Source organism: Diabrotica virgifera, chromosome 1 (assembly GCF_917563875.1).
Source record: "Diabrotica virgifera virgifera chromosome 1, PGI_DIABVI_V3a".
Taxonomy (NCBI): domain Eukaryota; kingdom Metazoa; phylum Arthropoda; class Insecta; order Coleoptera; family Chrysomelidae; genus Diabrotica; species Diabrotica virgifera.
Genome location: NC_065443.1, coordinates 50,328,665 through 50,392,429, shown reverse-complemented (window position 1 = coordinate 50,392,429; position 63,765 = coordinate 50,328,665). Strand labels below are relative to the sequence as shown.

At 34.7% G+C, this 63,765-nt stretch overlaps 1 protein-coding gene across 1 annotated transcript; it reads left to right on the top strand.

Moving 5' to 3' along the window:
- Positions 1–23,355: 23,355 nt before the first annotated feature.
- Positions 23,356–51,635, top strand: LOC114324731 (phenoloxidase-activating factor 2-like). The gene is made up of 4 exons (XM_050656144.1): positions 23,356–23,550; positions 30,336–30,392; positions 45,274–45,509; positions 50,229–51,635. Exons 1-4 carry the CDS (start codon positions 23,445–23,447, stop codon positions 50,796–50,798), a joined length of 969 nt encoding a protein of 322 aa, XP_050512101.1. The 5' UTR covers positions 23,356–23,444; the 3' UTR covers positions 50,799–51,635.
- Positions 51,636–63,765: the final 12,130 nt, after the last annotated feature.

The window sequence follows — 63,765 nt, the reverse complement described above, 5'->3', positions numbered from 1 at the left end:
AGTAAAGTTAAAAATTGGCAAAAGTTGCCTTTACATCCTGGATGACAACAAATTTTCAAATATTGAAATTTTGGCATAACGTTATATTATAATGAATAATTTCATTATGCAAGTTCTCTTTGGATTCATCAACATCTTTTATCTACTCTGTCATATTATGTATAAGTTTTTAGTATGTGAAAACTGTCATTATAGATAGCAGTGCGTGAAGGGTTTAAAGTATGCGTGAAGTACTTTTTGCGAACTTACGCGATGTATAGCACTCACTCCGTTGTCGCTCGTGCTCTAAAACTCGCGTGCGTTCGCAAAAAGCATACTTCACGAACTGTTTCATAAATAACTATTTTATATTCCTCGCATAAAATATTAATTCACTTTTTGACTTCTTCTTTATTTAGCGTAAAAAACATCTAACAGCTGATGTTAAATTTTTGTACCATTATATTCTCTTTAAAAGATCTTGAGGAATATTGTGGCATATAACATTAAATAGGTATATGTACTTCAGGTCTGAATATCTCTTGCTCCTTTAAAATTGTTTCACTTTCAACTGCTTCATCGAAAAATGTTTTTTCTTTGTTTATTGATGGCTATAGGATATGTTTGAGATTATTGCCTTCACAAAAAATATTTTTGGCTTCTAGTTCAATTTCGCTTAATTTATTTCTTACGTCTCCAACAAAGCTCAAATGTCATTAATTCTACTCCAATTGACACGTCCAAGTCCACAGTTTCTAACGTTTTGCTTGTTGCATTCACTCGTTTTAAAATCCTTGCCCAAATCAGTGTCAATAGAGTATCCAAGTTAACCTGCCTCAAAGGTATCCATTTTATTATGCTTTTATTATGCAGTGCCTTGGCTTCACTTCTTACTGCTGATTTTTTGTCTCTATTATTGCTTAACTGGAAAAGTATGTTTGATGAATCCGTAGTTTTTAAGTAAAACATTTACAGCGTCAAAAGTTTCTACATGTTTTGTTTTCATCACTTCCAGGAATTCATTGCAAGTTTGGTCAGACAGAACCTACCAGAACCAACTAACTGAACCTTTTTCTTTATTCGTATTCCGCTGTAAATGCTGAGCTAAGAAGTTGTCACAAGCAAAGTATACAAGACAACTTAAGTAATTTCCCTTATGACGACTCGTTAAAATCTCATGGGATCAACGAAAAGCTAGTCCTTGAGAAGCAAGTAATTTAATGGTGACAACAACTCTTCTTAGGTTTTAGGACTTTTACTCAATAGTTATCTTCGCGTTCTACTTGCTCTTTCAAGCCAGCATCTATAACTCCAATTTAACTGATTATCCATCTAACTTCAACTGATGATCTTGTTATTAATGTAACCATAGAGTTCAGATGAAATTTACTTTCTTCGTTAGATTTGAGTAAGCTATTCAAATATTTCTAGTGGGTAAAATATATCCAAAATCAGATAAACTATTTTTTTTTTCAATTGAAAATAATTTGCACGGGTAACAATAAACAGCTTTAACACTTCTCTTCGCCTCCATTGGGTTTTACTCTATAAGAGTTGCTTTCATTTAATCTTCTTTAATAAGCTTTGCCTCCAGCTTCATACATTTTTTACAATTATCTAAGGAATCGCTCTTTGGTTTAAAAGTTGTAACAGTTCTTATTTATCAGTCTTAAAATCAGACCACATCGAAATCGCAGGTATTTCGTAGTCTTTTCTTTATTTAAAAAAATATAGTCCTCGATTATTTAGCGGACTTTAATTTGTTATTAATAAAAGGAAACGTCCCTACGGGCTCCTCCGGGGCGCGGGCCCCTGGGCGCCCGCCCCAAGCGCCCAATGGATAAAACGGCACTGGATAAGCTCCACATCTATATACACAAATTTGCGACTTTTTTTTCTTAAAAAGCTTTGACTTAAATGATCCGCTGTGCTACAGAAAATTAATACCAACTTCTTTACTCAGTGATTAGAATCACATTAAATTCTAGGTAATAAATAATCTGGTTGTAACGCAGAGGCGGCTTTACCTATTGTGCAGGGTGTGCGGTTCAAACGGGCGACGAGCGCCAAAGAGCGGGTCCTTTACTTTGTTTCAACATAAAATATGCTTTAAAACGATTAATGAAAAATTACATTAGCACTTAGCACCATAACAGACGGGCGACTGTGGCCGGCCACTCTGTGGATCCACAAAAGTAGTTTACCGTGGCGTGGGTTCTTATGCGAGCGACTGTGGCCGGCCACAGTCGCTCGTCTGTGATGTATCGTCTACTCCACATAAGGAAATTTCATAGGAAATTACTTTTGTGGATCCACAGAGTGGCCGGCCACAGTCGCCCGTCTGTTATGGCGCTTATGCGCGATGAAAAAATGTTGCGGAGACGTATCAATGGCATGATTGAGAGGTCGGGAGGCTTATTCCCGATGCAATTTGGTTTTTGTAAAGGGAAAAGCATGGTGAGTGTATTCGACACTTTGCGCAATAGAGGGGATGAACACCGTTGGATGGCCCTGTTGTTGTTCGATGTTAGGAATGCATTTAACAGGCTGCAATGAAACGAGGTAATGAAGGTAATAGAGGAGAGAGAATGTCCTGGATACCTGATGAACGTGGTAGCGGACTATCTTTCTGAGAGGAGAATTATGGTGGAGAAAGGATCTGTCTTGGGCCCGACGCTATGGAACCTGGCATATGACGGGATGATGAACTGTGGACATGGAGAGGGTACGACTCCCTTCGTATTCGCGGACGACCTCGCTGGTTGTGGCGGGGGACGAGCCAAATCTTAAATACCGGTTACGGAACGCAGGCGGCGTTGTGAAGAAATGGATGATACAGCACGGACTGGAACTCACAGCAGAGAAGACCGAAGCCATCATTTTGACAGGGAAAAGAAACAGGCAAAGTGTGGAACTACAATGTGCAGGGGCGTGTCTAATACCCAAGAAACACGTAATACCTAGGAGTGACGTTGGACCAGAACGGCAAGCAGTGGCGGCTCGTGGCCTTGGAGACAGGGTCGGCAAGGTTTTTTTTGTCTCCTCATATAGGTATACCATCAAACTAAAAGGCTTAAATCATCATAGGAGATTTTGTTGTTTTTTGTTTTTTTTTTATTTGATTTACTTGACATTCTCTCTTGTTTCATGGTGTTTCGACAATACGTGTTAATTCTTTTGAGACAAGATAAATCCCGTTTATTTGAGGCAGAAATTGGTGGTAATAAGAAAATTGATGAACAGTTTGCTGTAATGAATTGCAGTACTTACTACATAGAATTATACATACATATTTTTAACTTATCCCACTTTCTGAAAATATTTGGATCGGCATAATTTTTAAGTACCTAACTTGAACTTGTAATAATAAATATCTTAGAAATTCTTTGACAAAGGGAACTTTTAAATTTTGAATCGTAAAAGAGGTCAAAAATTTGCAAATCTTCAAAATTCGAAGAACGAGTATCTATTTGCATATAATAGTAGGTATCCAAAATTTCAAGATATACCTACTCGTTTTTCAAGATATGTATCATGTCGCTGTCTTTTTTGGGATGGTTCGGAAATATCAAGCGAATCCAAAACGTCACTGCGTATATATTGGAAACTACTATCATTACGGAAATCTCTGAGATTTTGCACCAGCTTTCGTATTCTATTTTTGGAATTAATAATGTCAGTTGACTGATTTTGAACAACATTTAATATCTTGGGCCAACTCTGTCTTAAAAATATTTAAAAGAATATTAAAAAAGTAATCATTTAACAAAGTTCTCAAACCGATTGCTTCACGGATCGAGGTATCGCCGCTTTCAAAATCGTCGCCTTCAATAATAAAATCAAAAACTTTCAAAAGCTGTTCACAAAAATCTGCTACAGATACTAAAACTACTAGAGATAATCTACTTAGATAAAACTAACCGAGATTTAAAATTTCATCGCGTCTGACAAACTGTTCGCTGTTTTTTCGAAACAAATTTGTTCTAAAGCAGTAATCAGTGAGCTAAACTGGCAAGAAAAGACGATATTCTTTATTTTTTACACGTAACATGCAAAACTAAATTCATTATATGCGCATCATATAGTGAGTAAATAAAGCTTGTGATACAATAGTTTTAACTTTTGCCTGGAGACCATTCAATTCACCACACATCACAGCAACGCCGTCATAAGATTACCCCAGTTTGCCCTACCAATTTATTTTTGATATCAAATTTTTTTTCTACAACCGTGTTAAAAATGCAATTTTTAGCACTGCATACGAGCGTTAAAAATGCTACTTTAAGGCACTAGTGCTTTAAAATATTTTTAAGGCACTGCAGTTCGTATTGACCGTATAGACAATTTTGATGTAATGTCAAAAAAATATAAAAATGGAATGTCAGTCACGTTCAAGTAAAAGTATTTGTAGATATTGTCCTGTAATTATGTTTGTAGAAAAAATATTGTATGATATGCGTGTTAAAAAGTATATTTTTAAGGCACTCATGTGAATTTTCACATGCGTGCCTTAAATGTGTACTTTTAACACTTATATCATAAATAACTATTAATCTGTTCTTTAAAACACCAAAAATATATTCTGCCTTATTAATTTTACTCACGTATCTAAAACCTAAAAACCTCTCATAAATATTACCACGTAACGAGTATCGAAAAATAATAATTGATAATTGTGAATGACATGATAATCAGAAGTTTCATCTACTTCCAGCGAAAAGCAAATGGTTTTCTAAATCTCAGATTCAATAATGTTATTCAAAATGTAACTATTTGATTATATGTATTAGTTCATTCTGTATTCCTTTGCAGATGATAAAGCGATACTGGTCAAACACAAAGACCCAGTCATAGCCGCAAGAATTCTCCAACAACATCTAGTGAAAATACAGGACTGGACAAGAAACTGGAGAATCAAAGTCAATGAAGTAAAATCAGTGCAGGTTACATTTACCAAATGCAGAGGTACATTGCCACCTGTTACACTAAATGGACAAGATCTGCCTCAATCTGACAGCGTTAAGTATTTAGGGATGCACTTGGATAAAGGACTGACCTGGAGAAAGCACATTTTTAACAAACGAAAACAACTTGGCTTAAAACTCAGCAAATACTACTGGCTATTGGGAAGACAGTCAAAGCTTAGTTTAGAAAACAAATTATTGGTGTATAAAGTAGCCTTAAAACCAATATGGACATATAGTGTACAACTATGGGGTACGGCTGCAAACTCAAACATAGAGATATTGGAACGCTTTCAGTCGAAAGTACTACGGACGATAACAAATGCACCTTGGTTTATACCTAACAGAGAAATCAGAGACGATCTTCAAGTAGCCACAGTAAAGGAGACAGTGAGTGAATACAGCAGCCGCTATTTGGTAAAATTAGAAAACCACCCTAATAATCTTGCACTAAACCTGCTGGATAATAGTGAGCAGACTCTGAGACTGAGGAGGCACAAACCACTGGAGCTACCACATAGGTTCTAAGCAGCAGTGAAGTGAAGTGTCGTGCAGTGCAGTGCAGTGAACTACTTACCCTCTCAGGGCACAGTTCAATAATTTAAGAGGCTAGTGGAGTCTTTGTTATCATTGGATAACAAATCCAAATTTATACTTACACCCCTTTGAACAAACAACTAACATGCTTATAATTTTTTTGTTTATTGATTGCATGTAGTGATATTGGACCTATAATAAAAAAAAATTACGAATACACTTCGAATCAGAAAGTAAATATTTCTAAAACAATTTTTTTAATTCTCTATAATTACTTTGATTTTTAACAAATGCTTCGATCCATCATGTCCACTAAATGATAATTCCTGACAACTTAAAAAAATTACAATATCAAACGACGTAAAACGGCGTGATTATTTTTGACAATTTCTGCCGATGCGATGCTCCAAATGAAACACCGACCGGCAGATTTAAAAGTGCCGTACCTGGCCGCTTAATCCACGGAGAGAATGTATGTATGTTCGCTTTCGCTTGCTTATCGGCTTGTTATTTCGTTAAGTTTTACGTGTAAATCGTCAAGCTACGGAGAGTTGGGTACGGCTAGCCGAAAAGTCAGATGAATGGGTGCGTTCGGACGACCATAGCGGCTGGCTGTCGGCAGAAATCGGCTGAGTGGTTGTATCCAGCCGTGATAGGGAAAGCTTAGTAAATCTCTCAGCGGCTGACTTCCAGCGGTGACGTCTGACAGCTACTGCTGGCTCAGCTGTCCAGCCGCTGTGGTCGTCCGAACGCACCCATTGGTTAGGATCATTCATTTTTTGAGAAGTCTTTTATGCGCAGGGATCACTTAACGCTCGGATTGATCAAATTCTTTTAAAAACCATGAATAAAATTTAGTCTGTATTATCTGACAGATTTTTTTTACTTCACAGATACAAATATTAAAAAATATATATCTATAAATGTGTGGGTCGGCACTGCCGACCCTGCCGACCCTGCCGACCCTGACCGGTCGCCACTGACGGCAAGTGGGGGGAGCACGTGCGTGTGGTGACCTTGCAGTGGTGACTGGTGAAAGGAGGAGGGCCTTGCACGGTGTTATGCAGTCGATCGTCCTCTACGCGGAACCAGTCTGGAATAAGGCGGTAGAGATACAGGCCTACAGTGGGCTCATGACACGAGTGGACAGTACAAATCTGCTGCGAGTAGCATGCGATACAGGACTGTGTCTGCCACAGCCTTGTGGGCCATCACTGGATGTGTTCCGCTGCTTGTGTTGGTAGTGAAAAGAAAAGAACTATATGAGAGAAGAGACCTAGAACTCACTATGGCCGAGAGAAGACAGGAAAGAGAAAGGACAATTGAAAGATGGCAAGAAGAATTGAACAACAAGGAGCATGTGGCACAGTGGACAAAGATGCTGCTCCCGAACCTAAAATATTGGGTGGACTGTAGTCACAGGCGCCTGGATTATTTCCTAACGCAGGTGCTCACAGGAGACGGGTGTTTTAGAGTCTAGCTCTCTAGGTTCGGAAAGGCTGACACTGATGAATGCCTATACTGCAGACACCAGGACACTGTTACACATACGATGCTAGAGTGCAACAGATGGATAGTAGAAAGGAACAGAATGGAAAGAGAGACATGTGTAAATTTTGTGACAGTATAATGAAGGTAAAGTGCTTCGGAAGTGATGTCGACCTTGCAGCGGCCATTCCTCTTTCGGAGCGCTGGATGACAGAGGAGGGTCTGGTTCGGCAGGTAGGCATTCGGCATAGCCTCGGCGACGAGAGGGGTTTTAAAGTACCTCGGGAACTATTGCTAGGGCTACGAAGAATGAATCCTGGAGTAAGGTCAGCCAGGCGGCGTTCTGGACTGAGATGTCTTCCCATGTGAGATGCAGATTCCAGACCCTCCCTCTTTAAAGATGAGGAAAAAAGGTAGGTACCTCTTCGAATATTCCATTTTGACTGTGCGTCTACCAAAGGGGGCCAGGGCATCGACTGCACACGGGGGCTACATGGGCTAGAACCGCCTCTGTTGTAACGTAACACATATTTTGCAATTAAATATAAATTAAAACTATGTTTCAACAATCTAAATCTTTGCATAGCCTTGTTGACATGAAACTCTCTTTAATGTTGAGAAAAAAAAGTAAAACTGCTAGGCAAACAAACATTAACACGTACAATGTACAGTGCACATGAATTATATCAAAAGGATTTACTGTAAATAGCTTCTTATTAAGACTAAAAAATATTATAAAAGGATTTCTTTAATTCATTTTATATGTTTCATATTTTCATTACCAGAGTAACGTGGAATAAAAATGCCAAAGAATGAGGATACCAGATAGGCACTAATGTGTATACAATTACACTTTTGCAGATGATCAATTATTAAACTACGGTTACACAGGCCTGTGAAGGTCTAAAGTTACATGTTGAGGAAGCTACAAGGAGCTAAAAGGCCTCGAGATTAACTTTACAAAAACAGAATACGTTACATTGTCATAAACAGGGTAGAAGAAAAGGGGATCGTTCTAGAAAATACTAAAGAAACAAAGTAGATGAAGCCATATTTAAAGAAGGTACGTACAAGCGAATGAAGATATAGTACAACAAGACGAAGAAGACCGCATATGTTGTAGCCTATATACTATGCGTTTACAATAATTGTTCTCCATGAAAGTTTTCCAGCACTTTATTCAATATATGGTCTGAGCAATAAAGTTTCACTTTAAAACACATAGTTTCAAAAGTTATGCACCATCCCTCGTATTTAATATTTTTATACTTTTATAAATTTGTATCCTTCTTCTTCTTCTTCTTCTTTGCCACATCAGAATTATCCGACGTTGGCGATCTTCATTGCGAAGGCTTCTCGATCTTCTGCAATATGGAATAATTGTCCTGCATTTGATATCTGAGTCCATTCACGAATGTTTTTAACAAAGAAACTTGTTTTCTTCTTACACCTCTACGCCCCTCTATTTTGTGTTTAGGGATCAGTTGTAATATTTTATATTGACTTCCCCTCACTATATGTCCCAGATAAGACATTTTTCAATGATGTTTAACAGTCTTTAACAATTCTCTATCTTTGTTGTCTTTGTTGACATTCGTATCCTTATCAATGTTTAATAGACAATTTTAATATAAAATACATCTTCTTTTGTTTTTTATTTTAGTTAAATACCCATTTAAGTGATCTCGTTTTGCCAAGGTTTAAACATTTGAAAAAATTATTCTGGTAAAATTTGTGAAAACGTGATTTATAATGAATTCTAATTTAATTTCTGAGTTGGACCATGCAAGAATTATCGCTTTAGTTTTAGTTGAAGAAGGACATTGACAGCGGTCCGTGGCGTAAAGAGTAGGTGTTTCTCAAAATGATGTGTCACGGATATGGAATAGGTTTCTGGCAACGCCGGTTCCAGGGGTGAGCGAACCAGGCGGCCGCCCAGGGCGGCAAATTGTTAGGGGCCACAATATTTAGAAGGCAGCCAATGTTTGTCTACCAAGTGAGGGGTGTTAAACGCTGTCGCCGATCTTGCTCAGGACGGCAAAATCACTGGGGCCGGACCTACTTTCTGGATAGAAATTCGATAGAGGATAGTGACCGTTTGCTAGATCCCGAGTTACCAATGAGCAACAGAATAGAATTTCCATTCGGAAAAATTCTTCTATATCTGTTCCAGCCCTCTAAAGAAACTCAGGCATGCTACAGGAATCAGAGTATCGTTGGCAACAATAAGAAGAATTTTAGAGTCAGGTTTGAGGAGTCGACCAAAAGATTTCCTCAGCTAGAAGCTAGATATGTTTTGCATTGCCTGGCTTAAGAACACATCCAGCTCCCTCAACAGTTTTGAAATTTTGTGCTTTTTTCAGACGAGACAAGAATGTGTTTAAATAGTGATAGCCAGCTAATTCGTGTTTTAGTGCAGCCGATATGTGAAACAATTGTGCATTTAATGATAGAAGTATATAATTTGGACCACATATACTACACATATAAATGATTAAATTTAGATATGAGGTCATCTCAGATTTTGCCTTTTACAAAAATAGCGGGCATTCAAAATGGCGACTATACATATGTGACTAATAGCATGATAACTTTTAAACGAAAAGTCCGCCTTCAACCAAATTTGGTACATGGGTTCTTTTTTGATATATAAGATCGAGCTCCTGAACCGGAAGAATCCGTTTACCAGAAGTGTGTTTGTCCTGATTTTTTATGTAAAAATATGTTGTTTTTTTTTTCAATTCTTTCACCCTGAAATGTTTTTCACTAATGCACAATTCTTATATTTGCACGAATCTGCCGCACTATTTGGCGAGAGCCAACATGAGCCACACAACTAGCACCTGGCCGTCCCATACTGCCTTTCGCTGGAGGCAGTGTTATGCCGCATTTATACTCAGCTATTGCCATTGCTGCTGCCGTTGACGGAAATATTGCCCGAAATACGATATCAACGCGAGTGAGGTGTTCACATCAGTTTCTCGCCAATGTCCCCACAACTCGACTCACAAGAAAGGAATGTGACAACAACATCGTCTTGCTCCCTTACTCACTTGCCGCGCCGCTTTGCCGGCGGCAAACCCACCTTTGACTTCTCTCCTTTGACTTCCGCCACTAGAACCGACTCTTTTACCGGATTTATACTCAGCCCTGTTCGGCAGGGAATTGGACAGGGAAGTGGGCAGCGTGAATGTGTAAATAGCTCACTCGCGCTGCTGCTCGTCATGCTATTGCTATTGCACCTACATACCCCAAGAGTCGGTTTTCTGTGGCGGAAGTCAAAGGGAGGCAGCGCGAGGACGAGTGGGTATTTACATTTAACTACTATTTCTCTCACTTGCCGCCGGCAAAGCGTCAAGTGAGTAAGAGAGCAAGACGATGGTGTCATCACATTCCTTTCTTGTGAGTCATTCGGTAATGAGTTGTGAGGACATTGACGAGGAACGGCGAGGAACTGATGTAAACACCTCACTCGCATCGATATCGTATTTCGGGCAATATGGACGCACGGAATTGGTGGTTATTGACGAGACTAACAGGACAATGGTATATCACACGGATTTTAAAACCTTATATGAGATTATAGCGAGGAGTTATGGGTGAAAATTTTGTATTTATAGATGATGTGTGAACGGTCGTTCATCGTCCACATAGGATTTAAGCAGTTAGTGATTATCTTGAGACAAAAGATATTCGCCGTTTGAAGTGGCCCGCAATGTCTCCATGAACCTCATTGAACATGCATGGGATATGATCTCCAGAGCTGTTCATGCTCAAATGAATCCTAGAACAAATCATGAACTTACAATTGCCTGTGGAGAAGAATGGGACAATCTGCCAGAGGAATACTTGATCGATTTGTTTGACTTGATCAATGCCGGTGGTGGAAATACGCGGCATTAAAATTGTTAAATACTGTTTAATTAGAAATAAATTGTTTAGTTTTTAATGTTTTATTTATTAAAAAAACATTATCTCTTTTAAAACAAAAAGTATGTTTCACCGATATGATATTTTTTATCTATGATCTATATAGCCCAGTAAATGAACGGAAAATACGGCGATACCGTGTAATATTCAGGGGCAACTCCTAATTGCATGAAAATTTGGATTTAGGTTCTACTTACCCTCAGCTTCAAAGTTGAATTTGTGCCGTTGGTTGCTTTTACTTGGGGGGTGACAGTCGCCCCTTCTCGGGGGTGAAAAAACATACATTCAAGATAAGACCGGAAATGGATAAACTGACTGATTATAAGCAACTTTGGTTCTATTGAGTTTTTTATGTAAGTCAATACTTTTCGAGTTATTTGCGATTGAAAATCTTTATTTTTCGGCTTAAAAGCTACGTTTTCAGACAGTTTTTCGCAAATAACTCAAAAAGTAAATATTTTATCGAAAAAAATATTTTTAGCAAAAATGTAGCTTAGAAAAAAAACGAAAAGAGTTGTGTATTCGTGAAGCCTATAGATCCAACAAAAGGAAATTTGTAGCTCATGAAAAATACGTTTATCTACTCTATCTCATATTATGTATAAGTTTTTAGTTTGTGAAAACTGTCATTATAGATAGCAGTGCGTGAAGGATTTAAAGTGTGCGTGAAGTAACAATCTATTTTAAATGCGATTTACTTTTTCGCACTGTTTTTTGGCACACTTTCATATAATCATATACAGTGATGAGCGCGCTAATAACCGGCAGAATACCGCAAAAGATGAAAAACACATTAAGTTGTGAGATAGAAAGAAATGAAACCAGTGGAGGTGGGAGATTCAGCGATAAAACCTATACATTTACATTCTACTTATTGTTTCCCACCTTTAGACCTATCGGACGAGTTTGGAAACATCCACTGTCACAGTGACAGTTTTAGTTGAAATACTCCTCTGATACGCCTAAAGGTGGGAAAAATAAATAGAATGCAGGTGTATAGGGTTTTACCTCTAAATCTTCCACCTCCACTAGTTTGATTTCTTTTTATCTCACAACATAATATGTTTTCCATCTTTTGCGTTATTTGGCCGGTTATTAACGCGTTCACCACTGTATACTTAACTTTCGCATTGTCATGGTGATGACATTAGAGCAATAAATTAAAACAAAAATTTTGACAGTTTTGTGGTTTGAAATAAGTTAGAATTTTTAAATGTCAAAGTTCTAAAAATTGTAGAATAGAAATGAATTCCAGTGACGAAGAGTTACAGTTTTTTTTATTTGTTTATCGTGAATAAAATATTGTATGAAACTGTGCGTGAAGTAATTTTTGCGAACTTACCCGATGTATAGCATTCGCTCCGCTGTCGCTCGTGCTCTAAACATCGAGTGTGTTCACAAAAAGCATACTTCACGAACTGTTTCATAAAAAATTAACTATTTTATTTGTCCCAATTAAATATTTCTCATGAAATAACCAAAAAATGAAGCACTGTTCGTGAAAAGCCCATTGAAACTTGTTTAAAGTGTTTAAAAAAATATTTTAATTATTTATAAAAGTTTTTAGCATTAAGAATAAGCGAGCCACGCTCAAAATAAAGTTGGCTCCCTTTTTGTTTGGCGAAAAGAAATCATGAAAATCTCCCCATGTTTAGCTTCCCAAATGAAATTAATCGTTACCGCTTTACAATTTACTTTACTTATCTATTTTTTATATAATGTGTCAGTTTCACCGGTTTAAAGTGCTTAATTTTGAAAGGGTTATAGTTGAAAGGGCTTTAACGAGTCACTAATCACGAGTGTATGCAAACTTTTAACAGCCATATCTTAACCAATTTTTGTCCTATAGAAAAACAAAATGAAACTAGGATATATTTATAACAGCAACACCTACATTATGTTACTCTTTAAGATCTTCATATCACTAATACTTTTCAGTTATTTTGAAAAAGGAAATTTTTCCAAAATTTTTAGAATTTTTTTTTACTATAAAACCAATTTTTTTAATAATAGGCACTTCAAACCGGTCAAATTTACAGATCATATAAACGATACACATACATTTAACGTAGACGGTAAAGCGGTAATAATTGATTTTATTTAGGGTGCTAAATAAAGAGAGATTTTCACGACATTTTTTACCAAAATAAAATAGGCCAACTTTTTTCAGCGTAACTCCTTTATTTTTGATGCTAAAAACTTTTGTAAAAAATAAAAATAAAGCTTTTTTTAACAGTTAAAAACATGTTAATAATAAGTTCTTCCCGAAAATTGCTTAAATTTTCGGTGATTTCACGTTAAAATATTCGATTTGGAATTAGACGAATAAGAACGTATTTTCCATGAGCTATAACCATTCTATAACTTTGCTTTTACTCGGTTTACAAACTTTACTGGTAATACACCATTTTTTTTGTTTTTTTATAAGGTACACTTTGGCTAAGATTATTTTTATCGATAAAATATTTACTTTTTGAGTTATTTGCGAAAAACTGTCTGAAAACGTAGTTTTTTTGTCGAAAGATAAACCTTTTCAATCGCAAATAACTCGAAAAGTATTGACTTACATAAAAAATAGAACAAAAGTTGCTTCTAATCAGTCGATTTATCCATTTCTCCATTTCTGGACTTATTTTAAACACGCGTTTTTCTCCCCCGAAAAGGGGTGACGGTCACCCCCCAAGTAAAAGCAACCAACGGCATAAATTCAACTTTGAAGTGAAGGGTCAGTAGAACCTAAATCCAAATTTTCATGCAATTCGGAGTTACCCCTGAAAATTACACTCCAAAACGGTCATTCACTGAGCTAATAACAGTAGTTTCTGAAAATACACTGCGCACCAAAATTAACGCATCATTTTAAAAATATATTTTCAGTCATATAAAATAAAATTTGGCTGTTCTTTTGTTCTTGAAGGTTGCTTTTAGAACATCTGAAATAAAAAAACTTTTCTTTTTTTACGAAAAATATATTGCAATAAAACTACCTAACATCATAAAATAAATGACGGAATTGAAAATTTTCAAAATTAAAGAAAATTAAACTAATAATAAACTGATAATAGCGAGTATTGCCTCCTGTGGCATTTATTACTGCTTGACAACAATCTCTCATACTGAGAATTACTATTCTTATTTCATCTTGATTAATTTGATCCCAAATGTCAACTAATCGAAAAACAGTTGATCTAAAATGTTCTGTGTTTGGTGCATTAGTAGGGCAGTCAATGAGGATATTTGGCTCCGAATTCCCTCCTACTACATCGATTTACTTGATATTTTCAGCGTAAGCAGGGAATAGATCAGGAAATAAAGTCTACCTACTACTACTACTACTATCACTGTTTGATTTGCGTGTATAGATATAATGCTATGTGGAAATGCGACCAATGATTGTCCCCGTTTAGGATTTTGTCCTCTTCAGGGTTTGTAGTGAATGTATAATGTTGGCAGCAAAAGCAAACAGTCCGAAAAACACACTGGGGCAAGCGCCGTATCCTGGTGTTTTTTGGATCCTGGGTTATGCCGGACGGTGGTGTCCAGAAGGCTAAGAAGTCAACAGAGAAGAAAGTTTGATGGATTGTTGTTGGTTCCATAGACATTTATGTGTACTGTCCGTGCTTTGCTCTCGACCAGTCTCCCTAGAAACCATTGTACAACGACAGGCGAACCTGCGTCCCTCGTCGGCGGTCAGGAGGTGTCTTTGAGCGCGGCGTGGACAGTGTGCGTTTGAGTGGAGAAAATAGTTGCGGCTATTTTCTTGGGACGAACAGGTATAATTGTGCAATGAAGTTGGGAAACCGCAAAAAACCAACTTCTCCCTGTTCGGGGTAGGGAAGAGGAGATGTTAAAGGTGGGTACGGAAGGCTAACGGGGTAGCCTCGAGGATGTTTTCGTACTCTACCGGGAGTTCGTCAATGCATGTTTGCAATAGAGCGGACGCTAAATGAATCTTTTTGTGTTTGGGCTTTCGGTAGAGTACGTGGCCGGAAGATGAACAGGAACATTTGAGAGTTTCTTGTGTGTCGGAGGGGGGGTCGTTGATTACTTTGATTGTGAAGTTCCTGTTCAGAGAGTTTATTCTCTCGGTGATTTTGGGGATGTTTGAAATGTTATGGATTTCGTTTGAGGGATATCTCCAGTGCTCGTAGTTGCATACACGCAAGATTCTACGTTCCGCTCGCAACAACCTCTCTTGTTTTGCTCTTGAGCAAAGAGTGTAGAGACATGACTTGTATTCTATTACTGGTCGAATAAAGGTCTTGTAAGTGTGAATGAGAGTCTTCTTATGTGTCTTGCCAATTCGTCCAGAGAGAGGGTTGAGAAGTCTGGCCCTGTTCCTTACCCTGTCTAAAGTTGCCTTTAGATCTGCGTCCCAGTTAAGAGTCCTGGTGAACAGTACTCCCAAATAGGTCGCAGTCGGGCTAACAACAAGCCTTTCTCCCAACAGTCTCAATGGATATTGGTCGTCTTCATTAATTATGATTCTATGTGACACAGAAGGGGCGCGAAACACAATTGTTGTTGTTTTGTTTGCGTTCAGCGTGACTCTCCACTTACAACACCATTCTCCGACCCCGTCCAACAGAGCCTGGGCTCTTCTATGGATGAGTCTTGGGTTGTACCGAGAGGTTGTTGTGAGCAGAGCCGTATCGTCTGCGTACAGAAACAGCCGAGTGCCTGGGATATTTTGATTGGTGATATCGCTGTTGTAGATGATGTACAACAGCGGTGCTAGGACTGAACCCTGGGGAACTCCAGCTTGTGGAGTGAAAGGGGTGGACTTTTGATCGCTTATTTTCACTCTGACAGTTCGGTTGTGGAGGTATGAGTGTACAATTTTGGTAAATTGTAATGGTAGCCCGATGTCCAGAAGTTTCCGAACAAGTCCGTCGTGCCAGACCTGATCGAAAGCCTTCTGCACATCCAGAAATGTGGCTATGGCGAATGAACCATCGTTGATGGTTTGGGTAACTTTAGTTGTGAAATCTAAAATCTACCCCATGCCAATGTGTGCTTTTATCTTGGGGGTGGTTCCTACCCCTTCTCGGGGGAAGAAAATTTTTTGGTTAATATAACCACGGAAGTGGCTAGAGAACCTTATTCTAAGAAAAAACTGTTCTATATTTTTTTTTGAAAACTCAATAGTTTTTGAGTTATTCGTGGTTGAAAATTGGCCATTTTCATTGAAAAATGACACCTTTTCGGGCGGTTTTTTGCGAATACCTTAAAAACTATGCGTCTAACATCTATGCATCTTTTTATAGCTTATAAAAAAACAAAGAGACTCATTCCTTCGCAAATCTTCTAGTTATAATACAAAAAGAGATATGGTAGGTGAGAAAAGTTTGTTTTTTTGGTGCACGCTCAAATCGGTGTATTCAACTTGAAATAACAGAGAAATGGTCAATTTTAGGTGTATAATAATACTAATACCTTTTAGAGTGCTTAAAAAACCTTTAAAATGACAATACTAAATGTCGATTACATTCAACCTAAGCGAGATATGCTGCAAAATATTGATGGCTAATGTATTTTAAGAAAAAAATAGGAATTATATTTTTCACCCTCATCCTTCAGAGTTTAAATACATTGTTTTCCTTCTACAATACTTTTATTTCGATGTTTAAAAAGTTGGACGGGTTTAAAATGAATGATTTAAAAAAAAATAAGCTTAAATTATAAAGGCCTTTTCAAATTTTCTTAAAAAATTTTTATTTTCTCCATGTAACTTGAAAATGATAAGATATACGAAAAAAAGAGAGCAAGCATCAACGTAGGGTATACTTTAGTTAATAATTTTTTTTTTGCTTTTCATTACTGTATCTCTTATTGTTTTCAAGTTACAGGGAGAAAAAGGAAGCTTTTTAAGAAAATTTAAAAATGCGCTCTATAATTTGATTTTATTTTATTTCAAAAACCATTCACTTTAAACCCGTCCAACTTCTTGAACATAGAAATAACACTACAATAAGAAGTATTTTAGAAGGAAAACGATGTATTTCAATTCTGAAGGATGAGGGGTGAAAAATATACTTCCCATTTTTTCTTAAAATACATTAGCCATCAATATTTTGCAGCATATCTTACTTAGGTTGAGTGTAATCGACATTTAATATTGCTTATTTTAAATGGTCTTTTCAAGCACTCTAAAAGGTATTGGTAGCATTATACACCTTAAATCGACCGTTTCTCTGTTATTTCAAGTTGAATACACCGATTTAAGCATGCACCAAAAAACAAACTCTTCTCATCTACCATATCTCTTTTTGTATTATAACTAGAAGATTTATGAAGGAACGAGTCTCTTTGCTTTTTTATAAGCACAAAAATATTTTATATAGTTTTTTTCGTTAGATGCATAGTTTTTAAGGTATTCGCAAAAAAACCGTCCCAAAATGTGTCATTTTTCATTGAAAATGGCAAATTTTCAACCACGAATAACTCAAAAACTATTAAGTTTTAAAAAAAATTATAGAACAGTTTTTGCTGAGAATTAGGTTCTCTAGCGACTTACGTGGTTATTTTATCCAAAAAATTTTCCGCAATTGAGAAGGGGTGGGAACCCCCCCCCCCCAAAAAATTAAAGCACACATCGGCATGGGGTAGACTTTGAATTAGAAGATAAGTAGAGGCTATTGCCAAAATTTCATTAAAATCCATGCAGTAGGATGGAATTCGGAGCTAATATCCTTTTCTTGCTCCCATTGACTGGCGTATAGGTAATAGGGAACTTGCATAAAATTTTAAATTCGAAAAAACTGTTATAAATCACATCAGAACATAATTTAGAACCTGTATCAAAGATAAAAAAGTTTTGTTTGTTTTTCGTTTGGCCCTTAAAGACGACTAAATATTTAACTTATACCAGCCACCTAAAAAAGACGTCGTGACGTCACGCCGTTGTATGTTTACATTCTACACCAATTGTATATATGTTACCGGCAATGTGTACAATTCAGGCATTGTATGGAATACCTAGGCATTGTATACATTGCCGAGTGAATCCAGGCAAAGTATGAAATAAACTCATTTCTTAACAATTGTACAAACTTTGCCTAGGCCTTGTGTATAATGCCTAGGCATTATATAGAATGTCGAAAGTTTTGCAGGCAAAGTATAAAATGAACAACATTGTTAAAAATTGTTTATTGCAAATAACAAACATGAAATGTATTAAACATAGGATCTGAAAATCCTCATATTTTACTAGAGTAAAATTTAAAAGTGAAATATTAATTTAAGAAATTACTTGTTACAGCAGGAAAGAGAACTATGGCACTTCGAGTTGCATTTTCGATTGTTTTTAACACAAGCACATTGTTTGGTTTGACATTTAGTTTTGCAAGTGCATCTCACAAATCCTTGGCCGCTTCCTGTTGACTGAGCTGTTGCAACGGTACGAAGTCCTGTTTCTTGATCAGGCACGTCTTCTACTCGAACTAGGCTTTTTTTGCAAACTGTAAACTGTGACCTTGCGTACAGTTGTTTCAAAACTCCGTTGGCGGTCCCTAATTTGTAAAACCCATCTTCTGTCGTATCCATGACCACTGCCAGAATATTTCTCAAGTCACCTTTTCCTTTGTCAACGTCAGAAATTGGAACACGAACAGTGACTCCTTTGGTGACGGGGGGAAACTTTTTATCGGAATTAGCTTTCATTTTCTTAGCTTGTTTTTCAATACAAGCTTTTGACCTCTTCCTCTCTTTATCAATATTTTCCGAATTAAAACAAGGGACACACAACAGGGTTTTTTCAGTATCATCACACCCCTGAATTGAATGGCCACATGAAATATGTATGTCCGCTAAACATTTTGTGCAGTTTTGTTTCTCATTAGTTTGCTGCAAACAAACGCTACACATTTGTAGAAGGCTAGAACTGACCGAGACATCAACGGTTGCCTCATTAACTTCTGAAGTGTTATGATCGGTTTGGAGTGGAGGTTCTAGACTTGACATTGTTTGTGTTGCTGTTGTGTGCATGTTATTAACCACTCTTTCCAAATCTTATTCGCTGTTAATGGAAACCAAAATGTCTCGAGGCAGAGAAGATGTTGTAAGACCGACCTTTACTTTACAGCCGAAGAGAGCCTGATAGGGCGTTCTTTTGATTCCTGAATGTAAAGCTCTATTTTTCATAAGTTGCACAAATCTCAATCCCTCACTCCAACGGTCAGTTTTTTCATCTTGCATGCAAGTCGAAATCATGTTTTCAATATCTTGGTTTGCACGTTCTACACTACCCTGACTTTGAGAATGACGTGGTTTGCCATGAACGATTTTTAACGTAGGCCAATAATCTTTTAAATTGTAAACTATTTTGTTTGCAAACTCCCTTCCATTGTCTGACTGCAATATACTTGGTGCTCCAATGAGAGTAAAAATATCAACTAGGTGATATGCTACTTCCTCAGCGGTTTTAGTTTTGAGAGGCTTAAGAATCACAAATTTTGTCAAATGATCCTGATAGACCATTATGAACTTAAACTCCCTGTCGGGCTGTGACTGGAAATCAATCAAATCTACTTGACAACGAGAATTAAATTCTGATGAAATCAGGGGCTTTACTACCACTCCTCTTTTCGAACCCTTTTGTTTCTTCTGACATGGCTCACACAAACTAATATATAGCTCAACATCATGACGTGTAACATTTTTGTACTTAATATCTAGCTCTTTTAACATTCGATCTCTTCCACCATGACCAATAGCTACATGAGCTTCATGGAGAACAGTAAATAAATCTGAATCGTGGACATAAAATTTTACAACACTGTCTCCTTGTTTTAATGGGTGTATTAGTTTTTGCACATTTTCTACGATCATTACATCATACCTGTTGAGTAGCCAGTAATGACGAGGTTCCTTTCTGGGCTTGGCCTTGGCATCTTCGACCTCCAACACCAGCTTCTTATAGTCGTCTTCAGTCAAAAAAACACTATTTTTAGCACTTGCATTCCGAATTTTTACAAGTTCGGCACTAAAACGAAGTTTCATTAGCGATAAACGATCACTAGAACTACTGATACTACTGTTCACTTGTGACATTTTCAAGCAACAATACAGTGGCACGACAGAACAGAACTGAAACGTAGGCCTAGCACAATACTGAGGCGTGACGGAACAGAACTGAGAGCAGCGTTATAGCGGAGATGGGCGGGGGGAGTAGGTGAGGCAAGCACGTTGTAACTCGAAAACAATGGAACAGACAGATTTTTAACTCTGCCTGAACTCCAGCAGGCATTCTATAGAATGCCTAGGCAAAGTATGAAATGTTTAAAATTTCACACTTTGCCTGCTTACTTTTGGCAATGTATAGAATGCCTAGGTATTCTATACAATGCCTGATTTTACACTTTGCCGGTAACATATATAATTTTAAATTAGACATTATAAACGTCAGTAAAAAATACAGTTATGTGACGTTAAAAGTGTTTTTGATCGTTTGAACTATTCATATAAAATTTGTACTTTTACAAAATGGTTTTATTTTCAATAGAATACCTTTTTTCCTTTCCTTCAAAAACTGTATCAAACTCCAATATCAACAAACTGGTATATATTATTACAACGACATACGGTAAATGTCATTAGAATATAAATATTTTTCCTGTATTTCCCGACGACGAGCTGGCCAAATACCCAAGTAGGTGGAGGCCAATAAACTAAAGAAGGAGAAGAAGAATATACCTAAATATAACGCTGAGTGTTGGAATTTGTTTAATCACGTTGTGTTTACACTTTAATTTTAATATTGATTAGTAAAGAGATTTCTTATTTTTTATTTGTTTAGTGTTTGTTTTTAAATTAACTATGCAGTGTGGACAATTATTTAGTTGTTTTAATGAGTTTAACAACATTTTAAAACAGTATGAAAAAGTTAAGAGACTATAAATTAATATATATTTTTTTAGTTATAAGTGAAATAGTATTACCGTCCAAAATTAAAATAAAAGGAAGACCTAAAGCTTTCACAATAATAATTAACTTGTTCTGAAGATATTTCCTTGTGGCATTTTTGTAATCAACTATTCTAAATGGGAACTAAGCCATAATTTAACTAAAATATTGATCTTATTAACGTTTCGACGTCTAAATCGGACGTCGTTGTCAAAATACAAAATATTATTAAATTAAACAAAAATGTTGTTGCTTAGTAAATAATTTTTTCTAATGATTTATTTAATCTGACTAATTTTTGTATTTTGACAATGACACCCGATTTGGACGTCGAAACGTTAATAAAATCATTTTTTTAGTTAAATTGTGGCTTATTTCCCATTTAGAATAGTTGATTATAATAATTAACTTACGTATAAAAATTATTTTAACAATATTTTGTACGTGCCATGTCAACTAAATACATATATTTATTTTACTAACCTAAATATATACTTTTTTTTTATACATTGATTTATTACAATTAAGTTTGAAACATCTGAATAGTTATGCTTCCCTTCCCTTAACAAATATTTTTCTATCAAACAAACACTAAACATATCAAAATAGCATGTACCAAAATATACAGTCACTGCGCACGCTAAATAATGACGTCACTGGCTTGATGAAGTTTAATTCGCGTGTACCTAACTTTTTTATTTGCGTACACGTTAGCGTGTACCTAGACACAGCGAAATATAACCATAATGATAACTAATATAAAACTATGTGACGTCACGGGTCGTTTGAACTATTTTATACCGCAGAAGACTTTAAATATGTATTTCTAAGTTATTACGAGTTTTTGAAGCGTGAAATTTTGGAAATCGCATTTTTAAACAAAACTGAACATAATTATGTAATAAAAAAAATGTGCAAGTTCCCTATTGTTTAATCATCTCCCTACAATGTTCCAAGCATGTTCTATTGAGTTGAGGTCGGTACTTCTCGCAGGCCAAATCATGGCAGGAATCCCAACTTCCAGACGATATTGCTGCATAATTCTTGCAATGTGTGGCCTGGCATTATCTTGCATAAACATGAAATTATCCCAATAAATGATGTAAACGGCACGACATGCTCTTCTTAAATGTCTGTAATATACTTGTGTGATGTAAGCCGCCTGTGATCTATTCTATCTAACTAACTACATGCGAGCCTTTAAATGAATCCCACCCCATGCCATTACCGATTCGCCAAAATACTGTACATTCCCTACAGTGTTAGGCCGATGTCAGATTATGCGTTTTGACCGGATGCGTTTCCGCCGCATCCGGTGAAAACGCATAGTGTGACAGATTGGTCCGGTTGCGTTGGAAACGGATGCGTTTTGAGTCATCGGTACGCGCTTACAAACTGCACCAGACTAAACGCATAGTGTGACAGTTTTCACCGCATCCGGTCAAAACGCATAATGTGGCATCGGCCTTTTACACTGTGCGTAGCGTTCTCTAGGCCTTCTGTACACCCTGTTCCCCTGTCATCAGAAAAAAAACAGTACCTGGATTGATCGGTGAACAGTAGGTATTCTTCCCCAATCGTCATTATTCCAAACAAAATGTTCACGAGCAGAATTAAATATTTGCCTTCTATGATCTCTGGTCTATAATGGGCCAGTGGGTGCCCTTCCAGGGCTTACGTCGTTTGCGGCAAGTCTTCTCCTTGAGTCTATTTTGGCTGATTCTAAAGTTATAACCATCCAAAAATTTACTTTGTAGAGAAGTATTGGTAACAAACCAGTGTACGAAGTGTCAAAAACCGGTTAGGAGTTGTACCCCCACTACGGCCTTGACCTGGTCTTCTCTAGTTACTTCTAGTAACAGTAAAACGTTTTAAGACTCTTGAAATGGTTGACTGAGTGAGATTGAACCAATCAGCGAGTTCAACTTGACGGCATCCTCGACAAATTTCGATTTTCTTGCTGCTGGTGGTTCATTTCAAAGGAAAAAACTCTTAATAAACTTTAAAAAACGCCTTTGAACATTCAGCACAACGTATTCCTATCCAACTAAATTAAAATTAAAATGAAGGACAACTAACATATTTTTAATTTGTGTTTAAAAAAATGATAAAAACATCAGCGTTTTTACCGTTCTTTCGATAAATTTTACAATATACCTTAGGTAACAATCAATGTATCACAAAAATCGAAACATTAAAATTATTTGATTTACCAGAATTTTTAAAATTATGCGTTAATTTTGGCGCGAAGTGTAGTTAATAATAGCGAAAATTTTGGGAGATGCATAACTTTTGAAACTATGTGCACCAGGTTTTTCAAAAACCCAGCCAAATGCTCCTTAGTTTATGGTACAGTATTGCCTACTAATGCTCTTTGCTTATGTGATCTCACTTTTTAAACCTGAGTTTACATCTTCGTTTAACTTTTTTACTTTTTACTTTTATTTTATTGCGATCTAATGCACCAAAAATTTTACGTTCTAACGTATGTGATAATATATCAAGTACATATACATTTTTTATTATGAGAGTTATACCGGACTATGATAAAACCTTGAAATCTCCGAATCATCAGTACATCTTGTTCGCTATAAACTACATTTTTAGTTTACTCTTGTGACTTTCAAATATTAGTTAAAAACTATGATTTCCTTAAGATTTACAAAAGGCGTTATTCTTTACTTCCTTGGGTGGTGGTTTATTGGTTTTACATTAAATGCAGGAGCAGTCAGCATGAATACAGGAACAGGTAAGTCTCTCTTTGATGAAAATTGAACTGTCACTACTGGTAATACCTATGTATGTATACAAATATTCATGGTCAGTCATATATCAGCGTGTATCTGAGTATATGAGTTACTAACACAATAGCATATAATTTTATTGTTTGGTACGTTTCTAAAATGATTTGTAAATCCTATATTTGCACTAATTATAATATGATTTTAACTGCTTATTGAGTTCATTACCTACCTACATGGTGACAAATCATGGTAGCCCCCGTTAGGATGGGCAAAATGCCCTAACTCCAAGAATTCAATTATTTTTTTCATTTTTTACATTTTTTCTCATAAAAAAGTAAGACATATCTATTTTATATCTAGTAAGTATATCTATTTTAATTCTCCACCTCTTCCCCCTCCCCCGCCACCAAAAACGTATTTTTTTTTTATTTTTTAGTTGGGATGCAATCAATTTAAAAATTTCAAAAAGTTCCCAAGCATAGTTAAGTCTTTTACAAAACATGTATATTTTTAGAAACCCGTAGGATTAATATACATAACCTCAAAATGCATTTTTTATTTATTAGTTTTTTTTTCTTGAAAAAAGGTATAACTTATTTTAAGATGGCTGCAGGCCTTATTATTTTTTTTATTTTGTGTATTTTATCAAAAACAATATTTCTAACTTTTTTAGATGTTTTCGTAAGGCCTTCCAAAGTCCGAAAAACTGTTTTTTGTGGATTTTTTGGGATTTTTTCCATTTTATAGACTTCAAAATTAATCAAATTTATTATTTACGTTCTATGTGATTACAAATAAAACTCAGTGAATTTTTAACCCCCCTACTCATTTCCTCCACCTCAAAAAACGTAGTTTTTCCGTTTTTATTATTATCTTTTAGATAAGATGCAATCAATTTAAAAATTTTAAAAAATTCATACGCATAATTGAGTCTTTTACAAAACATGTTTATTTGTATCTATAGACATATTTTGTAATCAAACTTCAAGATACATTTTAATTTAAAAAAAAAGCAGAATATGTATAACTGCAGGCTGTAGGTCTAATTTTTTTTATTTTGTGTAATTTATCAAAAACAATATTTCTAATTTTTTTAAGATTTTTCTGTAAGGTCCGTCACCTTCAAAAATTCGAAAAACTGGATTTTAGGGGGATTTTGGGGATTTTCCCCATGTGATTTATTTCAAAATAGATTAAATCAAGGTTTTTTTGTAGGTTATACATAATTTGAAGTACTGAGTCCTTTAGAATATTCAAAAATACGAAAAACACGTTTAAGCCTCTAAAAACGTGGTGGGGTTTTTTGGGGTGTTTTTTGAAGGCGTTTTTGAGGGTTTGTACGTGTTTCTCCTATTTTTCACCTGTCCTAGAGGTCTCAGTTACTTCAAATTATATATAAACTATAAAAACAAAATGTAGGTTTTGATAAAAGTTAGACCTGCAGCCATCGTCAAAAAAAATTTATTCGCTTTTTTTCAAAAATTATAAAATTATAAAAATGCATTTTGAGGTTATGTACACTCAAGCTACGGATCTGTAAAAATTGACATGTTTTGTAAAAGCTTCAACTATGCGTGTGAATTTTTTGAAATTTTTAAATTGATTGCATCCCACCTAAAAAAAATAAAAACGAAAAACTGATGTTTTTGATGGCGTAGTAGGAGGAAGAGAGTGGACAGTCAAAATTGCGCTGCGTCTTATTTTTGAATCACATAGAATGTAAAAAAATGAAAAAGATTAAATTCTGGGAGTGACGGCATTTTTCCTATCTTAACAGAGGTACTCTTTGCCACCATTTTTTTGGGATAGTCTAACAAACACCCGTGTTGAGCTGGCACCCCCCCCCCACTTGCAAAAATTAAAAAACAAATAGCACTGATTTATGAGCTATTTATGAGCTTTCATATTCCGCAAACTAAAAATTTTGGGCTCGTTCCACTGAGCAGGAATTTAATACTTTAGTGGGGGGCTGAGTCAGCTCCCCCACTACTTAAAAATAGGAATATTGAATCGGTTTTGCGGCAGAATTACGAGCTATTTATGAGCTCTTGAAATTATATAGTTTCGATTTTTGAGCTCATCCCCTTCACCCCCAAACAACCCTTTAATTGATTTAACTTAAGAGAAAAATGCTGAGAAAACTTAAAATATATCGTATTGCGGATATAATTCCTATAGTTTATATACTCTAAGAATAAACTATTAAATCACGTACATTTCGATTATTGAGCTACAACCCCTTCGCAAGAAAACCACCCTATCTTCCCGGCTTAAGAGAAAGTTGTACTTAAAATGCATTAAATTAATTATTTGGCGACTACATATTATTTAATAATTTATAAGCTTCCAAATTACGCGCATTTAGATCAGTAAATTGCAATTTATTTTGTATAGTGCAGTCACTGAAGGTAAAAATCAACGATTACCTTCAATTTCGGTGAACCTTCATCGATTTTCACGAAAATTGATCAGTAGTTAGAGGATACCTCAAGAAACAAAGGTGACATGGTACCACCTTGCGCCTTTACCCTAGGGTGGATACCGCCCCTTCTCGGGGGTGAAAATTATTTTATAAAAAATAACTGCACAAATCTATAAAAGAACAAATTAAAAGCAAAATTTATTATACAAAGTTATTAAAATAAGTCAATACTTTTTAAGTTATTAAAGATCAAAAATTTTAATTATTCATGAAAAAAATGCATGTTTTGAAGCGGTTTTTCGTAAATCACTGAAAAACTGTAAGTTTTTACATAAAAGGTAATAGTAGTTTAATTCGTATAGCTTATATTCTAAGAATAAACTCTTAAATCACTCGCCTTTCGATTATTGAGCTACAACCCCTTCGCAAGAAAACCATCCCATATTCCCGGCTTAAAAGAGAGTTGTACTTAAAATAATTTAAATTAATTATTTGGCGACTAGATATAGTTTAATAATTTATGAGCTCGCAAAATACACGCATCTCAATTATTTAATTGCCATTTCCTTTCTATAGTGCAGTCATTGAAGGTAAAAATCAACTATGACCTTCGATTTCGGTAAATCTGAATTCATTTTCACGAAAAGTGGTGTGGGATAGAGGATATGTCAAGAAAGAAAATTAACAATAACAACTTAGCCGGGGGTATATACTTTATTAAAAATAACCCCACAAATCAAGAGAGGGACAAATTCTAAGCAAAATTTGTTATATAATGTTATTAAAATAAATCAATACTTTTTGAGTTATTAAAGATCAAATATTTTAATTTTTGTCAAAGAAAATGCATGCTTTAAAGCGATTTTTCATAGATAACTTAAAAACTGTAAGTTTTTACAAAAAAGTTTTCATCACTAAAATTGAAGCTAATAAAAAATATAATAAATTGCTGACTTAAGAAACCCTTTAATGTAAATTTAAAGTAAGTTATAGGTAATTAAATGTATAGTTTTTTCTGCGACTATTCAAATCTAAGGATTCAAGCTTAAATAACTGGAAAGAGATGCATTTTATAACACTTACTAAATACTTGTCAAAGTACTTAGAAATACCTATCAAATGAGCTCCAGAAAAAGTCGATAGCATCAAAATTTATACTCCCAAAAATTTTTACAAAAACAATGAATTTCTTTTGAATCACATGAATTAATTTTTATGATATCAGGCACATCCAACTATTTGAAAGGTAATTTCAAGAGCTATAAAACCGTATTACATTTAGGCCCGATACTTTATGTCTCGATTAACAGCCGGTTAGTTCACCGGGGTTTAATTGTGACCTCTTTAGGGTCTCTTGCGTTGTAATAAATGCAATTATAAGTATTATTATTATTTTTACTTATAATCATAATAATACTTGTAATTGCATTTATTACAACGCAAGAGACCCTAAAGAGGTCCCGATTAAACTCTGGTTAACTAACCGGCTGCGGCTGTCAACCGAGACATAAAGTACCGGCTTAATCTTTCAAATACTTTATTTTTTAGGATAATAGGTTAAAGGGCTCCAGTTACATTGTTCTCCTAGTAAAATTTAGACTTAATCGTTTCTATCTTCGTTATTTTGATTCATACATAAATCAAAAGACAAGTAAAATCTTTGCTAATAAAAAAACTCAAATTTCGTTATCTATATTTTTTTACGTCAATCGAGTATTGTTAGAGTTATTATTTTAAATATGATCTAAAAAAATAAAGTACCTATTTAAAAGATTAAATGTAATCCAGTTTTATAGCTGTATACTTTATAAGTATAAATTTTGATGCTATCAACTTTTTCTGGAGCTCATTTTTGATAGGTATTTCTACGTACTTTGACAAGTATTTAGTACCTAAGTGTTATAAAATGCATCTCTTTCCCGTTATTTAAGCTTGAATCCTTAGATTTGAACAGTCGTAGAAAAAAATATACATTTAATTACCAATAACTTACTATAAATTAACATTAAAGGATTTTTCAAGTAAGCAATTTATTATATTTTTTATTAGCTTCAATTTTAGTGATGAAAACGTTTTTGTAAAAACTTACAGTTTTTGAGTTATTTGTGAAAAATCGCTTTAAAGCATGCATTTTCTTTCACAAAAATTAAAATATTTGATCTTTAATAACTCAAAAATTATTGATTTATTTTAATAACATTATATAACAAATTTTGCTTACAATTTGTCCCTCTCTCGATTTGTGGGGTTATTTTTAATAAAGTAATTTTCACCCCCGAGAAGGGGTGACATATACCACAGGCTAAAACCGCAAGTTGTTATTGTCAATTCGTGAAAATGAATGGAGATTTACCAAAATCCAAGGTCATAGTTGATTTTTACCTTCAGTGACTGCACTATAGAGAGAAAATATCTAGTCGCCAATTAATTAATTCAAATTATTTTAAGTACAACTCTCTTAAGCCGGGAATATGGGATGGTTTTTTGCGAAGGGGTTGTAGCTCTATAATCTAAAGGCGCGTGATTTAAGAGTTTATTCTTAGAATATAAGCTATACGAATTAAACTACTGTTAACTTTTTTGTAAAAACTTACAGTTTTTCAGTGATTTACGAAAAACCCGTTCAAAACATGCATCTTTTTCACGAATAATTAAAATCTTTAATCTTTAATAACTTAAAAAGTATTGAATTATTTTAATAACTTTATATAATAAATTTCGCTTTTAATTTGTTCTTTTATTGATTTGTGCAGTTATTTTTTATAAAATAATTTTCACCCCCGAGAAGGGGCAGTATCCGCCCTCAGGGTAAAGGCGCAAGGTGGTACCATGTCACCTTTGTTTCTTGAGGTATCCTCTAACCACTGACCAATTTTCGTGAAAGTCGATGAAGGTTCACCGAAATTGAAGGTAATCGTTGATTTTTACCTTCAGTGACTGCACTATACAAAATAAATTGCAATTTACTGATCTAAATGCGCGTAATTTGGAAGCTTTTAAATTATTAAATGATATGTAGTCGCCAAATAATTAATTTAATGCATTTTAAGTACAACTTTCTCTTAAGCCGGGAAGATAGGGTGGTTTTCTTGCGAAGGGGTTGTAGCTCATTAATCGAAATGCACGTGATTTAATAGTTTATTCTTAGAGTATATAAGCTATAGGAATTATATCCGCAATACGATATATTTTAAGTTTTCTCAGCATTTTTCTCTTAAGTTGAATAAATTAAAGGGTTGTTTGGGGTGAAGGGGATGAGCTCAAAAATCGAAACTATATAATTTCAAGAGCTCATAAATAGCTCGTAATTCTGCCGCAAAAACCGATTCAATATTCCTATTTTTAAGTAGTGGGGGGCTGACTCAGCCACCCCACTAAAGTATTAAATTCCTGCTCAGTGGAACGAGCTCAAAATTTTTAGTTTGCGGAATATGAAAGCTCATAAATAGCTCATAAATCAGGGCTATTTGTTTTTTGATTTTTGCAAGTGGGGGGGGGGCAGCTCAACACTGGTCTGACATACGATATAAGGTCTATCTGTACCGACCTGTTTAATGGATAAAAATTATTGGATATGTAATTTAGTCTGTTAACAATTAAAAACTAGGGGTACCCGACCTAATTTTGTTCTGACTATAATTAATTAATAATTAAAAAATGACATTTTTTATAAATTAAAAAAATAGGCCCGGGCAGATATTATTTTAGATTTTTTGGATCATAGTTTCCCCACCATATCTGTCCCATAATGTCTGACCATCTATTTGTCGAAGGGTTTTCATCTTCGCTGTTTCGAGCAATATTTTTGTCCTCTCTGTGTCAGGTCTTGTTTCTGCCGCGTATGTCATTATTGGTCTGATGACTGTTTTGTAAATTCTGCTTTTCATTTCTTTTCCGATATTTTCATTTCTCCATATTGTGTCATTTAGGGCAACCGGCGCGCGGCTCTATTTGCTCCATTCATTTGATCTTCCACTTCTGTTTCGAGCTTTCCGTAGCTGGCTAGTGTGATACCTAGATATTTTTACTTCATCACTTATTCTATTTTCTGACCATGCACATGCATATCATGCCTTAAGTGTACACTTCTTTTTTACTGGTTATTTTACAATTTTATTTAAAATGTTTTCTCTTTTTTCTTTTCATGTACTTTTGGTTGGCTTAATATAGAAGTTGGCAACAATGTACTGCACAAATATTGAATTCAATTATTGCGTGAATCTTGGGAAATTTTTATATATTTCCAATTAATAACCTTCCGGATATTTTTCAATGCCTTGTTTATCTTACTAATATTTTTTTAATTCTAAATCAATTCCAATTCAAATATTTAAGTATTACACCTATAAATAAAACATTGATTTACAGATGCCAATTTAAGGTGCGGTCAAAGAAATAAGCGAGGTGCAGGCAATCAATTATCGGGTAAGTAAACTTTAGAAAATTCTATTACTCACCTCTTTTCTGTTATCCTTTTATTTGAACATATGATGGTCACATCGATCCATTTAAATTAATATAGCACTGTTAGTATAAAGTAGGTACAGTGAAACCCCGATAAGTCGACTCCCGATAACCCGGAAGTCCGGCTAACCCGTACCGATTTTTATCAGACAAACATTTCAACAATAAAAATGTATGTAATATAATATTTGAGAGATAATGGGTATTTGTGTAATTTGAACTACATATACGATAGTAAAAATTACTCATGGCACACGACGTTCATTGTAGTGTTATCCGAAACAACAGGCACCTGTAGTATCCTTTATTTATTTCAAACTGTCTTAGCATTGTTTAAAAAAGGCTAAAATACTATTAAAAATTTCTTTTTTAAACAATGGTCTTAGTATAACCTCGTTGGGATTGAGACCGTATTGTGTGTAGTACAGTCGTATTGTTTGCTTCCTTTCTGTAATCGTTCGTAAATCTATTCAGATTTTGTGTTTGCGTGTTTTTTTGTCTACGTAATGGCAACAAAACGTAAAAATATTGTAGTGACAATGGAAAAGAAACTAGAAGCATTATGTAGAATTGATAAAGGCGTAATTGATACGTAATTTAGATGTGTTCTGTGCATATATATTTCATGTTATTTCAATTATAACGGAGTTTATATATGTAAGTATAAGTATACCGTACTTTATTAATTTTTACCATTTTCTCCGGCTAACCCGGACTTTCGATAACCCCGATCGGCCGCGGTCCCGATTAATCCGAGTTAACGAGGTACCACTGTATATCAACTAAAACGGGAAAGTTCCCGTAGACAAGGCGAAAACGGCGGGTTCGTTGGAAAAAATATTCCCATGAGATTTTTTTGCATAGTCACATTCGTGAGACACCCCAGAATAAGGTTCAAGAAGTCGCCCACGCGAAAAGTGGTCCGATTTTTTTTTTAAATGTTTATAATCAAATTGCAAAAATCAATATTTTTGGCCCGGAAAATTTTTTTTAGATTTTTCGGACTATTCTGGACAGAAAAGGTCTCTTGTAATTTTTCTCTAAAGTTGATCGTGTTCGAGTTATAAGCAATTTAAAATTTGAAAAACGCGAAAATGGCCATTTTTAAGACTTAATAACTCGGTTAAAGATTATTATTATGAAAATCAGAAAGTGACTAAATCAAATCTAAAGCCCCCCCTTCATGATCCTGAAGAAATTTGTGTCATTAATTTATTACTAAGCTGTTATTTTTATTTATTAATAATGAGCGGTAAGATCGTATTGACGCGGCTGTAAATATGAGTGCGAGTGAGATGCGCCATGGACTGCCTGAATGGCATCTTTTTCGCACTCATCATGGACATATACGTGTTAAAAAGTACATTTTTAAGGCACTTATGTGAATTGCAGAATTCGCTTCGCTCATTCTGCAAACTTTCACATGCGTGCCTTAAAATTGTACTTTTAACACTTATATCATAAATAACTATTAAAGTTAAATTGCGGCTTATTTCCCATTTAGAATAATAAATTACTTGTAAGTTTAATATGGGCCATTCCACGAACATACGCCTGTTTTGGATTACTTCGACAACGAATATTTTACTGTGCAACATAAGAAGTACGAAAGTAAATAGCACTAATAATTATTCCAATAAACAACAATGTAATTTGCAATTTACTTTCGTTCTCCTTATTTAGTACAATAAAATATTCGTTGTCGAAGTAATCCAAAACAGGCGTATATTCGTGGAATAGGGTATATAGCTTTTAAGTTATAAAATGAATAGGCGAAGCAATAAAACACTAAAATCGGCCTTACCTCAATGCGCCAGGAAACTTTGTGACCCCTAGCCAAGAGATAAATTTGAAAAGCTGCATATAAAAAAATGCATTCTTAAAGTGAATCTCAATTCAGAACTATCGATAGCTATCAGAATGGCTATCGGGATTTTGGATGCCACCGACTGCACAAGAGCGTGCACTCTGGATATATATAATGGATTTCTACGGCTGTCGCCGCCTCTCCATACCCAGCTTCCAATTTTATCTATCGTAACACATATCTTCATCTAATTGCCTCGAATCCATTGCCTCCTGAATATTGTCCCTCCAGCTTCTCCGTGGTCGTCCTCTTTTTCTTCTCTCCGATGAGACCCACTCTAATATTTTTCTCGGCCAGCGAGTCTCATTCATTCTTTTAACGTGACCGAACCATGTCAGCTGTCTCTTTTCAATATCGTCTATTATAGTGTTTTCCACCTTCATATGTTCTCTAATTGTTTCATTTCTTATATATTCTAATCTTGAGACCTGACAACTTCTCCTCAAAAAGTCCATTTCTGTACTAAGTAGCTTCTTTTTATTTCTTGCACTTATGTCCCAAACTTCTGCACCGTACATTGTAGCGCTATTCATTATACTTTCATATATTCTTCTCTTTGTTTCCTTCCTGATATCTTTGTCCCATAAAATTGAATTGAGGGATCTAGTTACCTTTATTGATTCTGTGTTGTATTTCATCTTCACTATTTACTCGTTTGTTAAATATAGCTCACATATATTTGTATTGTTTCACACCAACTATATGTCCTTGTTCCAATGGTAGGTTTTCAATGTCTTCGTTTCCCACTATGAAGTATTCTGACTTGTCCATAGTTATTACTAATCCTCCCTGTTGGTAATGTTCATTTAGCTTCCGTATCATATAGATTAAGTCATCTTGATCTTGGGCTATAACAACTTGGTCGTCCGCAAAGTATAATGTAAATAGGGAGTCGTCTCCCACTTTCAGTCCCATCCGTTTTACTGCTTTTGTCCACCTCTGTAAGGATTGGTCAAGATATATTTTAAAGAGAGTGGGAGATAGACAACATCCTTGTCGGAGGCCTTTTGAAGTATTAAATGCTTCAGTGAAATTTTTGCGGCTTTTGATTCTGGTGTAAGTGGTCTCATATAACATTTTAGTTGCTTGTATGAGTTTTCCATCGATACCGATGTCTTTCATTGACTTCCATAATTCTATTATGGGGACACTATCATAGGCTTTTTCTAGGTCGATAAGAGCGATGTGGGTTTCCTGATTTCTCTGTATTCTTTTTTTCTAGTGCTATTTTTAAAGTGAAGAGATTGTCTACCGTTGAACGTCCCGAACGAAAACCAGCTTGTTCTTCAGCTTGCTTTCCTTGAATTTCTTATTCTATTTCATTTCTTAATATCCTGGAGTATAATCTTCCAATGGTGCTGATGACTGCGATTCCCCTATAGTTTTTGGGGTTATTTTTAGGTCCTTTCTTATGTATGGGAGTAATATGTGACGTTAGCTATTCATCTGGTACTTTTTCTCCATTTATACATCTTTCGAAAAGTTTTTTAAGCATATCCCATAGTTTGGGTGGTCAATATTTTATTAATTCAGGATTAATTCGTCTGCCCCGGATGCTTTCCGGGATTTCATAGTTTTAATAGCTTCTTCCACTTTGCTTCTATCTAGTTCTATTTCGTGTTCTCTCTGTATATCATTCTCTTTTTCTTGTATTATTGTTATGTATTGTGGTCGTTTTTCTACTAATAATTCCTTAAAATGTTGTTCCCACTCTGCATCAGATATACTCTTAATTATGTGCCCACCTTTTTGTGATGTTCTGACATTCTTTATCATCTTCCATGCTTCTGAACTCCTAGTTCCTCCTAATTGTTGATCTATGTATTCACATTTTTTGATCCAGGTTGCGTTTTTTCTTTTAATCACTTCTCTATTTAGGTCCCTGTATTGCTGTTGAATCTCAATGTTTTCCTGATTTTGTAGACGTTGTAGGTGAAGTTGTTTTTTGTTCTCTATTTTCTTCTCGATATCTTTATCCGACCATTCTGGTTTGCTTCCGTTTTCTAAGTTTCCTAGTGCTTCTTGTGCTGCTTGTTTTATGCATGTTTTTATGTGATTATATTCTTCTTCGGTTGTTCTTTGTTCTTGATTTAGTTTCTGTTCAAGTCTGTTACGGTACAGATATTGTGTACTTTCATGTTGTAAGCTGTCAATATTATATTTTTCTATTTCTGGATCCTATGAACTCCTTTTGTGTTCTTTTTCTTCGGAGTTATTTTGTTTCGGTATAAATGGAACATAGATTTTACCGATTACTAAGTGGTCTGATCCGCAATCAGCCCCTCTGAAAGCTCTAACATCCTGGATGCTAAATTTTGCATTTTGTCTCGAGATTAGATAGTCAATGATTGACTTAAGTCTACGTGTATGTTGGTACCAAGTAAATTTATGGATATCCTTATGTTCAAAGAACGTGTTGTATATTTTAAGTTCATACTCCTCGCATAGATTAATCAACCTTATATGGATTAATCAACCTCGCACTCTCGATACAAGGGAATATGTCTTACAATATACTTACCTACTTAAAACGGATTGATAATGATGAATTGGGCAGTAAAGAAATTACACAGTGATGAGCGCGCTAATAACCGGCAGAATAACGCAAAAGATGGAAAATATAATACGTTATACAATAAAAAAGAGATAAAACTACGATTATATTACATAGTTTCTCACCTCTAGATGTCTGTGACAGGAGTAACATTAGTTATGTGGGCAGAACTATGAGGACCCTTTCTCAGAGGATCAAAGAACATCTCAACAATCCAGAAAAATCCAATTTTGGTTATCACGTTAAATTTAGCAACCATTCCTTCTCTCCTTCCAAAAACAGTACAATTTTACATACCAACCAAAAACTATAGACAAATGAACCTTTTAGAAGATCTAGAGATAACTAAAGAAATGAAACTTAATCCTGATTTTTGCTTAAATACACAAATCAATCTTAATTACAACTATAAACCTTTATTCAGACTCTTGTGGGAGACTCTGGAGGAAGAAGTTTGACCTCATGCAGTCAAAAATCAATCTTTTTAAAAAAATTTAATTCTTTACTAAATTATCATTATAAAACAATATTTGTAATTAACTATTAATTTGGCAGCTTATGCTTTAAAAATCATATTCTCAAAAAATTCGTTCTTAATTTATTTTCCATCTTCGATACACCAATAGTGCACTTAATGAAATTTGTGACATCCAATAATATGAAAAAACTTCACCATCAAGTTTCTTTGCATCCTGTATTAATTTTAAAAAAGATTAGAGTTCAGTTTTTGAAGGATAACTTGTCAACTGAATAGGGAACTTGCATAAATTTTTAAATATTAAAATGATATTAAAAAACATAAGGTAACACAATCTTAAAACGCTTTCATGCGAAAAAAACAAATATTTTTAACCCGTACGCTAATTACGACGCTTTGAAAATGCTATAAAATTCAAATATCTTAGGAGGCTCTTGAACGTCCTTCTATTGGTTCGACGTCACGGGCCACGGTCACCCGGGCCTAGCATTCGGAAACAACGCGATTAGGGTAGGTATCACGGGTATATTACATTTTAATCGTCTTTAATGGAAAATTCCTAGGTACTATTTATGTTCATCTTATATATTGTAATAAGTAGTTCTCCAATCAGCTTAGTTTTAAACTGAAATTGATAACGTTGAGTGCTACTTTGTAAAGAGTTTAAAACGCATAATATGACGGAAGAGGGTTTTTCAAAAGGTCAATCTGACTAACTTACCTACCGTTGATGTCTTCATGGTGGCAACTTTTATAAAAAGTAGTGAAAGCTATTCTATTGGAGAAATGCGAGGTGTCAAGGCAAATAAGTAAGAGTTATTAATAAGCATGTTTAAACCGTTTATAACAATAGTTCGGTACCATTATATTATGGTATACGGTTTACCCCGTGGATTTGATCTACCTACCTCTAATCGAAGGATTTCGTATATCCTGGAAAAGATTACGGTGTAATTTACATTATAATAAAGATTATATTTTATTGTAATGTTTATTAGTACCTACTGGCGCCTTTCATTATTGTGTTCAAAGCCTTCTGAGAAAAGATTATGGTGATTAGCAGACGTACCGATAGAACGTGTACATAGCCAACAAAATCCTTCTTTACAAAGTTAATAATACGCATAAATAAGAAGAATCAATATTGTAATTTTATAAGTTAATATCTTTATCATCTCAGCTTGTACTTACACCGCATATTTCGGTAGACCGCAAGCTATAGTAGAAACCCGACTGTAGACCGCATACTATAGTAGCACTAATACTTTTTAGTTACTCTTACTTTTATTACTAAGATTTTTGTTTATTTTTAAGTTACTTGTTTCTTCTTTGTTCTTCAACACAAGAAACGACAAAAGTAATTTCATAAAAAAGAACTTTTTGATACATGTCAACAGAGATAAAATGTTAATATTTTGGCTGTCACAGAAAAAATCATTTTTGCCACAGAGCAAAACAAGATATTTCAACTATATTATTTATCTATGAGCAAACTGCATTAAATGCAATAGCAAACCGAACGGGCCAAGGATACGAGTGGCCTGTGACGTCAGAGCCCAGTTCTCGCTTTGAAGTTGTTTGAAACGGAAATTTTAGGCGCGGAACTTTGACCATATGTACGTACACTATTCATTGTTAAGACGTAATATTTTGAATATAATATTTTAAAACATAAATTAACAATTTTATGCAAAAAAATTTTTTAGTGCAAGTTCCCTATTATCTTAGACCTTAAGTCTTTTCTCAATATGTATTTCATTATTTTTTAAAAACCAGATTTATGTAACTACAGACTTTGTTAAAAAGTTGTTCAATTCGATTGCTAAAATGTCATATGTCAACTGTCACTTGATATGAGAAAAAGTGAAAGCACCTTAACGAGCACACCCTGTATGTGTCGGCTGTCATTAAAATCCTCCATGCCACCATTATGCACTCTGACACCGTACACTTCAGATGGCAGGGTTACTTGACCTTACCATGATCAAATTCGTTATACGTAATGTAATTTTTTGTGTGAAAGTCCTTTGTGCTCGTATTTGATGTTTTTAACTTTTCCGGCTACAAAAAAAACCAACAGCAAAATTGAGCAATTTTTTCAACAGACAGACAAGGTTTTTTCCACCATTAAAAAACTGCATAAGAAATAAAAGTATTTTTATATCGTGCATGGGATCCATCTCTCTTCATAGTGGAATTTTGAACTTTTTGACGTAAGTTAAACTTTTGACAAAAAAGAAAATAATTTCGTGGTCGAAATTATTTTTCACTCATTTAAACTTTTGAATTCTAAGATCAATTTTATTCATTAGAGACCTTTTTATTGTAGCATAGCTCTGAAGATGACTTTATAAGCCGAAAGCGCTCAGCTAGGAATTATTTATTTTACACACTTCAAAAGTACACTTCTCCCTGTTTACCTGTAGTCATAAATGTCTACAAAAACTATTTCAGTCTTTACATTTGAATTTATTCCAACCTAAACGGCCTCACGGTATATTATGTATGTATACAGGGTGTTTCAAAAAGGTATGTCATAAATTAAATCACGCATTCCGGGGACAAAAATAAATTGAGTGAATCCAACTTACCTTAGTACAAAAGTATACACAAAAAAAGTTACAGCCCTTTGAAGTTACAAAATGAAAATCGATTTTTTTTCATATATCGAAATCTCTTAAAGATTTTTCATTGAAAATGGACATGTGGCATTCTTATGGCAGCAACATCTTAAAAAAAAATTAAAGTGAAATTTGTGCACCCCATAAAAATTTTATGGAGGTTTTGCTCCCTTAAACCCCCCCCCCAAACTTTTGTGTACGTTCCAATTAATTCATTATTGTAGTACCATTAGTTAAACACAACGTTTCTAAAACTTTTTTGCCTCTTAGTATTTTTTCGATAAGCCAATTTTTATCGAGATGCGGCTTCTTTTTTAATATGTTTACATAAAAATTCTATGGGGGTTTTGTTCCTTTAAACCCCCCAAATGTTCGTGTACGTTCCAATTAAACTATTATTGTGGTACCATTACGTAAACACAGTGTTTTTAAAGACTTTTTTGCCTCTTAGTCTTTTTTTGATAAGTCACCTTTTATTGAGATGTGGCTTCTTCTTCAAAATATACCTAAAAATGTAAATTATAAATAAATTTTCAGATTATTAACAGGTACCTATATCATAGGTCAGGGGTGGCCAAGCTTCTTGATAGTCCGAGCCATTTTTCAAAATTTGAAATTTTTCGCGAGCCGCAATTAAACAATTATCTAAAAAGTGTATAAAATGTATTAAATTTTTCTCTTACCGTTTGGATTTCGCGAATTTTAAAGTGAAATAAAATGGTTCACATCGTTGTTTCAAATATGCAAATAATTCTACAAGCAGCCTTTACTAATTCAGGATACTTCGATTATTCATCATCCTTCCAACTTTTTCTGGGATGGCCTATTGGTCTTCTATCGCCTCTCAAAAAACACAGCCTTTAACACTATGTCTTCCTCTGCCACATGACCTTCCCATCTTATCTTAGCTTTTGTATGTCTGACGATGTTTTCAGTATCACTCTCCTGTCAATTCATCTCTTTGAGGACCAAATATCATTCTGAGGACTTTGCTTTCAAATACCAGCAGCTTATTTATTTCCCAGTAGTTTATTTATTTAATTTGTGACAACATAGCCGATCTTCAACAACTTGCAACTTGTCACTATAATCGGAGAACACAGTAAGAGAATGGGATTAGACCAAATTCATGATCACCTCCAGAGACATGGATGCACTTTAAAACTCCACCATAACACTGAATACCAAGTCCTTTGAAAAAGTGAGCAAATTTAAATACCTGGGAACGTGGCTTTTTGAAGACTGGGCATCGGACAGGGAAGTAAAAGGTCGAATTGAGCAAGCTCGACATGCTTTCGTAAAATTCAGGAAGGTACTGACCTGTTCAGAGTTCGATCTTCAACTGAGACTAAGGTTTACTAAGTGCTACGTATGGTCGGTGCTGCTATATGGCGTAGAGGGCTGGACACTAGGGTGGGTCACTTTTGTATGGAAAAAAATAAAATTGTCCAATAAGTTTTGTAATAGTAAAAAAAACGTGACCCACATCCATTCATGAAAAACAATGAAAAAAGAATTTTTCTAGTTTAACCCCTTCTACCCGCGCATTGAGTTTGAAAAACTGAAATTTTTGTTTTTTTTTGTGAATTGTTTGAAAATCGATTTATCGTGGCTCATAGGAATAACAACAACGTAAACTAATAAAATAAAGTGCTTTTGGACTAAATTTTATTATAAAGAAAGAAAAATAAACAAATAATATGACAAAATAAAAAATCTTCAAATCACGTTAAAATCTTTCTTACTTTCGAACTTAGGCATAAGCTTTCGTGAAATAATTTTATTCTTAATTAAAGCTTCTCTTGCTGTTTTGTGGCAAAGCTGCATAGATGCCTCTGTTACTGTTTTTACAGCCCGCTCCACAGCTTGAGTATGACATGGTAGCCTCAGAAAAAGGACTTCATCATCACCACCTGACTCAACTAGGGAATGAAGAGTCTCATCCAGAACATTGATCAATATAGGTGGTTGCGAGTAAGATTGCTGCCAGTCTATCAAATCGATGTAAGACGAAGCGTTTAAATCTATCTTAGGCACTTCAAAGACTCGAAGCTGAAGGGATTCAGATGGTTTCCTTGCCTTTATAATGCGTCTAGCGGCAAGTTTTCTCACATGTTTTTGTTCGTCAGATAACATAGATAAGAGCAAGTTATCTGGGTGCGCAAAGTAAGCATTTCGCTTTATTACAGGATCAACGACACTCTTCAATTCTTGCGGAAGATATCGAGAATAAAATACCAACTTCCAAAAGTGCCTTGCTCCATCTTTACATGTCGGATTTAATTTGATTTCGAACCAAATAGGAGCATATACTTTAACTACAAAAGTAGCGAGTTGTTTGAGTTCGTTTGTAGGTATCTCAGTGGAAACATATAAGCGCAAAATCCTGTTGGCCTTTGTTAGCCACCTGGCATGCGACATTTTTCCCGAAGAGCGATTAGACAAATCAGAAGGGCACTTACCACTTATGACGGCAGATGTGATATGATAAAGGTAACGTTGATCAGAACTGAGATCATTTATATTTGAAATGTTTGGTAACATACCTTCTATATTTTCAAACACGACAACAGAGCGCTTCTCGCAATCATCTAATAACTTTCCGATAGCACCTGAATAAGTATTAGGTCCTGTTGTGGTGCCATCAAGTTTTGCAAATAAATGTCTTAAGGGCAGTTCATTTAAGTGTAAAAGGCATATGATCCATTGAAGTGGTCGGTGTAAACGCTTTTCTAAGAGCCGTATGACTCCGCCGTATTTGCCCATGTTAGTTACCGTCCCATCACAACCTATGGCAAGAGTATCCTCTAGAGACATATTCAGTTGACCTGTTACTGTTTGAAAGATAGCAGACTCCAATCCTTTTGCAGTTCCATGGCTTGGAACGGCATATCCGACAAAAACTGATCCTGGTTCTTTAATTATTGAAATATGTTCTTCCACAGATGTTGAGCGGTATTTTTCTCCCTTTCATAACAATTTTCAGGGTCTTATCTTTTCGTCCATCAAAAAATAAGGCAGGAATAGTATCTAGTTGGCTTTGAGATAAGGTTTCTTTTCGCAATTTTTGTTTCGCTCGTCGCAATTTCGACTTATCGATTACTTCGTTGTTGATTTTCACATCTTGCAAAACAGCAGAAGCGACAGCAGCAGCTGCTCTATCGGATATCCCGTATCGGTCACAGATAGTTGATAAATTCTTGAGAGATGTTATTTCACGTTTTTTTGATGCTGGTTTTGATGAACTTGAGGGCAAAGTTTGTTCTTCATCGCTACTTTCAGACGTTATTGTAGTATTAGGATTTTCGTGAGAACTTGAGGGCAAAGTTTGTTCTTCATCGCTACTTCCAGACGTTATTGAGGTATTAGGATTTTCGTGAGAAGGGCCTGGTTCACAAACGCTAGAATCGTAATAGGATTTAAGCTTAATTTTTCTATCACTCAGTTTTCTTTTCCTCTTACTTGTCAATAAATCAACAGTTCCCATAATCATTTTTCTCTCTGTTCTCTGATCTATTAAAAAAGCTCGTTCTTCCTTAGGAATCTTTTGGTCTTTGGAACATGTGCATAACTCTAAATCTTTACACTTACATGAACTCAAATCAAACAGTTTTTCCGAATTTCTATGAAAATCTTGAATTTTTTCTTCTGATAAACGCTTCAAAGATTTTATTAAATTTTTACACTTCGCGTGGTAACTTTTTATCAATTGCATCACACGATTATGAGACACAGTAGGAATAGACGCTTTTCTCCATAAATATTCAACTTTAGATGACACTATTTCAAATACTTCATTAATGGATGGCTCTTTTTTTGAATTATTCTCAAGTTTAAGCTGATGTCCTACTAAATTGTAATATTTTATAACTTGTTTGTAAGTGGGTAGTTGATTTTCGTTAATTTCTTCCGGAGCACCAAATATGGGACAACTTGTGGATTTTCGGGTATTATTTGAAATCTCCATGATGCACAAAGTCACAAAGCTAACAAAAACTACTTAAAATCGCGAAAACATTAGATAAATGCGCGCGACCTTTCGCCCGGAACTCATTAGGTGCACTGAGGCAAAGACGCGTGATCGACAGTTTACGCCCTCTTTCCCCACTCCTTCCTCCGCAGTATGCGCACGATTATTCTCATATTTTGGATTGATTATTATATGTATTACGTGTATCTCTGAATATAAGAATGTAATATAATTTTATGCCATGTAATTTATACAATAAACTCTGATAAAATAAATGTAATTTTAACAATTTTTCCGAATTTTCAAACGTCATGCGCGGGTAATTAACGTTAATATAACTAAAAAATAAATATGCACGTTTTTAAGTCTCTACCCAGGTCATGTTTTCCGCACTATTACAAATCGAAATTCGCAAAACAATATTTTCGACCCACCCTACTGGACACTCAAAACGAGGGATATAAACAGATTAGAAGCTTTCGAAATGTTGCTTTATCGCCACATCCTAAAGATAACATGGACAGCGAAAGTCACAAATGTAGATGTCCTTAAAAAAATCAACCAAGACCGCCAACTTTTCGAAACCATCAAGAAAAGGAAAACTGTGTATCAAGGTCGCACCATGCGAAATGAAAAATACCAGTTCCTGCAACTTATAATCGAGGGTAAAATTTAAGGCAAGAGAGGAATGGGACGCAAGAAAATGTCCTGGCTCCGAAACATAAGGCAATGGACAGAGATTAACGACAATCAATCTCTGATACATTTTGCAATAAACAGAGAGTTAATGAAAAATGCGATCGCTAATATCCATTACTGGATTTGCATCTAAATATGTGATATTTCACACTGATGTGAGTAAGTTTCACTTCCATATTTAACAATTGGGTGAATAATTGGCTGTATAGTCTGAATTTAGATTGTTTTTTTAGCAGCTTAGATCTTAGTAATGACGATAGGGAGCATAATACTCTATTCCACGCAGCTATCCTTGCTAAGACCGCTTTTTATAATGTGATTGTCATCTGTGATTACCGTTCCTAGATATTTAAACTCTTTTACTACTTCGAAGTTGTAGTCATTAATAGTTATATTCTGCCTAACTCTTGATCTTAGCTTTTTGGTTACTAGCATGTATTTCGTGTTCTCTTCATTAATTCGAAGGCCCAGACTACCTGTTTCTTCCTCGAGTTGTGAAAACACCTCTCTCACGTCTCTTGTAGAATGATCGACTGCACCTATATCATCAGCAAAGGCCAACAAGAGTTTTGATCCTCGATTTGCAAATCCTCCTGTCAGCTCAGATGATATTTTACTTATTAGATATTCTAAGGGATTAGAAACGTTGTGCAAAAACTACAGAGGTATAAGTATAACCAGTGCAATGGGGAGGTTGTATGGCCGAGTATTAAAGAAAAGGGTGGAATTAGAAATTCAGGACATGGAAGAACAAAGTGGTTTTCGCGCCGGTAGATCGTGCGCAGATAACATATTCGTGATGCAACAAATAATAGAGAAAAGAAGAGCAAGGAATCTGTCTACTCACCTAACATTTATTGATCTGGAAAAAGCCTACGACACGGTGCCTTTAAAGAAACTCTTTGAAATTTTGACCACGATAGGCATAAGCGAAGCATATGTGCGAGCAATTCAAAATATGTATCAAAATACGAAAAGTTGTATTAAACAGGGAAAATCTATGTCGAAACTATTCCCTGTTAGAAAAGGTTTAAGGCAAGGGTGCTGCTTATCGCCAACATTATTTAAAATATACATCCAGAAAGCTCTGGAGCAATGGAGGAAAACAGTTGCTGGGATGGGAATAATGATTGAAGAAAACTGCTTAACAACTTTGTTTTTTGCTGATGACCAAGTAATTCTTGCCAACGATGAACATGATATGGATTATATGCTAAGAAAGTTACAGATCGAATATGAAAAATGGGGCCTATGTATGAATATGGAGAAAACGGAATATTTGAGAATAGGAGAGGAAACGGAAGATCCGGAATTAGAGTTAAGAAATATAAGGAAATGTAAGGAATATAGATATTTAGGAAGCATAATATCAGAAGAAGGAACTAGAAAAAGAGACATACAGCATAGGACACAGCAAGGAAGGAAAGCAACTCGTATTTTAAATGGTCTACTATGGTCTAACAAGGTGAAGCTGAACACAAAGTTAACAATCTACAGAACAATTGTGGAACCTATTATAACTTATGGAGCAGAGTGTTGGCAACTCACAGGAAACGAAAGAAAAAATATAGAAGTAGCGGAAATGGATTACTTACGTAGAGCATACAGAGTATCTAGATTATAACATGTACCAAATGAGGAAATAAGACGACGGACAAAGAGTTTATATTCCACGGTTAACCATATAGAAACAAAGAAATTGCTATGGTATGGTCATGTTATGAGGATGTCAGAGGAAAGATGGCCAAAAAGAGCATTAAATTACACACCCATAAATAGAAGAAGAAGAGAAAGGCCTACAGAAACATGGAAGAAAGGCATAGAACAGTCTATGGCAGATAGAGCTATTGACGAAAACGAATGGGTGGATAGAAAACGATGGCGAGCGAAATGTGGGATGCGGAGGAGACCGTAGGAACCCCACTACTTATATATAGATATTCTAAGGCCAAACTGAATAGCAACTGTGATAAGGGGTCTCCTTGGTCAAGTCCTGATGTTACGCTTAGTCTTTTATATTTGTTGCCACATTTGGAAAAAAAAATTAAAAGTAATTCAGGGATATTTATTGAGAGCCACAAATAATCCTTTAAAGAGCCACATGTGGCTCGCGAGCCATAGTTTGGCCACCCCTGTCATAGGTACTTAACCATATACAAATATGTGGTGGATTCGACAAATATTCAAAATATCTCGATAAACACTGGCTTATCGAAAAAATACTAGCAAGCAAAAAGTTTTAAAAACGTTGTGTTTAACTAATGGTACCACAATAATGAATTAATTGGAGCGTACACAAAAGTTTGGGGGGGTTAAAGGGAGCAAAACGCACATAACATTTTTATGGGGTGCACAAATTTCACTTTAATTTTTTTTAAGATGTTGTTGCCATAAGAATGCCACATGTCCATTTTCAATGAAAAATCTCTAAGAGATTTCGATATATGAAAAAAAAATCGATTTTCATTTTGTAACTTCAAAGGGCTGTAACTTTTTTTGTGTACAGTTTTGTACTAAGGTAAGTTAGATTCAATCAATTTATTTTTGTCCCTGGAATGAGTGATTTAATTTATGACATACCTTTTTGAAACACCCTGTATATGTATGTGTGTACTTATACTCTTCTTCGATCAAATTATATTCTTCCTTGCAGGCGCCCAAGATGGAGAAGCTCAATTTGGAGAGTTTCCTTGGATGTTGGCTATTATGAAAAATCTGCCTGGCAAGGATCCAGCCTATAAATGCGGAGGATCTCTTATTAATCCCAATGTTGCCCTAACAGCAGCCCATTGCGTCACCGACAACAATACTGAAAGCAAATACATCGTAAGAGCTGGTTTATGGGACATGGAACTTTTAGTTGAAATCCTTCCCCATCAGGACCGAGAGGTATGATTATTTCACATAATGTATTACTCATTATAATTATTCATATTTGTGCAAATACCTTTTCCTTTTTGTTTACTTTTCTTCTTATTTATGATTTTTGGTATTGTGATTTTTATTAGGTATCTTCTTCTTCAAGTGCCATCTCCGCCACAGAGGTCGGCAATCATCATATATATACGTACTTTGATGTACATCCATTGCCATTACCATTCTCTCAGGTTGCGCAGCCACGATATTCTGCGTCTCCCTATGCTCCTTTTTCCTTGAATCTTTCCCTGCTTATTGAGTTGGAGTAAGTTGTATCTCTCTTCACGTGCAATATGTCCGATATATTCCAATTTTCTGGTTTTGATTGTATAGGGTGGCCGGAAAGTCCCTTTACACGAAAAATAATAATAGGTTTGCTCTAGCAAACAGTCAAACTAGTCAGAAACCGTCAGCAAACAGTTGGTCAGTGAGAGAACATAATACAGTCACCAGTGCTATCCCGTCTACTCGCGCTGGTCGACTATTCGCTGATGGTTTCAAACCGTTTGAAACTGATGCTAGAACGACCCTATTGTTTCAACAGCACGACAATGTTTGTTAGTGTTCGGGCGCATGCGCATCGACAAGGACATATATCTGGTTACACTGAGAGATAACAATAGCTGCGATTGAACCGTACTGGCGGACACAAGACACAAGTGAGTATACAATTAAAGAGCGTTTGGTAACTTCAAGCAGTGTGGATACACGAACGTCGTCATAACAATAAAACAATGGCAGACATTATGAATGATTTTGTTCGATATGAAAAACAATCTGGAAAATGAACTTTAGCGTTCTGGAAGAAGAAGGCTTTTTCATTGGGAACCATTCTTGACGCTCCAAAAAGTGGAAAACCAAGCACTCGTGCTGAAACTTGTGCCAGCACCGGGCCATATTTTTATAAAGGCTCCATAACTCAACATACTTATCTGCAGATGATCAACGAGTAGTTACTACCGCAATTGAGAGCTCAGGGCACTATTAACACTGTTTTTTTTTTCCACTCTATATTTAAGACTTCTAATTGTTTCAGAACCTCTTTATTTGTAACTTGTTCTGTCCATGATATTTTCAGAATTATTCTATACACCCACAACTCAAATGATTTCAGTTTTTTCATTGATGCCTCATTCAAGTCCAAGTTTCCATTCCGTAAGACAAAGTCGGGAAAACGTAGTACCTAGCCAACCTTACTCTTAGTTCTAACTTTAGATATCTTGTGCAGAGCACTTTTCTGATTTTTGGTTCCGCTCTCTCTTTGGTTCCGTTTATGAGGAGATTCTCGTTATGTCTTTGAGTTTTAGATATTCTCATAAATGTTGTATTCTTGATATTCCTTGTTAGACCGTATTCCTGGCTATATATCGCTATTCTGTTCACCAGTCTCTGAAGATCTTCAATATATTCGGCTAAGATGACAGTGTCATCCGCATATCTAATGTTGTTAATGGGAACCCCTTTTTAGGATATCTTTCGAGTAGGCATTAAAGAAAACCGGCGACAATACGCATCCCTGTCTCTTACCTGAAACTTATATTTAATGAGGTATAAGGTTCACTAATGTCTCCAAATATCATCATCATCATCATGGCATCTACACTCCTAGCGGAGTGATTGCCGCCCTCTTTGGGCTCTTCTAATTAGTTTGTCGCGGTGAATCAATCCGCATTAAAATTTTGGTTTTACAATTGGTTGTGTGACTTGGCATCTTATACAATTTTCCTCCATTCGTTCCTGTTTTTGCTTCTGGTTGCCCATTTTCTGACTCCCATCTTCTTAAGGTCTTCTACTATCTGGTTCTCCCATCTAGTTTTGGGTCTTCCTCGTGGTCTGCCTGATACAGGTTTCCATTTGGAAATGTTCTTGATAACGGCTTCTGGAATCCTCCTTTCTATATGTCCCATCCATCTGAGTCTCTCTGCCTTGATAAATCTGACGATGTCTTCTTCTTTCAGAAGTTCTCTTACTTCGTGGTTCATGAGTTTTCTAAATTCATTATTACCTAAGTTTAGCGGTCCTGCTATCCTCCGAATTATTTTCTTTTCTAGGATTCTTAATCTTTCTTCCTCTTCCTGTGTCAGACACATTACTTCAGCACCATATGTGATTACTGGTCTAATTGCTGCTTTGCAAATTTTCAGTTTTGTATTCTGAGTAAGCTTTTTATCTTTGATTAAGTTGCTGTATTTCCAGTAGGTTCTGTTTCCTGCCTGGATTCTTTCATTAATTTCGATACTTCTATCATTAGTTCCATTAACTGAGACTCCAAGATATTTAAAATGTTCTACCTTTTCAAATTCATATTCACCAATATTTAAGCTTATCACATTAACTGAGTTTTTTCTTGAGCATGTTAGGTATTTTGTTTTGTTTTGATTTATTTCTAAACCCCTTTTAGATGCTTCTTTGCATAACTTCGTAAATTCTTCCTTTAAACTGTTTATGTTTGTGCTAATTAATGCTATGTCGTCAGCATACGCCACAAGTTGCGACGTCGATGTTATAACCGTACCTTTTATTTCTGTAGCTCTTATTGTTCCTTCTATAGCGACATTAAATAGTGACGTTGATAGAGAGTCGCCTTGTCGTACTCCACCTGCTATTTCTATATTTTTGGTGATTCCGTTATCTGTAATTATTACTGTAGTCGATCCTTTCATTGTCATTTTCGTAAGCTTTATAAGTTTCATTAGTATATCTAGGTTTTTCATGTCTTCTATTAGGTCGGGTCTTGTTAAGCTGTCAAAGGCTTGCTTGAAGTCTATGAAAAGAATGTGTAAGCCGATATCATGTTCGTAACATTTCTCAATTGACTGTGTGATTATGTGAACTGCGTCTATTTTTGACCTTCCCTCTCTAAATCCGTGCTGGTAGTCTCCTATTTTAGTTTCAATGTATTTTGAGAGTTTTTGTCTGATTAATGATGTCAATATTTTGTAGCAGCTGTTTAACAGTGTTACTCCTCTATAGTTGTTAAATTTTGGGCGTCCCATTTCTTAAGAATCGGAAATATCCATCCAGTTTTCTATTCTTCGGGCATCCTTTCTTCTTCCCAAATCCTTATTATTAGGTCGTATATTTTCCGTTGTAGTTTTTCTCCGCCTCGTTTTATTAGCTTATTTGGGATTTCATCTGGGCCTGCTGCTCTCTTTTGTTTTAGATTTCTTATTACACGTACAAAGTCCTCATATGACGGCTTTTCAATTTCGATTTTATCATCAAGGTCTGTTTCTTCTGTATATTCGAGAGAGCTTTCTCTCGCCTTAAATAACTCTTCGTAGTATTTCTCCCATATTTTGGCATCAATCTTAACTGTTGGTTTCTTCTTGTTTTGTGATTTTATATATTTGTAAAGCTTTACATTATTTTTGCTATTTACTTCCAACTCTTCTTAACTTCATCAATCCATATCTTTTTTTATTTGTACAGCATTTCTCTGAGTCTTTCTTTTTCTCCTATAATCTTCTAGATCTTCTTCTCTACCTGTCTTCAGCCATTTCTTTCGAGCTTGGTTTTTTCCTGGTTGCTGTTTCGCAGTCTTCGTCATACCATTCCTTTTGCCTTTTTATTTCTTTGTATCCTATTACTTTTTCTGCTGCTATCGAAATGTGACCTTTTATTTCTTTCCATATTTCTTCCATGTTATTAGGGTTCGAAACTTTTAAATTTGCTTTAAACTCTTTAGAATAATCTTTCTGAACAGTATCCGAATCTAGTTTCCTTACGTTCCAATTTTTTCTTTTCGTGAATTTCTTTGTGTCTTTAATTATTGTCATTTCCATATTTCCTATTACTAGGAAGTGGTCAGAATCTGCATTTGCACCACGATACGACCTGACATCTTGAATTGTTCTCCTCCACTTTTTTTAAATAAAAATATGATCGATTTGATTACCTTCCGTTGATCCTGGTATTAGCCATGTTACCTTATGTTCTTTTTTGTATTTGAAGTTTGTGCTCATTATAAATGTGTCTGTTGCTGCTGCTAGGTTACAAAGCATTCTCCCATTAGAATTCGTAATTGTGTGGAAAGTTTCCTTACCAGCTACGTCCTAGTTTATATCTTCCTTTCCTATCATTGCGTTGAAATAACCTAGTAAAATTAATATATCATTCTTGGGTATATTTTCATATACCTATCTCTTCGAGTGGCCTCTTCCGCATTCTTGGTGGGAGCATATGCATTAATGAATGTTAAATTAATTTGCTTGTTCTTTATTCTGACATAAGATAATCTTCCACATATTGCTTTGAAATCTATCACCTTGTCCCTTAATTTGCTGCTAATTAGGAAGGCTGTTCCATTATGTCCTTGTTTGGTATCTCCGGAATAAAATATTGTGTATTTCTTTTTTACTATTGCTCCTTGATCTTTCCCTCGAATTTCCTGTAGCGCTAGGATTTCGATCTTGTACTTTTCCATCTCATTCGCCAGCTCTTCCATTTTCCCTGCTCTTAATAAAGTTCTAATATTCCATGTTCCATGTCTCCAAATATACTGTAATATATACACCATAATTCGCATTTCTTGCCTTTTGGCTTTTCCAATAATTTCCTCTGCAAACTTCGTTATAATTGTTTTCAATTATCTCCATTCTTCCATTCCACCATCATGTTATTACCATTTATTTATGATACTATCTGGTTGATGACCTGAAACTAAAATTGTTTTGTGCTTGTATTTTATAGGTAAAGAAGATAATAGTTCATCCAGAGTTTATACCACAAGCTTTATACAACGACATTGCCCTTTTAGTTTTAACAACACCATTAACTTTAGCCGAACATATTCGTACAGTGTGTTTGCCACCACAAGGTTTTCCCCTGGATTCTAGCATGGGAAGAGCGTTCGTTTCTGGTTGGGGTAAAACTAAATTAGCTAATGAAATTCTTGATTCCGCTACTATTCTAAAGAAAACCGACGTACCAATAGTTGAGAAAACAAAATGTGAAGAGAACTTAAAAAAGACCCGATTAGGACCTAAGTACAGGATGCACGACAGTTTCATGTGCGCAGGTGGCGAGGCTAACAAAGATGCATGCAAGGGAGATGGAGGCAGTCCATTGGTACTTCCAGTAGGAGAAGATAATACTACATATTTTCAGGCTGGTATTGTTGCATGGGGAATAGGCTGCTGGGAAGAGTCTCGCCCCGGAGTGTATGTTAATGTGGGGAAATTCAGAAACTGGATAGATGAGCAAATGAAAAATAATAACTTTGATGCAACAACGTATCAATATCAACGAAAGGTTGAATAAAGTTTCAAAATTATGTTTAAAATAAATAACACCATTAGCCTGCTCCCTACCAAGCTGGTCCCATGGAATCTGCAATGTGCCGCGTAATCGACCCATCGTAGCAACCGATCTGTGTTTTAGTTATAGTCTGAAAATAATAGTTGGAACAATCAAAATTCTTGAGGAGTAGAAATATAATGTGTAAATGGTTCATTAGGTTATCAAGAATTATCTTATTTGGCTCATTGAGCCTAGAAACAAAACACATTTCTTAGGGATAAAAATGAATAATTATTTTCACTGCCTTGCAAAATGAAACCAAAGCCGTCTTATATTTCAGTTAGTTCAGAGAGCGCTACAAGCACTCTGACCGGTTTCAAAACTCGTTAGTTTATAATCAGAGAATGCATATGTAGCTATCTCTGAACAAACTGAAATAATTCAGGTTATTAGCCTCAAATTGTACTAATGAAATGGCATGACAAGTCAAATTTTTCAATCTAATAAAATATAAAATAATATTAAATTAAAAACCTTATTGGGACCATTTTCTCGTTACACCTTCGTGGCTTCTAAAAATACAATAGATCAATGCAAATAGATGCTGGAGCGAAAAGAAGATGAGGGAATTCTACAATTTGCAATCCTACATTTCATAGGATTGGCCTATATGGAGAACATGCTTGGCAGGGATAAAGAAACACAGGTATCCTAAACAGATAAATGCACTTAAGAATTAACGAAAATTTTGATTTGATAAATCTGATCCTAAATTTTGGTTGAATTTTACTATCATGCGTCATACTTTATACTTATATCTTGTAGAGAATATTTCCATTTATTAAACTTAAGAAACAATTTATCGTTTTATTTACCTTTTGCCACTTTATAAAAGTATTGTATTATATATTTCTTCCATAAGCGAAATGACCATAGGAAAACTGAAATAACACAAAGCAGGTGTCCATGACAATATTCCACCACAGTTTTAAAAGCTTACCCAACTACAACAACAGAGCTAATCAGGCCATTCTTGGAAAGGGCCTAAAGAGAGGAAAAACTCGACAAAGAATGGAAATCGGGACTAATCTAATTATACAATATGTTAGTTTATAAGTATGACAAACTTTAAGGGGTGATTTTACATGAAAAAATAATGAGAGTTTGCTCAATAAACATATGTCCACAAGTGTTAAATTTTTTCTTACAAACTGACGATTTATTTATTGCGCTAAAACCGGTTTAGGTATGCAAATGAAATTTTCTAGGTTTTAAGATGTAGTTATTGTAACGAATGAAAGATGTTGAAAGTATTCGAAAAAGTTTCTACATATTCATATACAGGGTGATTGATTAGTGTGATAAAGCTCAGTAGATCCACTATAGTAATAGGTAGCAATAAAAGTTACCAACAAAAATTGTAGCCCATTTTGAGCTACACTTTACAAAATTAGTTAGAATGTTACAGGGTGTTCGATAACATAGTGGCAGACCAAACATATGTTTTTTTAATGGAACACCCTGTATTTTATTTTATATTCGAAATCTTCTTAGCTTTTCCATCACAAAAATATAAAGGTTTGTTATGTTATACTGGGTATTTACAAAGTTATAACCAATTTTATATGAAAATCGTAGCAAGTTCAACTCACTGTATAAATAAAAATAAGCACAACAACAATAGATTATTGATGCCATGTTTTTTTATTTATTGTCAAACTTTTGAAAAATGATGCTAATTTTCTTTATATCGAATACATTGTGAGTCAAAATGCATGCACATTTTTTTTAGTAATTTTAAATGAAACACCATCTATTATATATTATCACTATCGACAAGTACCATAACCGTACTTTAATTTTTATCATTCTCTGTATCTAAATTTACTAGTATTCGAGATATTTTCATTTTTCAAAGTAAATTATTTTAGGTGTCTAAATTTTTCCAAATTTTAAGTAAATTCATGACTGAATTTTCTGAAACTGACAATTTACGATTACTGATTATTATCAATCCGGTAATAAATGTAACAACGTAGCAATAATTTTTGAAACAATTAAAAACTACTTTTGTATAATAATATATTACATTGTAAAAATGTAATAAATAAAGAAAATAATTTATTTTTAATAAATTTTACAAAAAACACACAAACACAAAATACAACATTTTGTGAAGACAATAATTAAAAACTACTTTTGTATGTATCCAAATGTAACAAATTTAACAAATAAAGAACGAAAAATAATTTTTCTACGAGCGTGCAAAAATGTCTACTTTCGCGCACGCGTTTTAGTTTAGAAAGTTTTACTTTTCCGCACGCGTTTTACTTTTCCGCACGCGTTTCACTTTTCCGCACGCGTTTTACTTTTCCGCACGCGTGTAGATATTTTAATATGGCCTTAAAATAATTATAATACATGCAATAAACTAATATTTAGATATTATTTACTATTTTATTTTAAATGAATCTTATTGTGTTCCTGTTTTAATGAAATTAACGCGACAATTCGATGAAATAAAATTATTTTGACATAATATTCGAAAGTCAAATCGGTAGACAATAACAGTCGTTTTGAATCATCGTCATGGAAACCAAGATCGTCGTCATGCTAACTAATTATATTGAAAGTTTGGTTTTGACAACCTTGTCAAATAATTAATTTGTGTATGTATTTTCATATTAATTAAATTAATTGATTAAGATTTGGTCATTTTTTAAAGACTCTTAGAAAAAACATTGTTCCTAACTCTTGCAGAAAGTCTCTTTTCCGCACTCGACTGCTTGCTGAACTCCCGCTTCGCGTCGTTCGGCAAACTTCAGTCGCGTGCGGAAAAGTATGACTTTCTGCACTTGTTAGGAAAATACCTATATCAGTAATAAATTTACCAAAAAAAACATGAACACAATATACAACATTTTTGAAAAATGAATTTTCGAGTTTCATCATTTTTGCGGAAGTGAGTTTTGCGATAGGGAATGGTGGGGTAGTTTTTCGGGATTCGTTAATAAACCAATCAAGAGCAATTAATTAGCAATAAAATATACCGTTAAAGTGGGCTCAGTACTCATTTTCATTGCCGAGATATAGGTTGGGTGCTGCTAGCTTTACCGTAAAACTAGCAGCACTCACTGTTTCTGGGAAAGGGCTACAGCAAAATTTTTTTTCCGTAATAAATTAGCAATAAAATATAGTCTTAGTCTGAATTCGGTCTTATAAAATGGTGCTGCTAACTTTACCGACTTTAACATTCTAACTAATTTTGGAATGTGAAGTTCAAAGTTGCCTACAAAATTTGTGTTATTAACTTTTATTGCTATCTATTACTATAGCGGATCTATGGAGCTTTATCACACTAATCAATCACCCTGTAGAAACTTCGTCAAATACTTTGTAAGCGTTAAGATATTTTATCTTTTGCATGAAAAATAAACGTCGGATGAAAAAATGGAAAATAGATTTTTTGTTAAAAATTGAGCGAGGAATTCAAAGATGATTTTTAATTTGAAATATCTCAGTGACCTACTATTTTATTTTTAAAAAAATTTCAGACAATTAGCCGTACGCGCGCCGTATGGTTAATATAACATTCTTAATTGTCTGTCTAAAAATGCTCTATAGCTACATCTTTAAACACAGCAAATTTAATTTATGTACCTCATCCGGTAATGAAAATTTTTCATAATTTATGTGAAAATTTTATTTGCATACCTCAACCGGTTTTAGAGCAATAAATAATTCGTTAGTACGTAAGAACAATTTTAACACCCCGTATCCCGGAAACGAAGCATTTGCGAACATATGTTTATCAAGCAAACAGTCAGTATTTTTCCATGTAAAATGAACCTCAAAGTTTGTCATACTTATTTACTAACACCCTGTCTAATATAATACAATAAATAGGTACATATTCCAAAAAAGACCAACAAAAGATATTGCGAAAACTGCAGTGTTGAAAAAAACATGTTTTTTTAATTTCATACAAAACACATTATTTTTTTAAACTTTTTTTTGTTTTAAACATGTTTTATTTTGTTTTTAAATTTTATGTTTTAAACAATGAAAACATGTTTAAAACACTTGTTTTTTTATTTTTAACATTTTTTTTAAACATGCGTTTTTTATTTTAAATTGTAAGTTTTGAACAAATAAAACTTAGAAAAAAACATTGTTTAATCATATTTTCTTAAACATAATATTAATAATTTTGATTTTAACTTTTCTTTAACATAATAGATAAGAAAACCAATTACAATTAGGAGCTACCGCCTGGGGGACGCCCAGACTTACTATTTATAAATTCGCATTGCAAGTTAGCTATTACTGCAAGAACGCCTACTGTAAGTTATTTTGTGGTGTTTACTATTTTTTTGCAACATGCAAATGGCGAATTTTTATGATACGAAGAAGCATATGGAAATGGCTTTGACCCCAGCTCATTTTTTGGCAAATTTGCTTGATAAGCGCTTTAGTGGAAATAAACTTAACATCGCATCCATTATAAGTTATCATCCAGGACCTCGATTTTTGACCCCTCGCTTCGTTATCCAACGTATTCGCTTCGAATCTATTTAGTGTACAGATAGCGAATAATCGATAACGAAGGGAAGGGTCAAAAATCGAGATCCAGGAGCATTGTCAATTATTATTAATTACCAGGCAAAGTGTCTACCCTTTAAACCATATACGTTTTCTAAACATTTAATTGAGAATGTAATAAGTACCAGAGACTTGGTGGCGTTCTATGAAAAATATAAATACTACAGCATTGGAACTTGCTCAACAGCTCCACACAGCTAATGCATTGCCAGCCAACATAGACAGACTCTTTTCATCAACATACGGTTTGTCATTCCAAACTACGTAATCGGCTAACTAGGCAATGTCAAATGGTTTCAATTTTTAAAGAGCATATTTGCATCAGTGATGACGTGACTGATCAGATATCAGATTGATAATTTTAGATTACAAGATTACTGTGAGACTGGAACGGTTTTCAGAAATTTATTAACTCTTGTATGCAAAAAGTTTTCCAATTTTTCGTGTTAAGTTTCGGTTATTAATAAATAAATAATATGTATGTTGAAAAGTTTTTATAATGTATTTGAAAATTTGTTTCCTATTTATTTATTTTAATCAAGACAATGAAAAAAAAACGTTTGTTTAATTTAAGTGTTTCAAACATGTTTTAAACTGTTTTAAACAAAAAGTGTTTTAAACATATACACATGTTTAAATCAGTTGTTTAAAACAAAATGTTTAAAACAAAACAACCTTGGAAAACTGAAACGAAACCATACTTCTGAACCATACTTCTGACCATAAATAAGTTAACAGCAATAATTATAAACATCTTAGGCATCACACTACCTAGCTACGAAAAGCTCGAAACGAAGTGGAATATCACGTGAATAAAGTAAACAGAGCCGCAAGTTGCCTGAGTGACACAATATGAAGAAATAAAAATATCGGAAAAGAAATGAAAGGCAGAATTTACAAAACAGTCATCAGACCAATAATAACATACGCGGCAGAAACACGACCTGACACAGAGAATACAAAGATTGCTCGAAACAGCGGAGATGAAAACCCTTCGAAAAATCGATGGTAAGAAACTATAGGACAGAGCGAGAAATACAGATATACGAAGGAGATCCAAGATGGCGAACGTTAATAATTGGGTAAGATAGAAAAGAGTAGAATGGAATGACCACATAAGCGAACGACAACAAATAGAGTAGTAAGGACGGCGAGAGATGGTTCCCCAAGAGAAAGACGATCAGTGGGAAGACCAGGAAAACGATGGAACGACAACTTACTAGAGGCACATTGAAAAATCAGAGAGAGCCATATCTAGTGTGACCAACTAGTCCGAGAAATCCTGGATATGGCCAAAATTACGAAGAATTTACGTCAAATTGGGTGGCACGAAAAAAAGTCGACAATTTAGAGTGTAATACTAATATGTACCACATCCAAAACGCTTTACCACATCCAAAACATTTTATATCATGGTATTATGTATAGTTCCACAAACACTCAAACTGTGGAACGCTATAATATAATAAGTTTATTTTGAAAATCGACCTGTCCGAGCGTTTGGCTTACGTGCCAAAAATAAATAAGTTAGAAGGGGGTAGCACTTATTCCAGTGCACTGTATAACTACAGGCTGTAGGTCTAATTTTTTTTTATTTTGTATAATTTAGTTAAGTTGATCTGGGGTGGAGTGGTACCACTTATTCCCACTGTTATATTGTTCGTTGAGGTCAATTTAAAATATGAATGGAGTGATTTTTAAATGTTTTCTTAATTAGATATCTGAATTGTTAGATAATATTGGGAGTCAGAAAAAATTAAATTATTAAACCCCTTAAATTAAAATTAAATTATTAAGCCCCACGATTATGTAACAACTAATAAAAATACAAACTAAAGATTGCGAGTATTGACTCAATTACCATATCCAATTGTATAATGGACTCGCATTGGCAACCCTTTCATCATTTAAATTATTAAAACAATTTTTAACTAAGTAACAAAATAGAGTTTGTTTAATTATTTATACGTTTTGTATTTTGATAAGGATTAAAAGCAAAAATTTAATTGAGCTTAATTTTAAAGTAAAATTGTGGCTTATTCCCAACAGAAATAGTAAATTGCATAATGTCTAAGGTTTAACCATTTTATGCTGTTTTTTTAACTGTAGGTACTTACTTAAAACTTTATTTTATATTTAAATTAAATTACAGATTATTATGTATACTTACTATCATTTTTTTTATTTATAATTTCCTTTTCAATAGTACCTTTCTCCTCATTTATATTTATAAACCATTTAAACATAATATGTAACAATCTATTTATGGAACTCCATTAGATACATGATTAGAAATAAATTGATATTAATACAGTGTATTAATAAAAAGCAGTTTCAATAATCCCGTAGATATTTAAAAAATGCAATTTTTTTCTAAAAAGTAACAAAGTTTATGAAAAACGTCAATTATTGGACAAGGTGCAGTGTGATTATGTTGTTTACAATGTCTTTAATGAGTTCCTGTATGAAATATCAATCATGTATCACTAATTAATTCAAATTCTGGAACCATTCAGGATAATATACAGCTTCTTTAAACAATTTTTACATACCAAATTATATTATTATGTATCAAAAATTATGTACTCGTATTAATTATCAAAAAAAAAATAATAATTTTAGTTTGTTCATAAAAAATAATTATAATTATAATAATTAAATTATAATAATTATAATTATAATTAAAAATAAAAAATAATTACAAAGATGTAAATCACAAAATAGATTTCAGTTTGATACATTTTATTTCAATACACCTGTAATATGTATATTCAAGCGGTAAAGATAGTGTTCGCTTCATTATATGATCCCGAATAAATTTAAAATGCAAAATTTTTATGAGGTGTTTTTATTTGAATCTACAATAACAAAATACATAACAGAATTTCCATGACACAGAACAGACACAGACAGAAATTATTATAAGTGACAGAAGTGAGTTCAAGTGATTAGTTTAGTTAGATCAAGCAACTATAGGGCTTTTCAACGATTCTCATTTGTTTCGAGTTTATGTCATATTACAGAAGCTCGAAGAATAAGATTATCCACGGATTATACGACATATGACAGAAGTTCGAAACAAATGAGAATCGTTGAAAAGCCCTATTGACAACACTGTGCTATTTTCCCATTTAACCCATACTTCACGAGAAACGTGAGACGCGCAATCATAGATATAATATCTAATAAATCAGGCAAGGTATGGGCCGCTCTGTGCATCGAGGTGTAACGCCAATATTAAGGATTGAGTGGTCTAGCCATCTTTGTTTGTCACATGTGCGGGATCGCTTGGTGAAAAGAAATAGATAGACCACCGATCGACTGCTTCCGCGTTACGCTCTTTTGCTCAGTATGCCTTGTCTACCCTTAATATGTCAATGCGCGCAATACCCACCACCCCTTTCCGTGGGGGTTGTGTTTGGTATCATTCGACAAATTTTTTAAGAATATTGAACATTTTGATCTCACGTTCATTTCGCAAAATATTCGCTTTTTTGTGAAACTTTGTGACTCGCCCATTTCCTTGCGATCCGCTCAAAACGTATTAAAATGTACACTGTTCTGTATGTACTTTTATTTTTATTTATTAAGCGCAACAGGCCTTGTAGGCCTAGGGCTAAAATGTTTACATTTCTGATTACATAAATAATATAATAAATAACTTAATATAACTTACATAACTTATAAAACTTATAAATTTTATTTAATTACACTTCAGTTTTTTATACACTCCTTCACCACCTCCCTCCATTTCCTTCTGTCCAATGCTAGTTCTTTCCATCTCTCAATGTTACTTTTCTTCAAGTCTTCATACACACTGTCCTTCCATCTTTTCCTTGGCCTGCATTTTCTTCTCTTTTGTATTGGTCTTCGTGAGAGTACCATTTTTGGCATTCGTTTACTTCCCATTCTCTCGATGTGCCCCAAGTATCGTATTCTCTGTGCTTTGATCGTCGTCGTGATCGTTGACTCTTGGTATAGTTCTTCCAATTCTTTATTGGTTCTTCTTCTCCACTGACCTTCTATTTTCACACCTCCATATTTATATTGTTCTTTGCATTTTCTCTCCCATCTTTCTGAAAGGTCTGTTTCTGACTTTTTGAGCACCCATGTTTCGCATGCGTATGTTACTGTAGGTCTGATAACAGTCTTATAAATCCTTATTTTTGTTTTTCTTGATACGTATTTGGATTTAAATAATGTGCGTAATGCTCCATATTTTTTATTTCCTTTAGCTATTCTTGCCTTTATCTCCCCTTCTTCATGACCATTTTCATCTATTTTGGTTGCCAGGTAAATAATTTTAAGAGGATAGATTTTTTTTCGGACCCCCCTTAACGAACGAACGAACCCCCTTGTATTAAGAGTCCATATATGGTAGGGGCACATTTACAGGGTACAAGATTTCTCACCATGTCATTTTCTGACGCGCTCGAGTGACTGCAAAAATCACCGCTTGGGCTCCCCGCCCAATACAAAAGCCTATATAATAACAGTTAACAAAATGGCTACATAATAACTGTTAAAAAATAGCTGAAGCAAAACAAAGTCCATTTGAAAAGTTGAATTCTAAGTGCAGAACAGAATAAAAATATTTATATCTATTCTACACTAAAACCAAAATATAGATACTACAGTATTTAAGAAGAATCTTTCATTGCTGCTTATCGCGCAGGCTTTTTCGTTTTTATCTTTTTTATCGTACATTTTTATAATGTTTCCCTCATTCATCCATGTTTCATAATCATAATCAATATTTTTTTCTTTATTACTAGATGCGGAGTTTCTAATTTCGGTTTTACTATGTACTATTTCGGTGTTTTTCAATAAGTGTGCAAATTTTAATGACGTTACAGAATTTACGCACACCCAAACTTATATGGAATCATCTGATATTTCTTATTATTTCGTGCTAATTTAAAAAAAGGAACACACTAAGGGCCGGTTGTTCGAACGCTAATCAACAATGATCATTATCAAATATTTAATTAGTGTCACCAACTGTCAATGTCAACTTAGATTGGGCTGCTGAAATCATAATTATTGATTTCAAATATGAAATTACTTAATCAATTATGTTAATAATTGTTATGTTAAAGGATTAACTAATCTCATAATATTATAATTAATTATGTTTTCAGTAACCCAATAAAAGTTGACGTTGACAGTTGGTGACATTAATTAAATATTTGATAGTGATCATTCTTGATTAGCGTTCGAACAACCGGCCCTAAGTCAAACATAATTTATTTTAAAGCAATTTAATAACAAATACGTTACAATTAAATAAAACAATAAAGTGTTTAACAAACAAATTGAAACTAGTTGTTTTAAAGTCAGTAGAATAAAAAATTTCAATGTAAAACTAATAATGTTTTAACCCCCTCTGTGCCTCAGTGGTACGGGCGCCTTTCGAAAGGTCCGAATGCAAGAACTGCAAAAATTCACCATACCTACCATGCCAATGGCAATTAGTTGACAAGGCATTAGCTAAATAAAAAAAAATAAAAAATAATGTTTAAAATGTTTTTATTTTTTTTTGTTTTTTTTTTGGTAGTCAGTCTTATCACCTCTAGTCCTATGCAAGCTTCAGTTTGCGTGGGCACGCTCCTAATCAAATTTCAACATTTTGTTGTGGTATGTTGCTCCATTCTTCAAGGGCAGCTTATACTAGACGTGCGGTGTTTTATGGATTATCCCGGCGAGCTCTAATTTCTCTTTTAACCATATCCCACAAATACTCTATAGGGCTAAGCTCGGGTGAGCAACCAGTCCACTCCAAACAAGAGATACTTTCTGCTTCAATGATGTCTCTAGCCTCTCTAATGGTATGTGTAGGTCCATTATCATGGATGAAAATTAAATTTTCTCCTGTTGCATATCTCCCGAGCGTAACTACAGGTTATCAACATACCGGTGAGCAGTGAAAGTTGATTGGATGAAAATTAAAGGAAATTGAAGAAAAAAAAAATCTTCTGTGTAAAAGGTTTAAATTTCTTGTTTAAATTTCACCCATCGCTAGGGTTTAATATATAACACTCCAATGTAAGACTTTTGGTCGGCATTTTAAGAGTTTTAACCCATGTATTTTTGGTAGAGCTTGCTTAGAACACTGATGATGCTCTCTTTAGAGCGAAAACGTTATGTTTTAATGTATCCCTTTCATCATCATTCTCTTTGCCTTATCCCTATGCGGGTCGGCTTCCCTAATTGCATTTCTCCACACAACTCTATCTTGGGTCATAGCAATGTTAATCCCTTTACCAACATGTCCTGCCTTATCGTCTCCTCCAGGTCTTCTTTGGTCTTCCTCTCCTACTCCTTCCAGGGATCTGCAATTCAGCTATTCTTCGTATTGGGTGATTAATGTCTCGACGTTGAACATGACCAAACCATCTTAACCTATGCTCTCTCATTTTGGCATCAATTGGTGCCACACCTAGACTTCCCCTAATATACTCATTTCTAATTTTATCGTTCTTTGTCACTCCACTCGTCCATCTAAGCATTCTCATTTCCGCCACATGCATTCGTTGTTCCTGTTCCTATTACTGTCTCCGTTAACTCCATAGGCTCTCTGTCAAATTCTTCATTTAATAAACTGTCAAAATACTTTCTCCATCTCTTTTTGACATCCTTTTCGTGAATTAGTATTTTATTATTTTCATCTCGGATACATCTAATCTGATTAAAATCTCTTGCTTTCTTTGCTCTGTGTTTGGCTATTTTATATATCTTTGCTTCGCCTTCCCTGGTATCAAGTTGATCGTATAGGTTTGGATACGCTTCTGCTTTAGCTTTTGCTACTGCTACTTTCGCTTCCTTTTTGGCGACCATATAGTTTTGAAGATCTATGTCCGATCTGGTTTCTTGCCACTTTTTATGTAATTTTCCCTTCTCTTTTATTTTTCCTTGTACAGGAAGGTGGTGGTCATATGACCACCACCAAGTCTCTTTATCCTCAATCTTTTTTCCTGACGTTTTCCCAAGTATTTCAATAGCCGTGTCTCTGTAATAATATTGGCCATTTTTCTCCAAATTGTGTTAGGGCTTCCTTTCATGTTCCAACATATTTTTTTTACTATTCTTTCCCTGAATAGACCTTCCTTCTAATCTTTTAGCATCCACCACTTGTTTTTTTGTGGTCCTCTCCGATATTTTTGTTTAGTTTCGCTTTTTACTTCGATGTCCAGAACAAGCAGCTTATGTTGTTGGCTTACTGTCTCACTAATTATTACCTTGCAGTCCTTGCATTCACGTATGTCTTCTTTTCTTATCATGAAGTAGTCTATTTGGGATTGATGTTGTCCACTTTTGTAGGTAATAAGTTGAGTTTTTCTCTTTTTAAAGAATGTGTTAACAATCGCCATATCCAATGCTGTTGCTAATTCTAGCATGTCATCTCCAGCTTCATTTCTAGTTCCAAAGCCTAATCCCCCATGTATTGTATCATATCCTGTCTTGGCTTGGCCCACATGTGCATTGAAATCACCTCCTATTATAACTTTCTCCTCTGCTGTAATATCACTCAGTACGTCTCCTAATTGGTCATAGAAAGCTCTTCTTTGATTCTCACCCAGACCTGTTTGATGAGCATACACACACACACACACACACACACACACACACACACACAACATTTAATACCTCTTTTTCAATTACAAATTTCACTGACATCATTCTATCACTCGTTCTTACAACTTCTACTACGTTATCTTTCATTTCACTATCAGCAATTATACCAACTCCATTTCTAGTGTTACTACTCCCTACATACCACAATTTATATCCATCACCTAGTTCTTTCGCCCTTTGTCCTTTCCACCTAGTTTCTTGAATACAAGCAATTTGAACTCTTCTTCGTTTGAGCGCATCCACTAACTCCAGACTCTTACCTGTAAGACTACCAAGATTCCAAGACCCTATCCTGATAGGCCTTTATTGGGGTTTAAATAAATATACCTTTTACACAGAAGATTTTTTTTCTTCAATTTTTGTAATTAATGGTATACAGCCAGCTACAGGAAATTTTTCCTTATGGAAAATTAAAGGAGTTTTTTTACGGATCACAATTCCTCTCTAGAACATTATACTTCCCCTTGTATATTTGTGAATAGATCTGACAGTTTTCGTTTTTGCTTGTCTTCTTCAATCTCTAAGTACACGATTTCGTGGGTCATCTGATTTTACACCAATCCTGACTTTTTCTGAAAATAGCATATTTTGTCAATTCACAATGTTCCAGTTTTGGTGGTGAAAACACCAATTTAGGCGATCAATCTTGTGCTGCCTGGATAACTCAGGAACTCATAACTGAACTCTTCTTCTTATCGTTTCAACTGAAAAAGTTACACCTGTAGCTTCCAAAAGCTGCCTTTGGAGCTGT

Bases quoted from the DNA above. Each gene is read 5' to 3' on its own strand.
- LOC114324731 (XM_050656144.1), top strand. From the start codon at position 23,445: ATGATTTCCTTAAGATTTACAAAAGGCGTTATTCTTTACTTCCTTGGG. The intron at 30,393-45,273 runs GTAAGTAAACTT...TCTTCCTTGCAG, and splicing joins TGCAGGCAATCAATTATCGG to GCGCCCAAGATGGAGAAGCT. The intron at 45,510-50,228 runs GTATGATTATTT...TGTATTTTATAG, and splicing joins TTCCCCATCAGGACCGAGAG to GTAAAGAAGATAATAGTTCA.